General features: G+C 37.8%; 3 protein-coding genes, 1 long non-coding RNA gene and 1 other non-coding gene across 16 annotated transcripts; 2 read left to right on the top strand and 3 right to left on the bottom strand.

Moving 5' to 3' along the window:
- Window positions 1-20,062: 20,062 nt before the first annotated feature.
- LOC103956511 (protein misato homolog 1) lies at window positions 20,063-25,085 on the bottom strand. The gene is given in 11 exon segments (XM_009368515.3): window positions 20,063-20,444; window positions 20,830-21,025; window positions 21,027-21,286; window positions 21,977-22,096; window positions 22,176-22,418; window positions 22,758-23,007; window positions 23,749-24,118; window positions 24,233-24,308; window positions 24,566-24,611; window positions 24,721-24,822; window positions 24,901-25,085. Coding segments are annotated over 10 exon segments (1,728 nt in total). The 5' UTR covers window positions 24,973-25,085; the 3' UTR covers window positions 20,063-20,444; window positions 20,830-20,836.
- Window positions 25,086-35,699: 10,614 nt separating this feature from the next.
- On the bottom strand, window positions 35,700-52,978 carry LOC103956513 (transcription factor HHO5-like). 2 transcript variants are annotated; one of them, XM_009368518.3, is made up of 6 exons: window positions 52,962-52,978; window positions 37,515-37,731; window positions 37,187-37,407; window positions 36,679-37,090; window positions 36,346-36,422; window positions 35,700-36,241 (listed from the first exon to the last, which is right to left on the bottom strand). In XM_009368518.3, the coding sequence occupies exons 2-6, from the start codon at window positions 37,714-37,716 to the stop codon at window positions 35,954-35,956; spliced, it is 1,200 nt and encodes a 399-aa protein (XP_009366793.2). In that variant the 5' UTR covers window positions 37,717-37,731; window positions 52,962-52,978; the 3' UTR covers window positions 35,700-35,953. The 2 variants fall into 2 exon arrangements, with proteins under 2 accessions (XP_009366793.2, XP_009366794.2); XM_009368519.3 differs by lacking the exon at window positions 52,962-52,978 and having other exon boundaries at window positions 36,346-36,419; window positions 37,515-37,925.
- Window positions 52,979-53,068: 90 nt separating this feature from the next.
- TRNAK-UUU lies at window positions 53,069-53,141 on the bottom strand. The gene has a single exon. It is a non-coding gene; the product is annotated as a tRNA-Lys (tRNA).
- A 390-nt stretch (window positions 53,142-53,531) lies between these two features.
- Window positions 53,532-57,862, top strand: LOC103956514. Of its 10 annotated transcripts, XR_007253480.1 has the most exons (7): window positions 53,533-54,054; window positions 54,306-54,398; window positions 54,572-54,627; window positions 54,797-54,860; window positions 55,159-56,561; window positions 57,144-57,228; window positions 57,675-57,862. It is a non-coding gene; the product is annotated as an uncharacterized LOC103956514 (long non-coding RNA). The 10 variants fall into 10 exon arrangements; XR_007253485.1 differs by having other exon boundaries at window positions 53,532-53,896; window positions 54,306-54,627; XR_007253481.1 differs by having other exon boundaries at window positions 53,532-54,054; window positions 54,275-54,627.
- A 2,449-nt stretch (window positions 57,863-60,311) lies between these two features.
- On the top strand, window positions 60,312-65,344 carry LOC103956515 (serine/threonine-protein kinase SRK2I). Of its 2 annotated transcripts, XM_009368521.3 has the most exons (9): window positions 60,316-60,857; window positions 61,302-61,376; window positions 61,480-61,581; window positions 61,677-61,730; window positions 61,830-61,922; window positions 62,355-62,447; window positions 63,399-63,503; window positions 63,584-63,682; window positions 64,650-65,344. In XM_009368521.3, the coding sequence occupies exons 1-9, from the start codon at window positions 60,681-60,683 to the stop codon at window positions 64,929-64,931; spliced, it is 1,080 nt and encodes a 359-aa protein (XP_009366796.1). In that variant the 5' UTR covers window positions 60,316-60,680; the 3' UTR covers window positions 64,932-65,344. The 2 variants fall into 2 exon arrangements, with proteins under 2 accessions (XP_048427337.1, XP_009366796.1); XM_048571380.1 differs by lacking the exon at window positions 61,302-61,376 and having other exon boundaries at window positions 60,312-60,857.
- Window positions 65,345-72,089: the final 6,745 nt, after the last annotated feature.

The raw sequence follows: 72,089 nt of genomic DNA, 5'->3' as shown, positions 1-72,089 counted from the left end.
ACTTACATAACATCCTCAGTTTCTCAGTAAGCTAGATTATTTTACTCTCTCCGTAAATCCATTGGAATTTCAGTTCTTCTTTCATCAGCCAAGAACAGATTATGTAAGAGAATTGAGTTTTGAGTCAGTTGAGGAGGAGAATACAATGTTCGAACACCTCCCCAGAAACAACAAATCCACACTTGACTCTCTACAACCACTCATCAAAAAATAACCCGAAAGAGGGACGAAAAATTTGCAATACAGATGGAGGAGGGAGCAAATCTTGTTCAAAAGTGCAGCAAAGTTGGCGTGTGGACTTTTGAACAAGATTTTCTACCTCCTCTGTCTGTATTGCAAAATTTTCCAGTCCCTCTTTCGCGTTATATTTTTTGATGAGTGGTTGTAGAGAGTCCAATGTGGATTTGATGTCTCTCTGAGGTGTTGGAACACTGTATTCTCCTCCTGCACTGATTTTACAGCATCAACCAGCATTTGAAATGCCGTTCTCAGAGCACCCATTCCGACTGAATCCACATAAATATTTACGGAAACTTTGATTCTCTCTCGAATAGAAGAGAGTTTGGTGATGAAAACTAATCTAATCAGCCACAAAAGGTGAAGTGTTCGTCTGGTGCCTGAACCGCCGTCGGTTACAGTCAGGTTGGATTTGCCGTTGAAGGAGTTGAAGATGAAGCTCCTTAAGGATGAAAAGGTGTCTATGCTTATGCTGACTGCTGCTGGAGGATGTGGGAAAACCACCTTGGCTAAAAAGTTTTGTCAAGATCAAGAAGTCAAAGGAAGGGGAGGGGTCCGAGCTGCCTGGTTTCCTAAACGAAGTCATGGCAGTTAATTGGCTGCAACAATTTTTGAACGAATCAAGACAAAATCCTCTGCTGTACTTTGTCCTGTATGATGTTTTATCATGATCATAGTCCCTTCTTGAGAAGTTTGATCTCCTAAGGCCTTTTGTTTTCTCTTTACCTTTGTTTTAATTTCCTAAGACTTTTTTTGTTTTCTCTTTACTATGTATTCGGACTAGGGAAATGGAATCATGAAAAGAAAAAAGACCGAAGGTTTGTATGTTGAGATCGCCCACTACATTTATTATTATTTTGTAGTTGTCGTAGTCAGAAGACCTTTTAAATACACTTTTATTTAGGAAATATTTTTGTTCACCATCCTAACTTTATCATAAATTTAATTATTTACTACGTGTCATTTTATTTAACTTTGATTATTTTTTTTTCAAAATTGAAAAAATAATATTTAATATGAAAGTTCACTAGAATTAAGTAAAATAACACCTGATAAACGATTAGCTGTATAACCACATCCACCATATCTATGATGGTGAGCAAAAATGCCCCATTTTATTTATTTACTCCGCGCTGTGGGTTGGCCCAGATTGCAGGACTTTCCAAGAAGAAACGAACTGTCCAATAATTGAAGTGTCGGTTATTATGCGAATAATTGGAAGGAGTTCAAAATTCCATCGATCGATTTCACATTGTTTTTTTATTTGACCACGATAGAATCATATTAAGAATCTATGTGATAAACGTCGCATGCCATGATGATGCAGTGTAAATGAATTATGAATTTATATTAAAAAAATATTATTCTTACATATTTATTTATACTATTTTTTTAATAGAAAGGTGATCTACATATGTTTACGAGTCATACCTTTATTAGAGAAATAATATAAGTTATGATACAATTATATAGTAAGTGTAGCATTACTCGTTTATATTTGTTATCTAGATAAAGTAGTTGCACTTACACTTGATCTGGTATATGCTCTAATTATACATTTCTTGGAATTGCATGACCAGACTGAGTTTAAATATGTTCTCGAAAGTTCTATCAATCGACGGAAGCTCCGCGTCAATGTATTTCCAATATGGGTAAAGTGCGGTTTGACCCCCCCTGAATTATCACCCTAGTTGAAATTGACATCCAAAACTATTTTTTTGGTAAATTAACCCTCTGAATTATTTAAAATCAGTCAGTTAACCCCTTGCCGTTAGATTGTAGAATCAATTCCGTCAAATTCAAGGGCAAATTAGTCATTTCATCATTAATTGTTACTTGTCAGCTATAACTACCAATAAAATTTTGACACATGGACACAAAAATAATTCAAAAATATATAGCATACTGAGAAAACATAAAAAACCAAACGTTTACATAATGGACCATCTCACATTGTCATTACACATTATTTTTTTTTCACATGTCATAATTACATTGTTGGTTATAGTTGACAAGTAAGAATTGATGAAGGAAAGACTAATTTTCCTTTGAATTTGATGAAATGGTGGATGGAATCTACCGACAAGGGGTCAATTGACTTATTTCAAATAGTTCAGGATGTTAATTTACTCAAAAAAATAGTTCAGAGGGTTAATTTCAACTGGAATAATAGTTCAAGGGGTCAAATGGCAATTTACCCTTTCCAATGTATTACGGTAGAATTCTTACTTGTAGCATAAGTTAACTCTAGCCGTAGCAGAGGCTTATATATGTAAATTATAATTTTGATGTTCATCATGTATTAACATAAAAGTTTGGTTTATATGATAATTTAATCTGATCTTTTTCTCGATATTCATCCGTTCAAACTGGTTCACTACTTCTAGATTTTGCATTCTCATTTATATTGGATCATAATTTCTATATACAACCACAACAATCTGGGGAAGTTTGCTAATATGATTAGAAATCAAAATTATATATCGACGACATATTGAAAGACTAAATATCGATGACATATTGAAAGACTAAATATTGACGACATATTGAAAGCCTAATCATTTTAGCAAATTCAGATTTCAAAAATAATTATTTTGACTAATTTCCCCAAAAAATATTTCAAAGTCCTCAATTGATGACGAAAGGTAGTATTAACAAATATTTTCTAGGCTTTTTAACAAAAATAACCCTTGAGATTTGCATAACTCCTCACTTTGGTCACTAAGATTTGAAATAAATAGAAGTGGTCCCTAAGATTTGAAATCAATAAAAGTACTCCCTTTGTTTGTCAACAGTTAATTATTTTGGTCATTCCTTGAAAAATCGCCATTAAATAAGGACCAAAATGACAAAAAAAAAACACCAATTTTTGTCAAATCATTTTGGCCATGGTTTATTAAATAGAGGGTGTTTTTATCATTTTCATCCTCATTTAACATAATTTTTCACGAAATGACTAAAATGATTGATGATAGATAAACTCAAGGACCACTTCTATTTATTTCAAATCTCAGGGACCAAAATGAGAAGTTAGGTAAATTTCAGGTACCATTTTGGCTAAAAAACATATTTTCAAATAAGATAAAAAAAAATGATAACCTTTGTTGAAATGAAAATAAGAGAAGCACATGGTTCTTTTCTTCACATTCAACCTAAAACAAATCACGTTTCTTTCGTTGATAATTCTCTCACAAAGCAGGCAGTTCAAACCACCATATTTAGTTTTTGTATCCGCAAATTTCATTTCTAGCTATACACTACAGGCAATTGGCTTCATTTCAAAGCATTGAAAGAGAAACACCCGTTTTTTGTCAATTCTCAAACTTAATTATATAATTTCAGAGAATGCAATCTCCTCTCTTTCCTTGAACCTCAACAATAGAATTTCAACTACTATTTGTGACAAGGCGATAATCTACTAAACTATTTTTAGGAGGAACATCCAAACTCAAGTGCAAAGAGACAAACATGCTGCTTTGAAATTTTAAGAAGCAAAAAAGAGTAACCACTTTTTTTTTATTATTTTATTTTTATTTCTAGATCTTTCCTTTTGCATATGTTTCATTTGCAGTATATCCCTGTGATTTAGGATCCATTTTGTTCATTCTCAGAAAATGGCGTACTTTTACAAAATGCTAGGAGAAATAGTGTTGCAGATCTTGTCATGGCCTCCTCCGAAATCTCTATTGCAATTCAAATGTGTTCGTAAATAGTGGTACAAATTAATCAATAACCCTAGCTTTGTGGATGTGCACCTCTCCAAAATTCATTGGCAAACAAATTTTCATACACAACACGCATCCTTTTCAAGCGTTGCATCCTTAATGACACCAACGATGACTCGACGAAAATTTTGTTGTCAGTTCTATATCTTTGCAAAGACAACAATAGTGATGTCTATTACCTTCAAGATCTCAACCTCAATGTTCCAGTTTCTTTAGGGCTACAGCATGAGTATTTGGACATTGCAGGCCATTGTCATGGAATTATTTGCCTAACAGATTACTCCGAATATGTTTTTCTATGCAATCCGACGCTAAAGGAATCCAAGCTTCTTCCAAAGTTGTGCCTTTGTCTCACTCCCCTGAAAGAAATAAACATATTGCAGTCCACAGGAGTAGATGTGGGATTTGGATACAATCGAAAATCTAAAGATTGCAAAGTTGTAAGATCGTAATGCATTTCAAAGGTTTTTGGATTTTGTTTCACCCTCACACGGCAGAGGTGTATAACGTGAGTTCAAACTCTTGGACAGAGATGAAAGTTGATATGGCTAGTACTGTGGTTTGGTCTCCTTCTTCCCAAATGTACTTCAAGGGTTTGTACTACTGGTTTTCCCTAGAGCTAGACAATCAAACCCTAGATGAAAACAAGAAAGTCATCCTTTTGTTCGAGATGGATGACGAATTATTTTATGACATATTCGTGCCAGATAGTTGACAAGATACAAAAGAATGTTATGGAAGCGTTACAAAATGAGGAATTAATCTGCTTCTTAGGGTTGCCACAGATGAACGTATAGTTTCCAACAATTTCAATACCATAATGGTTAAGGAACTTCATAATCGTGGTGTGCTTTGATACTTTGTTATGTATTTTCAATGTGGGACATTCGACTTTTTCTGGAGCAAAAAGTAGCCAACGGACGAATTTTAGAGTGATTTCAATTGAAGGATGTTCATGAGTCTGTTGACTTGGTCATGTCAAAGTTTCATAATTTTCTATCAAGCGGTTTATTTATGGCGATGAAATAAAGGAGCAACGTGCAGTGCTGTCAAACTGACGTTTTGGGCTTCTTTGGACTTTTTGGCATCCAAGATGATGTCTTTTGGGTTCGAAGCTTTCTGCAACTATGTTCGGGACATCTCAAGCTTTAATTCAAGCCATTTTGGGCCTGTTTTGGAGCTCTAGAAGTCCAAAAACGTGGCTGATTTGTGGCTGGGCGGATTTCCCATATTTAATTAGGATTATGTTTCCTAATTTATTTTAATTTATTTGATTTCCTAGTATTATTCCAAGACCTTTTTTAGGCAGGGTTTTATTTTCTAGTAGTATAAATAAAGCTTTTTAGCCATTGAGTTTTTTTTAGAGAAGATAGGGGAGAGGAGAAAACACACACACACTTTAGAGAGCTTTAAAGTTTATTTTCAAGGTGTTTTCTATCCTTGTTTTTTATAATATTTTGTTTTATGATTGTTAGTAACTAATTTCCATTTGTTAGGGTGAGAATACGAGCCTTAGTAAGAATATTTAGTTTCTTTTCAATTTTCTTATGATATTATGCATGCAGGTTTTGAATTATTAATCACTGATTTAAACTATCTAATTGTCTTGATGCTTAGCTACCATTAGGATTTTTAGAAAATTAATTTGATGCAATTTTGGTTGGAGGTCGGTCCCTAAAATTGACGAAGGCTTCTTGTGGTTAATATGTGCAAGTTCACTTAGGATGAATATCACGTCTTAAGGGTTATATGGTTTTTCATAAGGTTTCACAAAGCTTAATGAGTCATGCATGTTTAGATTTGATCTGAATACAACATGATCTGAATACAACAGACGGATTGCATGTTTAATATACGCTCTATGTTGGGGGTCCAAATAGACATATATTAGGAAAACCTAACCTTCAAATATGCATGTGTAATTCATAAGTAATTGAAAGAACTACATATATAGGATTGTTAAGGTGACGGCGAAACCCTAGACTTTTACAATTTAATTTTCAAAAACTGTTTTCTTTTATCTTATTTTATTTTATCATTTTATTTAATTATTTTCTATTAAATTCGTTTTTATTATTTGAAATAAAAAAATCAACTTTTTCTTGAACTTTGTTTTAAGTAATTAATTAAGATTTGATTTAACACAAATTATTCATTCAATCTTTGTGGAGAACGACCTTACTTGAGTTGCTATACTATGATTACCTTGTACTATTGCAAGTATTTTAGTGTTTTTGTCTCTATTGTTGTAGGCGGTAAAAATCTCCATAAGCTTTCCCAAGAAAAAGAAAACGGACTATTCAATCCTACTTAATATGTTGAACCATGTCCATGCATCATTATCATTATAACTTGGTCAAATATTCATATACATATGGTTGGTCGTCTTTTCTTTCTTTTTTCGATTATAGTAACTAAACGAATATTAACAAAGACTAGGGCCCCGAATGATAACCAACGGAGCAAGAGGGACATGCCTATTTTAATCACAATCGAGTGAGCAAAACTAAGAGGTAAAGCAAATCCACTTAAGTAAAGGTCAAGAACTCAAAGGTTATATAAATGACCAACTAAAAAAGTACCTGATCCTAGGGCCCGATGGACTGTCATGGATTCTACTGATTGCAAGTCCTCGATATCTTCTGCTATATTTGGTAGGGGTGGGCATGGGCCAGTTGAAACAGGCCTGTTCGGGCCGGGTTCACATGTCTTTTTTTTTTTTATCTTTTTTCAAAAAAAAAAAAAAAAAAGAATAAAATATGCACATATTGCAAACTGCACAGATTTGCATAGATTGCAACTGTATAGAGTCACTGCATTTATGCAAATTTTGCACAAATTCACCATTATTCACATCCAATCTAAATACAAAGTTCAACATCCAAGTTCATAGATTAACAATACATTCAAAATAACAATATTACATTGTCCAACATCTAAAAATTAAATCAGCATACAAAATATCTAAAAATCCAAGACATCCAAATTCCAAAGTCCAAAAATCAAATAATCCAAAACAACATAAACATGACATCCGCAATAAATTTCAAATTCACATCCAAAACCACATCCAACGTCCAAGTTCCAATAACAATCCTCATTGAATTTGTAAGCAAAAATAGAATATAAACATGACATTTTTAACGTCTAACATCATATTATCCTCATTGAATCATTGAAATTTAAAATTTATTCATTTGAGTTTAAAATATTACCGCAATTCGTTTTCCTTTATTGTTCGAGTTCTTTTGTACTACAAACGTGAATTCATCACATAAAAGCCAACTGATGATTCATATTCAATAAAGGCATACATAAAAGCCATCCTGATACATGTGTTGTGCACTAGAGAGACCATCTTCATAAAACTAGTTCCAATTACCAAAATTGAAATTATAAACTCAAGTTAAATGCACAAGAAAACTGCAAGCGTTGTTCCAACAGAAAATAAAAATCGCCAGACTTCATATTAAAATATGAAATCGGTCAAAAGCCATCCTAGTCATACATACAAGTTCATAGATTAATAATTTGAGTAACAAAGTGAACATCTGGAACATTTCGACGTCATTGTGAGATAAGTTTATTAATTATACGTGTTGCTAGAGAATAGAGATGCTGAACTTGTAAGGGAGGTTAGCTCCACAGCTGGAATCTGACGCCACTCTTTTCCAGACAGCTGCAAGAGAGAAACGATAAAAATGTATGAGTTACTCTTGACCATCTGGGAAATTTACAATAAAACTGTATGATAAATGATATTTAGGAAATAGAGGTATTATTAATGAGAATAATATCTTTCTTTTATGTAGACAGATTTCTGGAACCTCATTAATCCCAAAAACTACAAACTATATCTTTATCAATATCCCTATTTTTCAAAACATTACATAAGCATGTTAAAGTTTAAACTTCATAAGTGAAACTGTGAAAGTGTTTATGAGATTCCTGAGAGCAAAAACACGGTTTTCAATTCATAGTTTTCATTTCTTCAGTAGTGGTCATACAGTCTGAACATTACAGCCTGAGCTCGTTTTTTGTGTTTGATTTTTTTTTTTTTTAGCTCTGCTTTTATAGGATCATGAACCCTAGATCGATATTGATCACTGTCTCTGCCACTAAGCCTAACATACAGAATAATAATATGAAATTAAAAGGGGAAAAAATCGCAAATACAAATAAATATCTGTAAGTATTGTCAAACTCAGAGTGGGGCTCAAAAGCTCCATGAAAAATGATTGTGATGCTGATGCAGGCTACGATTTTGACTAGTTTTTGCATCCAACTCAACTTAGAAGGAAGAAGAAATGTATAGAATCATACTACCTAGTATCTAATTTCCTTAAGAACTTAGAAGTTAGAAGGCATCAAAGCTTGCCAAATTACTGCAAAATTATCAATTCAATCATCAACCTACTGCAAAATTAACTCTAGTAACCTAGTTCGAAAACCCTAAAATCCCAAATCCCAATTTAAAAACTCTAAAATCCCTACACCCCAAATTCAAATTAATAACAAAATCCTAATTCAAAATTACCTAAATTTTAGAGGGATGATGGCTGGTACCAGTGTCCTCGACGACGATGATGGATAGGGTGATGGCAGTCGTGACGGCGGGGGTTGCTGTCGAAGAGGAGAGAATCGACGGTGGGGGTGATGGCTTAAGTTATCTAGGATGTTGTTGAGGAGGATGATGGGTGGTGCCGTTGTGTTCGCCGAGGAGAATCGACGGTTGGTGAGCATTGTGAGGAGGAGGACGATTGAAATCGAGGGAAGGTAGTCGAGCTGTTGAGGGACTGAGAGTCTGAGAGTGAGAGTGAGAGTCAAGATGAGAGAGATAAAGAACCTAAGGTAAAACTAAAACTAACGGTTCAGATTAGAGATGGTAGATTATACATCAATCTGGTTCGTCCATTTTAATTACAAATGGGCCGGTCTAGGTACCTGCGGTTCCTATACTCCAGGAACCGGCTCGAACTGAAAATCTCAAAGGCCCACCCCGTTTCTCTTTTTTAAAAGTAGGAATTGGCTCGTACCTGCCCTGAACCTTGATTACCCGCCTCGACCTGTGGTTCCTGTACCCATTTGCCCACCCATAATCTCTGGTGTCAATGGCTGGAAATTCCCTATTATATTTTGACCAACCCGATTCCCTGTTGGAAATGACAAATAATTAACCAAAATCAATGCTAACAACTGAGGGTCTGATACGAAAACCGATTCAAGTGAATTCCAGTTAAAGAAGGCAGCAGATTGCAGCATCCAGAATGGCAACCATGTTTTGCCCTGATAGGATTTGCACAACCTCATAATTGTTGGCGTATAACCTTTCAGCTAAGACTTGGAGGCAAAGAAAGAATTCAAACCCTTAGTTTAATATTTGTTTCAAGTTTAAATTAGAGCCAATCATAGTCCATATGGCAGTCCTTACTTGTATCTAGCTTACGTGATAGATTATAACAAGTGGCATCATCTCATAAGGTGATAGCAATCAAGGGCTGAGATTTAGTTTTTCTATTGATGAGTGACGGATCTCCCTTCCTCTTCCATGTATAATGGTAACAACCTCACATGTTTGTTGTGAGGAATATTGCAATCAATTCGATCATCCTTCCATGAAATTCTCTCTACCATTTTCTGGTTTTCTCATACCTTCATCATGCTTTCATAGAAGCTTGTCAAATATTCCCAAGAATACACTAACATGGCCTCAGAGCCAGGTTCCATCATCTAAACTGGGCATGAAATCTGTGAAAATTACCTATGTGTGATTGAGCTGCGTTTTGAGCTCAAATCAAATCTGGAAATTGTGCGATCTCTTGAATCAAGGTCTAACATAGCTGGATCAAGTACCGTTGAGCTTAGAGCTCTAGTTTTCAATGGAGAAAACTACGAGTTTTGGAGGATTCGTACGACGACTATATTGAAATTGTATGGTCTATAGGAACTGGTGGAAAATGGGTTTGAACCTCCAGATCTGAAGGATACGAAGGGTGTGCTCAATGAAACGAAGAAGGAAACAATGGAGTTGGTGTCATTCAATGAGACCTTAATGAAAGATGTTCGTGAGCTTGGAATGATCCAAGGAGCAGTCTCGGATCAAATCTTCCCCATACACAACATGCATCCTTTTCAAGTGTTGCATCCTCAACGACACCAACGATGACTCAAAAGAAAATTTTGTAGTCACTTCTATATCTTTGCAATGACAGCAATGGTGATGTCGATTACCTTCAAGATCTCAACCTCAATGTTCCTGTTTCTTTAGGGCTACGACATGAGTATTTGAACATTGACCATGGTCATGGAATTATTTGCCTAACGGATTACTCAGAATATGCTTTTGTATGCAATCCGGCGCTAAAGGAATCGAAGCTTCTTCAAAAGTTGTGCCTAATAACTGAAATGTAATACAACTACAGGTGGCAATTATTGATTGGTTAAGATGTAATAAGGAGAGATGTAGAGGATTGCCACATAAGCAAGTTAGTTAGAATTGTTGTGATATAAACTGGTGCAATTTGTTGTAAACATTCATCCAATACATTTAAGTCTTTTCTTCTTCCGCTGCTAAGATCAATACTCTCGTAGTTTTCTTGCCTTCTTCGATCTCCATTTCTGGGATTTCTTTCATTCTTTCAGTTTAGTTATCATGGTATCGACTATCGAGCCTACGATCTTCCGTGGGTTGCGATTAAGCTCATCGGATTTTTTTTTTTTTTTTTTTTTTTGGAATACGATCTTCTCTGCTGCAATTTTTCTGGCGACTGGGAATTTTCTTGCGATGTTTCCTGCAATATCGATCTCAGCAACTATGGCGATCATCTCTGTCTATGCAACTAAAGTGGAATCAAAAGAAATTTCAGGTTCTCTGTTTGAAGTTCTGCAGTATATCATATTTTCTTGAAATTTTGATGCAATTGAGTAGTTTGTGTTCTGCATTCTTGATTTCTTTGCTGAGATAGTGTAGATTTGATAAATTTGTATATGAAATTGTGAAGGCCAATGTCATTTCTAGTATTCTTAAAGAGTTAATTTGCACTTAGTAGTTTGAGAAGGCCAAAGCCATTTACCTTGTGCTCAGTAAGAATCCAAAGGCCAATGCCAGTGATTCATGAAGCCTTTCATTTGAAGATTTGTTAAAAGTTAGTTTCTTTTTTGAAGAATGTTCAAAGATTGGTTCTTAGAGTTTATCAGACATGGCTTCTTCATCTGAAAATTGAGGGTTTATTGGGAATGTTGACTATGAAGCCGAGTGATCACAATTACACCAAATGGTATTTTCAATTCAAGTTAGTGCTTAAGGGGTATAAACTATTTGATCATTCTGTCCACCCAAGTTTGTGTTAAGTGCTGAAACTGGAGTTACCAAAGAAGTGACAGTTGCTTTTCAAGAATGGGAAACTACAGATTTGTCTTTGTTGAGTTTTTTAATAGCTACATTAATTGATGATGCTATTGAACATGTTATTGGATGCAAGGTTCTAAAAAGAAACTAACTTGTGTACATGTTGTGTATTTGATCAACAAGATGGCTTGTAAGGCATTACAGATGAATTCACTTTTCTTTTGTCTTTATGATAAACATCCATCACTGCAAGATTTGAAAGTATATGGTTCTACAGTCTATCCATATTTGATGCATTATAATGACAGCAAATTCCAATCAAGAACTTCAATTTGTGTGTTTTTAGGATATGCCTTAAGTTATAAAGAAGCTATATGTTATAACTTGCAGACCAAGAAATTGATTCTATCTAGACATGTTCTTCATCATGAGTCTGTTTTTCCAGTAAAATGTCAACCTGCAGTGATTTCAAGTAATAATCATGTACAAAATTTAGTACATTCAGCTCCAATTATTGTTCAGTTAAGAGTTCAAAGTATGCAAGACATAAGAGACAATGAAACAGTTCAGTCAATTTCTTATGATACTTCACTACTAGAAGCACCAGATGTTCCTTCTGCATTTACTGAAAGTTCACAAGCTACAACACAAACACAGGAATCTAAATCATAGTCATCACACTCATCTACTAACGTATCATCTGCATCAACCCTTGTTACCTGTCCTGGATCCAACACAACTTCAGGTATTGCTTCCTATCTCTATGACTGATTGGGATCAATCTTCTCATTCTACAACTAATGATGTTTCAAGATCTCACTCTATGCGAACAAGATTACAAACTGGAACTATTAAGAGAAGGGATTACACTGCATTTCTAGCAAGGTTACTTGAGTTACAATCTTTAAAAATTGATGATGGTTCTATGTGTTATGGTGGTTTTTCATTTTTTTTTTTTGTTGAAATTGTTGGTTATGAAGAACCAAAGAATTGTGAAGTTGCTGCAACCAATCCAAATTGGCAGCAAGCTATGTAGGATGAGTTTAATGCTCTTAAAGGGCAAGGGACATGGACTCTTATACCTCAACCTCATGACAGAACAATCATTGGGAGTAAATGGGTGTACAAATTGAAGAAAATTCCAAATGGCAGAATATCTAGATACAAGGCAAGATTGGTTGCTCAAGGATATACACAGAAGCATGGGCAAGATTATTTTGAGACATTCAGTCATGTAGTAAGGCATAGTACAGTTAGATTAATTCTTGCTCTTGCTACAAGTCACAAGTGGGAGCTTAGACAATTAGTCATAAAGAACGCATTCTTACATGGTAGAAATATACATGAAACAACCACAGGGTTTTGTGGATTCAAAGACTCCAAACTATGTCTGCAAACTTGTCAAATCCTTGTATGGACTCAAACAGGCTCCAAGAGCCTGGAATTCGAAATTCACAGGTGTGCTACCATCTCTAGGATTCACAATGTCTCAATCTAATACTAGCCTATTTGTTAAAATGGATGGCAAGGATATTATCATTCTACTTTTATGTGTAGATGATATTATCTTAACAGGTTCAAATACTTCCAAAATTAAAGCTTTTATTACTACACTCAGTGAAATATTTGATTTGAAAGACATGGGAAAGCTGACTTACTTCTTAGGGTTACAAATTTAGTACAAAAACAATGGTGATGTGTTCATTAGTCAAGCTAAATATGCAAAAGAACTTGTTAACTAAAGCAGCCAGCCATTGTAGACTTGTTAACAGCCAGCCATTGTAGACTTGTTAACTAAAGCAGCCAGCCATTGTAGACTAAAGAATTAGGAAATCAGACATGAATTCCATTGTAATTAATAAAGTAGTTGTAAGCAGTAAAGTTAGGTATAGGCAGCAGTGTTTTTATGACTTCTTGTACTGGTTTCATACCTGATCATCATTGTTTGTACTCCTATATAAATCCTCCGATTGGGAGATGAATAGATCAAGAAATTAACTCTATTTTGGCATGGTATCAGAGCCATTCTGATCCAAAAGGAGTTTCTATTCTGATTAACCTACTGGCATTACTGCCATCTACCTCATAAGACCTGCAGAATAGCAGGCCTTCTACTTTCATACGAATCCAATCCCTCTTTGGCCATATCTGCCAACATCATTACCCATATTGAGCTTGTTAACCATATACATTCCGCTGCATCTCTACCCATCTTATGTCCATTTGCAATATCTCCACGAACCCATAAAACTTTCCAAAAACAAAAAAAAAAAATTTTTTACTACCCCATACCCTATAAACCATACCCGTTGGAATCACCCAACAAACCCGTGCCATTGCCTCTTCCTCCTTGCATTTTGTTCCTGCATCTCTCTCAGTGAGACTGACTCTCTATTGTTTCAATAAAGAGAATTCGTTGCAGTAGTAATGGGTGACTCCAAGACCACTGTTTCAGCTGCTGTTACACAAAATGATATGTCTCTACATATCACCCCAGACAAGTTGGATGGATCCAACTATTCCTCGTGGTCCCAAAGTGTCCGCATCTACATCACTGGCAGAGGCAAATGGTCTTATGTCAGTGGAAAAAAGAAGGCACCAGCAGAAGCCGATGCATCGTATGCTATATGGGAGGAAGAGAATGCCATGGTTCAATCTTGGCTTCTCAACTCCATGACTAGAGATTTGCGGGCTATTTTTCTCCGGCTCTCTATTGCAAAAGATGTTTGGGATGCTGTTACCCAAACTTACTCAATTGAAAAAGATGCATCAAAATTATATGAACTTCGCCGTCAAGCACTGACGACTCGCCAGAATGGTGAGCCTTTATCTGCATATTATGGTAAACTTCAGCAAACATGGCAAGAAATAGATTTCTTACGTCCTGGAAAATTGAAATGTGCTGATGATGTTGCTGCTCGAGAGACAGAAATTTCAGAAGAAAGATTGTATGATTTTCTGGCTGGCCTTGATCCTCATTTAGATCATGTTCGCAGTCAAGTTTTGACTCAAACACCTTTGCCATCTGTTCGTGCTGCTTATGCTCTTGTGAATGCTGAAGCTAGTAGGCAAACCATTATGTTGGTTGGCCCACAAGTGGAAGGATCAGCCATGGTAGCTGCTCCGTCTCGATTTTCCCGTGGAGTCTCGAATTCTCGATCAGGTGGATCTAAAGTTACTGATACAAGGAAGTGTACTTATTGTGACAAGGAGAAGCATACTAGAGACACTTGTTTTAAGTTGCATGGATATCCTGATTGGTGGGTTCAAAAGAAGGAAAATCAAAAGAAAAGCATTGTTGGATCACAAGCACACCTGTCTACACCAACACCTTCCGTGCCTCGAGTAGATCAATCTGCTCACTCAGTTACTCCTACTACTGCTTCCACTTCCTTAGTCGACGCAGGTAACTTTGGTTTTGCCTTGAACACCACATTTGGTGCTCCAAATAAACCTTGGATCATTGATTCAGGGGCTTCTGACCATATGACCAATAACTCTTCATGGTTTGCTTCTCACACTACTCCACCTTTAAATACCGTTAAAGTTGCTAATGGTATTTCCACTCCAGTGCTTGGAGCAGGCTCCATCTCATTAACACCATGCCTATCTCTCTCATCTGTTTTACATGTTCCTAATCTTTCTCACAATTTGCTTTCCATTGGTAAACTTACAAATCAACTAAACTGTTGTGCCATCTTTTCCCCTACTCATTGTTGGTTTCAGGATATTCGAACGAAAGCGTTGATTGGTCATGGTAGAGAGAGGGGAGGTCTATACTACTTGGACTTACCACCAGATTGTGAGAAGACAAGTTACAGTTGTCAAGTGGAAGCTAAACAATTTGAAGCTTCTGAAAAAATTTGGTTATGGCACAAAAGATTGGGACATCCTTCCTTTCAGTACCTGCAATATCTATTCCCTTCTTTATTTTCTAAAGTCAAGGTTTCTAATTTCCATTGTGAAACTTGCATCTTTTCTAAAAATCATCGTGTCTCATTTCCTTTAAGCTCCAATAAAAGTGATGTTCCTTTCTCTCTTATTCATTCTGATGTTTGGGAACCATTTCATATACCTACTCATACTGGTGCTAAATACTTTGTCTCTTTCATTGATGACTGCACTCGAGTTTCTTGGGTATACTTACTAAAAAGTAAGAGTGAGGTTATGTCTGTTTTTCCAATATTTCATCAAATGATTCAAACCCAATTTAATGCTAAAATTCAAGTTGTTCGATCTGACAATGGGAAAGAGTATTTGAATTATGGACTTGGAACATTTTTTCAACAAGAAGGTATCATTCATCAAACATCTTGTCCACATACTCCTCAACAGAACGGTATAGCAGAACGTAAAAATCGTCACCTCTTGGATGTGGCTCGATCTTTATGTTTTGCTATGCATGTTCCTAAACGTTTTTGGGGTGATGCCATTCACACAGCTGTTTTCCTTATCAATCGCATGCCATCACGTGTTCTCCAATTTCAAACACCTATCCAAACCCTTTCCCAATATCATTCTCTTCCTTCACTCCTTCATATTCCTCCAAAAGTGTTTGGTTGTGTCTGCTATGTTCATGTCCACATGCAAAATCGTGATAAGTTGGATCCTCGAGCCATCAAATGTATGTTTATTGGCTATTCTGCTACTCAGAAAGGGTATCGATGTTACTATCCTCCCAATGGGAAAATTTTTGTCTCTATGGATGTTACCTTTCAGGAACAAGAGGCTTATTTTTCAGAGGGAGATTCGGTCACTTCTCTTCAGGGGGAGATGGGGAGTAAGGAGGAAGAGCAGTGGCCACTTGACATTGGTGGTATGCATTCTTCGGATGAACACTTGTCTGATGCCGGTGATGGTCCAAATTTGCCTAATGATGAGGCAAAGAGTGGAAAAATATTGAAGGTATATGAGAGGACAAGAAAAAGGGGAGATAAAGGAAAAGAAAAAGAAAAAGTGGCTGATGAGATAGACCACCCACATATAGATCCCCTCATTGACCAACTCTCTGACCAATCAGCTGCTACTCATACGAATTATCTTGAGGTAACCACTCATTCTCCTTCTTTTCAGCCTACTATATTTGATGAGTCCAATCATGAGATTTCATTAAGTGCTGATCCAAATGAACCACATCATGAGTCTGGTTCTCGTTATCCTATTCGAGAAAATCGAGGGATACCCCCTGTTCGTTATGGTTATCCTTCTACAAAGGGTATTCAATATCCTATATCTAATTTTGTTTCATCTCATCGCTTGTCAGACTCTTATATAGCTTTTGCAAACCAATTGTCATCAGTCTCAATTCCTAATAAGTTACAAGATGCTCTTAAAAATCCAAAATGGAAAAAAGCTATGATTGAAGAGATGGAAGCTCTTCGAAAAAACTCCACTTGGGAACTGGTTAAACTTCCTGAAGGCAAGAAACCTGTTGGGTGTAGATGGGTGTTCACAGTAAAGCATAAAGCTGATGGTTCAGTGGAGAGGTACAAGGCCAGATTGGTAGCCAAAGGTTATACTCAAACCTATGGCATTGATTATCAAGAGACATTTGCGCCGGTAGCAAAGATCAACACTATTAGGGTTCTTATGTCATTGGCAGCAAATCTGGGGTGGCCTCTACGACAGTTTGATGTGAAAAACGCATTTCTACATGGAGACTTGGATGAAGAGGTATACATGGATCTTCCTCCTGGATTCACTACCACTTGTGATATTGGCAAAGTATGCAGGTTGAGAAAGTCCTTGTATGGATTGAAGCAATCACCAAGGGCATGGTTTGGCAGGTTCGCTCAATCGATGAGAAATTATGGGTTCAAGCAAACTCAGGCTGACCATACCTTATTCCTTAAACATGATAAAGGTAAACTTACAGCCTTAATTGTTTATGTGGATGATATGGTGGTTACAGGTAATGACGTCGAGGGAATTCAAAAACTTCAAATGTATCTAGCCAAGGAATTTGAAATGAAAGACTTGGGTACTTTGAAATATTTCTTGGGTATTGAAGTTGCAAGATCAAAGCATGGCATTTTTCTTTCTCAAAAGAAATATGTTATAGACTTATTAACTGAGACTGGGATGTTAGCTTGTAAACCTGCAGACACACCAATTGAGCAAAACCATAGATTAGGAGACTATCCTGATCAAGTTTCGGCTAACAAGGAAAGATACCAAAGATTAGTTGGGAGGTTGATTTATTTGTCTCATACACGACCTGACATAGCCTATGCTGTAAGTGTGGTGAGTCAATTTATGCATAGGCCAAGTGAAGCCCACATAGATGCTGTACAACGCATTCTCAGGTATTTGAAGTCTGCTCCTGGAAAAGGCTTGATGTTTTCCAATCATGGACATCAAGAAGTTGAAGGATACACTGATGCAGATTGGGCTGGGTCAGTAACTGATCGCAGATCGACTTCTGGATACTTTACATTTGTTGGAGGAAATCTAGTTACTTGGCGCAGTAAGAAGCAACATGTGGTGGCTAGATCCAGTGCTGAAACTGAATTTAGAGGTATGGCACACGGCGTGCAAGAATTGTTATGGCTCAAGATTTTGTTGAGAGAATTGGGTTTCAATTCTACAAAGCCATCAAATCTTTATTGTGATAACAAAGCCGCCATTAGCATTGCTCATAATCCAGTTCAACATGATCGTACTAAACATGTTGAAGTGGATAGGCACTTTATTAAGGAAAGGTTGGTTGATGGTACCATTAACTTGCCTTATGTGAAGAGTGATGACCAACTAGCAGATATTTTAACAAAGGCAGTGTCAAGTAGGATTTTCCATCTTTCACTCAGCAAGTTGGGCATTCGAGATATTTATGCACCAACTTGAGGGGGAGTGTTAACTAAAGCAGCCAGCCATTGTAGACTTGTTAACAGCCAGCCATTGTAGACTTGTTAACTAAAGCAGCCAGCCATTGTAGACTAAAGAATTAGGAAATCAGACATGAATTCCATTGTAATTAATAAAGTAGTTGTAAGCAGTAAAGTTAGGTATAGGCAGCAGTGTTTTTATGACTTCTTGTACTGGTTTCATACCTGATCATCATTGTTTGTACTCCTATATAAATCCTCCGATTGGGAGATGAATAGATCAAGAAATTAACTCTATTTTGGCAGAACTCATTAAAAAGGCAGGAATGGAGAGTTGTAAGCCTGCACCAACACCTTCAAAACCACATACACAATTGTTGATGTTTGTGGGTCAACCTTTAGTTGATCCAAGCTTTTACAGAAGCATTGTTGGGGCACGCACTCCAGTATTTGACAATCAGTAAGCCTGATATTGCCTATTCTGTGAATTTTGTATGTCAATATATGACAAATCCAACTGATGCACACATGTTCTTGGTCAAAAGGATACTCAGATATCTCCAAGGGATTTTACAATGTGGTATTACATATTACTCAGCTTACGATTCACAAATTTTAGCATATTCAAATGTTGATCGGGATGCTAATATTAATACTAGAAGGCCAATAACAGGATATGTAGTATTTCTTGGTCCTAATCCAATATCTTCACAATCTAAGGAGTAGTCCACAGTTTCTAAAAGCTCCACAGAAGCTGAATATAAGGTTTTGGTAAACTGTGTTGCAGATGTGTGTTGGATAAGGTCAATTATGAAAGATTTACATGAGTTCTTGAGTGCTCCAGCTTTGTATTGTGACAACCTCTCAGCATTGGCACTCAGCACCAATCCAGTGTTTCATTCAAGAATAAAACATCTTGATACAGACTACCATTTCATTCGAGAAAGAGTGCAAAAGAAAGACATCATTGTTCACTATGTTTCTACAGACAATCAGGTTGCTGATGTACTCACTAAAGGCTTGCATAGTCTTGTATTTGTCAAGCGTTGTATCAATCTCAATCTAGGAAATCCCAACTGGGGTTTTTTTTGTTGTTGGGGGGGAGGGGGGTTTGGTGTGTGGGGTAAGATCAATACTCTCAGTTTTCTTGCTTTCTTCGATCTCCATTTCTGAGATTTCTTTCATTCTTTCAGTTTAGTTATCAGTGCCTTCGTCTCCTCCCCGAAAGAAATAAACATTGCAGTCCACAAGAGTAGCTGTGGGATTTGGTTACGATCGAAAATCGATTGCAAGGTTGTTAGATCATAATGCATTTCGAGGGTTTTTGGATTTTGTTTCACCCTCACACGGCAGAGTTGTATACTGTGAGTTCAAACTCTTGGAGAGAGGTCAAAGTTGATATGCCTAGTACTATGGTTTGGTCTCCTTCTTCCCAAATGTACTTCAAGGGTTTTTACAATTGGTTTGCCCTAGAGCTAGACAAGCAAACCCTAGATGAAAACAAGAAAGTCATCCTGTCGTTCGACATGGATGACGAATTATTTTCTGATATACTCTTGCCAGATAATTGACAAGATACAAAAGAATGTTATGGAAGCCTTACAAAATGAGGAATGAATCTACATCTTATGGTTGCCACAGTTGAACATGTAGTTTCCGACAATTTCGATACCAGAATGCTTAAAGAACTTTATAATCGTGGTGTGCTTATAGAACGTTTTCAAGCTTTTGTTTTTATGTATAGTCTCATTTCAGTTAAATGAGAGAATAGACTGATGGTAGAGCTAATTCTAGTAAATAGCAGTATAACTAATTTCACACATCAATTTTAATGCTGTAAACAAAACCACTTAATATCGACAAACATATCGACTGTTAACATGCTAGTTTATTGATGGTATAGAATTGTCGATATTATGCCCATATACTTGTTCGTTAAAATGAATTTTTATATAAGGAAAGAAAACGTCGATGCGACATCTTAGTATTTAGTCAGACAAGAGACATAATATATTGGCCCAAGATTGTTGGAGAGTTTCCATTATATCCACATCATATTAGAACCGAACGTAAAAACTACAAGATTTTACATAGGCACACAAATCTCTCCATACATAGTGGACCGGAAAACAAGACTGAAAGCCTAACTCAAAATCCAGCAGCATGGAAATCCAAGCCTCTTTGGTCTCTCATCCTTTTCCGGTTTGCCTTGTTTCCGAGTTTTTGAATATGCATCTTCGACTTTCACCACAAATTTACACCTTGTATAGCGCTTAAACTCATTCTTTCCCCACTTCCACGTATCTCCACCTGTGTAAAACTGCGCATTAGTAATTGCTTTCCCAATGAAAAGAAAAGGAACTATTCAATCCTTCTTAATGTGTTGAACCATATCCATACATCATTATCATTATAACTTGGTCAAATTTTCATATACATATGGTTGGTCATCTTTTCTTTCTTTTTCGATTATAGTAACTAACCAGAATATTAGCAAAGACTAGGGCCCGAAAGATATCCAACAGAGCAAGAGGGACATGCCCTTTTTAATCACAATCTAGTGAACAAAACTAAGAGGTAAAGGAAATCCACTTAAGTAAAGCTCAAGGACTCAAGAGGTTCTATGAGACCAATTACTGTCACTTATATAATATACAGAGAACAAATGGAAAGAGAAAGGCATAGAGACACCAACCGGAATATTAATCTGAATCAGAGGACATTTGAGAACGTGGATCTAGTGTTGCAATCATTTTTGACAGCATCTCACTCATGTCTTCCAATTCATCCTTTGCAAATCCCCAACTTCTAACTAGCTCCGCCCCAGGTGCTCCTCTAGCAATCCCACTGCTACGGAGGCCGCTCAATCTATTCTGTAAAAATGGCAAGACAGGCACTGCTAGACCGTAGTCTAGCTGCCATGGGGATGAAATGGACATCAAGTGATCCCCTTGATGGGGAACCAACAATTGGCGTGCTCAAAAGTTCACCATGTTGGCCAACAAGGTTGCCAAAGATTGAAGGAAAAGGCAAAGGTATTGGAAGAGGACATTGAGCCACTGACAGATGGCAGAACATAGGCCTTGTTATTGCATGCTCATAGGCAGCATGGACTGTGTCCTTAACTTCAGAAATTGATGCTCGATGACCTCCTGTTGAACAGAAACAATGAATTAAAATATAATAAGCATCCGGTCCACACAAGGTCCAAAAGTACATTTCATACTTTTATTCCTTCCCAAACTCATCATTAATTCTCAAACTAATTTGTTCGGATACCATGTCAAAAGAGTGGAAATTTTAAGTTTCACCAATGAAAGGCTTTGTAATTCCACAAGCACAAAACTAACATTTCCTCTAAAGTAACAAATTAGCCATCAATGAAATGCAGTACAGATTCAGAGTGTAATCAATGACAGTGAACGTGACACAAGAGCGACATTTTTGGAGATATTTTTGCCAAGAAATATAGATGGATTTAAGTCTCTCCTGAGTTATCTTGTAACCTCTGATAGATGGTTTTAAGTCTCTCCCAAGTTCCAGTTAACAGATACCACTAGATTTGATTTCTAGTGAATAAAATGTCATGACCAAACAAAAAAAAAAAAAAAAAGCTTATAACCTTAAGATTTTAGATGACGCTCAAAGTTACATTGCTCTAGCCAGTAGCCACTATGGCAACTAAGCGTTCATTAAAATTCATATTCAGAAAATATAATCATTGAACAATGTGCCAAAACTGCACAGTATGAAGTATCCTGAATGAGCATGTTTAACGTTCTCTAGGTACTAAAGAAAAAATAATAAAGAAAAACTGGTGCTTCACTGATCTAGAAAAGTACCTGATCCTAGGGCCCCATGGACTATCATGGATTCTACTGACTGTAAATCCTCAACATCTTCTGCTATCTCTGGTGTCAATGGCTGCAAATTCCCTGTTAAATTTTGACCAACCTGATTCCCTGTTGGAAATGACAATAATTAACCAAAATCACTGCTAACAACTGAGGGTTTGATACAAAAATCGATTGAAGTAAATACCAGTTAAAGATGGGGATGGCATTGCAGCATCTAGAATGGCAACCATATTCTGCCTAGCTTGCCCTGATAGGATTTGCACAACCTCACTAATAGTCACAGCACCAGAAGCATAAGATGAGTCTGCAGTGGGCCCAAGTGGTTCCATTCGGAACGGAAGACTAATAGAATGTAGGGTAGCAGCATAAGCTGCACTGCAGTGATAAGGCTTTTCATCATTGATGCTGAGAAATCTTGAAGCTTTACCTTTCAAATCAAGTGAAGAGAATATTATTCCACAAGAAAGTGTAAGCTTATTTGAAACAGAGAACCCAAGAGAGTATCTACACTCTCATAGAAACTGATAGCAAACCACTGGTTCAAATGAAGCTTTTAGACCTAGCCCCCATATCAATTATGCCAACACTCCTTTTGGTGGGCCATTTAACAACCTAAGCAGAGTTCCTGACAAATAGGATGACACCAGATATCCAGGGGAAAAAGGGCTTTAAAATCACAATGGTGAACCAGCATGTAAAATGAATCTGATGAGACTTGAAAATCAATTGAATGAATAATGCATTCAATAAGTGCAAGATTTCTTACTTGTACTCAATGAGGGTAACCCGACTGGAACAATCAATTTGCATAAGGATGATAGCTTTGAAAATGAAACTGCATCGTGAAGCTTCCTACTAACTCTCTGCTTCTGGCTTCTGGGGTCCACGGAAGAACTAGGACCACGCACAGCATAGAGCAACACTGGAGCATTTGTGTATTCATCTGCAATACTCTCCAGAACATCCATAGCTAGAGGAGAGAAACCTCCCGAGTCATCAACGATGAATTGAAAACCCTGCCAAAACACAAAGACTCAAGTTTATACATAAAAAAATTCATGTTGAACACCAACATTAAGAGGCTTATGCAAACAAGGAGAGCTGAAAATTCATTTGAAACTGAAAATACTGGACACTACTTCTAACCTAGATGTTCAGAAGGCTAACAAAGATATACTTACCAAAGTCAGTATTAGCCTGTGCAGTGTTCAGTCTCTAAACAATTGTCCATGTAAACACAGCTCATGTAGTTTGGACAGTGAACATAATTGTCCATAACTAGAAGGACACTATTTATACATAATCAATAGAAAGTACACAGTAGAGTATATTGACAGCAAAAGATGGTTTGTATGGCAGATGAATAATTAATACAACAACAACAACAAAGCCTTATCCCAGTAAGTGGAGTAATTAATCAAGACCAAAAAAGGAGAGTAATTTCAGAAATATGTCAAGATCTTTAACACCATAACTTGAATGAAAATTTTAGAAGGACAACAAATTCACTCTTTGAATACTGTCAGCCCTTCCGACTTCAGTATCTACATATGTGAAATATGCATGTACAACGGAAAACAGGGTTAGTGTAGTAGCCGCTATACCAAAGTAGGCATCACACACTCCTTAGTAGCTCACTTAACTAGCACTAACCAACAGCTTTAGAGCGAAACTCAACCCCTCCACAAAACCAACTAAGCCAAGAAAAATGTAAATAGATCAAAGTAAAGGAGAATGGTTTGTACGACAAAATATACCTGAATATGGTCGCACTCTTCTACGAAAAAGCGAAGCCTCTCACTAACTTCTTCTCCCTGTAAACCTGCTGATAAGGATTCTCTTCCAATCCCGTAATTGTCAAATTTCTGAGGATCCACCCACAATCCACTCAATTCATATAAACTCTGGGGATGATAGTGAACTTTTGAAAAGTCAGTCCAGTACTGGACCCCATTTTCTAAACTCTCCACTTTGTCACTGTCATGAATTTCTGTTCGACAACTCTTCTCCCCAGCATTGACACCATTTCCAAGAGTCAAAAGATTCACCTGCTCTTCCTCATACAAACTTTGTAAGAACAAATTCTTCTTATGAGGCTCGGCGACTTGAGTAGTAACATTACCACCCCTACACATTGGTCCAGGGGATACTAAATTCATATATACAACAATAAAGAGAGCATATATGGTAACACATTCAAATTCACAATTTTTTAAATCCCCAATAAAAAAAGGGTCTGACCATGTGTAAATGTTTGATGATGCAGATGAACTCTCATCATACAACGTGCCACGTGTACTCATAGACCCGAGGGAACCTGCAACAGGCAAAAAGAACGAAAATTTACGACTTCCATACATTCTAGGGCTCGTTTGGAAGTGACTGACGCGCTTATAGAGGAAATGCTTTTGGTTTCGAAAGCACTTAAGTGCTTTTTTTAGGATTCACTTGCGTTTTTATTAAGGATTGGTTCCGAAAACATTTTCACCAAAAAGCTTTCAATCTTTTCAAAAGCACTCCAAACGAGCTCCTAGGCCACCAAATACACAAACCCAATTGAAGTTTTAAACGTACCTTGAAGATCAACCGAAACGAGGCGGGGAGTGTAAGTCACAGTGCCCTGTTCATGTCAGAATTCACCAGTCTCGTAAAGAAAGTGAACCATAAGCAAAACAATTGGTTTAAACTGTCTAAATTGTATAAATTGAAAAACTAAAAAATCTGCAAACCTGGTGCGTCTCACCAGAGCGGTAGAGCACGTCCATGTTCAAAGACTGATTCTTGAATACCGGGTCGGAGTAAGGGTCCTCCGCCAACCCAAGTAGTTCATCCTTCAAACATATATGAATATGCTAAGAAATTTGCAGAAAGAAACAGTTAATGGGTTTTGAGTAAAGCTGTACAAGTACCTGGAAGTTCCAGAAATGGGAGCCCACGAAATTTGCAAAGCTTCCAACTTGGAGAGTGACGAGTTCTCTCATGGTTCCGGAACTAGAGCTGAGAAGGGGTCGGAGAGAGGAAGGAATTTGGAGGCAACGCTCGGTGAGTCGGTTGGTAGGCCACGCCGCCACGTAGTTCTAAACTTGGACTATTTAAGTGCTGAATTAACTGGAATTAATTCTTGTAAATTAATCGGCCAACGAGTTTCATTACTGAATTAACTGGCATTAATTCTCCTAAAATTTTGAAATTATATCAATTTGCATTTCTTGTATATTTATCCATTAAATTGATGAGATTTTTAGGCTATATAATGCAAATATAGTTTACATGTCAATCGAGTTACGAGTTTCATGATTACCATGTCATCATTTTAATGAACTTTTAAATAATTTATTAGATAAAATATGTAAATGGATACAATTTCAAAACCTTACTGGAAGTATGAGAAAATTAAAATCTTGTGGCTTCTATTAAAAATACCCAAAACATGAAATGTGCCAAGTATAGTTAGCCCATTTAAAATAATGAGTACAAAAGTGTAATTTATTCATTTAGGCATTTTAATAAACAGGTTGTACGCATACATAAACAACTGTTTTCCTAGCATTAGATTAAAAAGGTTTTCAATTCAAGTACAAATCAATATAGGAGATGTCCATGGAAGGAAGAGAGAAGAAAACAAATTAAATAAAGGTTGTAATTTAGAAACAAAAAGATGAATAAAGATTAAAGAACAGATTAACCCACCAAGAAGGTATGTTAAAACCAGAGAATAAGTAGAAAGTCAAGAGGTAACTTAGTACTATGGTCTAATGATAGTTTTCTTTAATTGTAAGTGAGAGATTTTAGGTTCGATTCTCGCCAAATGCGAATTTGAACCACATTATTGCTAGCCATTGTGAGGCCTTAGGCAGTAAAGGCCTCCCGCGATTTAGGGCAAATTGGTCTGGAGCTAGGCCATCCTAGGCAACACCTAGGCGGGCTAGGCTGTCCTAAGTGGCTCCTAGGGGGTTTTTATTTTTATTTTTATTTTATTTTTTTATTAATTGTATATTTTTTTCTTCTCATTTTTGGTTTCATGGTGGTATACTTATGGAAATGGTGTACCGAATTTGCAAATGATGGATTTACTACAAGTTCATCCAATAGTGAAACAAATTGGAGCACTTTTGAGGGGATACATACAAAGAAAAGAAATAAACTAGATACAACAAGGTTAAATAATTTAGTCTATGTCCAATCCAATGCAAGGATCATGAACAAGAAGAATTTAGTTCATCATCCAAGAATCCTCCTCATTATGATTATATGCTTACTGTTATTTAAATATTGAACTTTTTGGATGTATATACTTTGTGTATTCTTCTACTTTTATTTTTGCATTTTATCATTCTTTTATTATCCATACAAGTATAGTTTTTTTTTTTAGGGAATTGTTATTGGCACTCCAAATTTCTCATTCTACACTCCAAACTTTCTATATTTAGAAAGAAAAATATACTTGTGAGGAGTGAAGAATGGGATTTTTGAAGTGCCAATAACACTTCCCTTTTTTAGGTGTAAATAGGTACTTATTTACAAGATATATAATAAATTTACATAAATCTGCCTAGGCGCTCGCCGCCCGACTAGCACCTAGTATTTTTTAGAACCTTCCTTAGCACACTCTTCCACTCTTTAGTATAGATAATATTATTTGTTTAAAAAAAAAAAGTAGAAAGTTGGGATAGGAGGAGGGAAAAGGGAGACGGAGGGGGTTAGGGTGCGCATTGAGTGGGTTAGTTGAGTTGGATTTCAACCCGTTAGTTAGTCTAATAGATTTGGGTTGCTATTATTGAAACAAATTTCCACCCAAAAGAAGGGGCAAACCTAACTCACCCAAACCACTCTAAGGCGGGTTATGTTGGGCAAGTTCTACGTGTTGGGATTATTGATATTCGCATTAGGTGGTTTTAATCATGTTAATAATACTTACAACGCAGCTATTAAACGAGTAGTCGAGTTTTCACCCAAAGTAAAATGTTAAAATTTACAACTCAACCCAACTAAATTAGCATAGTTTGCTTGTATTATTATTTCGGTCTCGCTTTGTCCCTCCAAAACCCCTTACCGCTTGTGACTTGTGTTAGACAAATAAAGAATATGGTTGGAGTCCTTGTGTAATTGTATATAATATTATTCACTAGCCGTCCTACAGCCGTCAAGCCGTCCTACAGCCGTCCTACCTTGTCCTACCTACACACTAGCCGTCCTACAGCCGTCAAGTCGTCCTACAGCCGTCCTACCTTGTCCTACCTACACACTAGGATGGCTACCTTGTCCTACCTACACACTTGTATCATGTATATATATCCTTGTAATCTTGTAGAGAAAGATAATGAGAAAAAAAGCATTCTCTTCCATTTTAGCATTCTCTTCCATTTTTCCACATTCACGTATCAATAACAAATATATTTTTTAGCCTACATATCTTTTTCTACATGGTATACAGAGCAGGTTTATAACCCTAGCCCTAATTTTTTTTTTCGGCAGCTTTCTCTGCCGTTCCCATGGCTATTCGTGGCCTGTCCCGTCCCTCCTCTGCTCGTCCTCCCCTCCACTGCACCTACTGCAATTTTGATTATCATACCCGAGACACCTGCCATAAACTTCATGGCTATCCCGTTGGCCATCCCCTCCATGGCCAACCGTGGCGACCACCGCGCCGTGCCACTGCTTCCAGTTCTTCCCGCAGCCATGCACCTTCCAGTCATCCCCGGCAGCCACGGTTTTCTGCTTCCCGGCCCTATAATTTCACCCAGGCCCCCGCCTCCTCTTCTACTCCAGCGACCCACCAAGTGCACGGGGCCCAGCCCACTTTGCATGACTTGCAGCTTGCCATGCCTGACCTCTCTGCCGAGCAGTACTCCCGTGTTCTAGCTGCTCTACGTGACACCACCACCCCTCCTCAGGCCAATGTCGTGCTCACTACTGATTTTGCCCAAGGTTTGTTACCTGTCACCTCTCGTCATGGTCAATGGATTCTTGACAGTGGTGCTACGGATCATATTACTTCTTCCGCCTCATGTTTGGTTAATCGTTCTCCTTCACATTTGCCGCCTGTTTCTTTGCCTAGTGGTGCTTCCGCTCCCATTACTTTTACCGGCACTCTTCCTTTAAATTCATCAGTTACTTTGAAGGATGTTTTATGTGTCCCTAATTTCCGAGTGGACCTTTTATCGGTTGGTAAACTTACAGATGGATTATCGTGTTCCATAACCTTCTTTCCTTCTTGGTGTGTTTTGCAGGACTTGGTTTCGAAGGCGATGATTGGTGTGGGTAAGCGACGTGGCGATCTGTATTACCTTGTGGCCCTTACCTCTTCTCTCCCCACCCGTCAACCTCTCTGCAACATCATTACCATCCCCTCCTCCCTCTGGCATAGGCATCTTGGTCACCCCTCATCCACTCGTTTGCAAGCTTTAGCATCTAGCTCTCTTAATTGTACTTTTGATTCTAGTCATATTTGTGATGTTTGTCCGTTGGCAAAACAAACTCGTCAACCTTTTCTTTTGAGTTCAATTTCATCAACTTTCCCTTTTGCTTTAATTCATTGTGATATTTGGGGCCCGAATCGTCAATCTTCTCTTTCTGGTGCTCATTATTTCTTAACCATTGTGGATGATTTTTCTCGCTTTACGTGGGTCTTCCTCATGAAACATAAATCCGACACTCAACAATTAATTAAGGATTTTTTTGCTTATGTCACTACCCAATTCCGCACTACCATCCAATGCATTCGTACTGACAATGGTGGTGAATTTTTATCTCTTCGTAGTTTTTTCTCTGATCATGGGGTGCTTTTACAAACTTCTTGTGTTTATACCCCCCAACAAAATGGTGTTGTTGAAAGAAAACATCGTCATCTTCTTGAAACCGCTCACGCCCTTCGTTTTCAATCCCATCTTCCTATCAAGTTTTGGGGGGAATGTGTTCTTACCGCTACTTATCTCATCAATCGTCTTCCTACCCGTCTTCTCCATCATAAATCACCATTTGAGGTTCTCTTTTCGAAAATCCCATCTTATGACCACTTTCGCGTCTTTGGTTGTCTGGCATATGCCACCTCTGTCACTCCCACCACCAAATTTTCCCCTCGGGCTCATCGTTGCATTTTTCTCGGTTATCCTCATGGACAAAAGGCCTATACCCTTTACGATCTCGACAATCACCGCATTTTCACTAGTCGAGACGTCATCTTTCACGAAAATACTTTCCCTTATGCCGTTTCTCACCCTCCTATCCCATCCTCTTCGCCTACCCTACCCATCCCACCCCTTCTGGACTTTACATATAACCCACCCTTTCCTGACCCGACGCCTCACCCTCCTCCACCTTCCTCCCCTTCCACGCCTCCCACAGATTCCCTTGCTGCCCCATTACCCGTTCCTCCCCATACCCATTTACCCACGGACATCCCTACCCCCCCCACTACCTACCAATCCTCCCCTTCCCCGCACCTCTTCCCGTGCCCATAAACCTCCATCCTATTTAAAAGACTACGTTTGCTCGCAGGTGATTCTGCCATCCCACCCATCTTCGACTTCGCAACCCGGTTCTACACAAGGTACGCGATATCCACTTTGTAATTTTCTCTCTTATCACCGTTACTCTCCCAGGCATTTTTCTTACATTAACTCTGTCAGTCGGACTGTGGAGCCTTCCTCCTTTGCCGAGGCTGCCACTGACCCCAATTGGCAACGTGCTATGACTGAGGAGCTTCAAGCTTTACATGCTAATGGTACTTGGACTTTAACTTCCATGCCCCCTGGCAAAATTCCCATTGGTTGTAAGTGGGTGTACAAACTCAAGCACAATTCCGACGGCTCTATTGACCGCTACAAAGCTCGTTTGGTTGCTAAATGCTTCACTCAGGCTGAAGGTATTGATTATCATGACACTTTTTCTCCTACTGCTAAGATGATTACGGTGCGTTGTCTTCTTGCTCTTGCTGCTAGTCAGTCTTGGTCTCTTCATCAGCTTGATGTTAATAATGCTTTCTTACATGGTGACTTACATGAAGAAATCTATATGTCTCCTCCTCCTGGTCTTCGGCGACAGGGGGAGAATCTTGTGTGTCGCCTTCACAAGTCACTTTATGGTCTTAAGCAGGCTTCTCGCCAATGGTTTGCCAAATTCACAAGTGCCATCATTTCTGCCGGTTTTCAACAATCCAAAGCTGACTATTCATTGTTCACTAAAAAGTCTGGTATTTCTTTCACAGCTTTGCTCATTTATGTGGATGATATTGTGATTACAGGCAATGATGCTAGTGCCATTAATTCTCTGAAGTCTTTTCTCCGTGATCATTTTCGGATAAAAGACCTTGGTGATTTAAAATATTTTTTGGGTATTGAGGTTTCTCGTTCCAAACAAGGGATTTATATTTCTCAACGCAAGTATGCATTAGAGATTCTCAAGGACTATGGTTTTTTGGGAGCACGACCCATTGCTTTTCCTATGGATGACACAAAATTATCTGATAAAGGAGAACTTCTCAAGGATCCTGAAAAGTATCGACGATTAGTAGGTCGGTTAATATATCTCACTATCACTCGGCCGGATATCACCTATTCTGTGCATGTTCTAAGCCGTTTTATGCACGAGCCAAGGATATCTCATATGGATGCTGCGCTTCGTATTGTTCGTTATTTGAAGGCTACTCCAGGTCAAGGTTTATTATTTCGTTCTGACAACCAAACCAAGTTAACTGCGTTTTGTGATTCTGATTGGGCAGGTTGCCCTATCACTCGCCGTTCGATTACTGGGTATTGTGTATTCTTGGGCGGTTCTTTGATTTCTTGGTGGACGAAACGACAGAAAACCGTTTCGCTCTTTTCAGCAGAGGCGGAATATAGGGCCATGGCAGGTACTTGTTGCGAGATAGTTTGGCTTCGTTTTTTGTTGAAGGATTTGAACATTCCTTTGGATGGTCCTTCCATTTTATTTTGTGATAATCAAGCAGCGTTACATATAGCTGCCAATCCTGTTTTTCATGAACGAACTCGTCACATTGAGATGGATTGTCACTTTATACGAGATAAGATTGTAGATGGCACAATAGAGACCAAGCATGTGGGTACGGCACAACAGTTGGCAGACTTGTTTACCAAACCTCTTGGGAAAGAAAAGTTTTCGGGTATGTTACGCAAGTTGGGAGTTCTTGACATCCACTCTCCAACTTGAGGGGGAGTGTTAGACAAATAAGGAATATGGTTGGAGTCCTTGTGTAATTGTATATAATATTATTCACTAGCCGTCCTACAGCCGTCAAGCCGTCCTACCTTGTCCTACCTACACACTAGCCGTCCTACAACCGTCCTACCTTGTCCTACCTACACACTAGCCGTCTTACAGCCGTCAAGTCGTCCTATAGCCGTCCTACCTTGTCCTACCTACACACTAGGACGGCTACCTTGTCCTACCTACACACTTGTATCATGTATATATATCCTTGTAATCTTGTAGAGAAAGATAATGAGAAAAAAAGCATTCTCTTCCATTTTAGCATTCTCTTCCATTTTTCCACATTCATGTATCAATAACAAATATATTTTTTAGCCTACATATCTTTTTCTACAACTTGTAATCAAAAGTGCGTAGCTCTCAGTTGAACCTTCCAAATGCCTCAATGCAAGGTCTAACATCAATTGAAAGAAATAATTGATTAGAAAGTAAAGTGCTTAAAAAACTATATATGTTTAGTGCCAATCTAACACAAGTCATTAGCGACCAAGAATGACTTTTATGAAATATGTACATCGTCATCATTGTGGGACATTATAGCGATGGTTTGTTCGTTTCACAAAAAAATTTCACTATATCCTTACTCATCAAGAGATCCTTACAAGGGTGAGCAACTGTCCACTTAGACCTTGAAATTCTCTATATCCTTACTCATCACCTAGGCAATACAGGGTGCGACCACGCTGCAGATTTCCTTTTCTAACCGAAACCACCTGTCATTGTTTTTTTCATGCTTTTCAAATCCATTTAACCCAAATTAAAATACTTCACTCAAATTTCTTCATCCTAACTTCCTTCCTGAATCCCTACCATGCTACCTCATTAAGACCCGCCCACCAATAAGGAGACAATAACACCACACCAAACTTTTATACCTCGTCCACATAAAAATAAAAAAATAAAAAAATTTTAAAAAAAATCAAATCTGCCACTATATCCGGTTAACCATTATATTCCTAACAAACATTAATATTAACTGAGAGACTACAATTAACATGTCAGCATACACTCCATAAAGGAAAATTGGAACATATTTTATATAGGGATATATATATATATAGGGATATATATTCAGCATGGTTTTTATCTGAAAAGTTTCCTCAATACCAAATCATCTGCATGATACTAACGTTGACGTAGATATTCACAGTTTGACACTACAAGCATTTGTTTAACCACAGAAATCTCGATGCAAGAACAATATCCCCCTTAAACATACCCGTAGATAGTGGCGAAGCCAAGAATTCTCGGGAGCAGGGCGAACTTATATGCGTGCAAGGTTAAAGAAAAATGGCAACAAGCGAATCTTTTTATATAGTAATGTCTTCCATAATTAATCAATACATATAAATTATAGTTGTTGTCGATGATGTTTCATGTCATGAAAATGTCGCATAATAGGCTCATTATTAATAAAAGCAAATACATCTCTCTCAATGTAAACAACCATGTTATCACTCAACAATTGATCTCTCATTTTGTTACGCAATGATGTTTTCACAATCTTTATAGCAAAAAAATCTCTCTCCACCGAAGCAGTTGCAACAGGTAACACCAAAGCCAATGTAAGAAGCTTATACACTAACATATAGCTTTCACACCTCCCAGTTCATTTTGTGAGATTTAGGTTAACAAGGTTCATTTTGGAGGTAGTATCTACGAATTGCTTCTCGATAATTGGAGAAGGATTTAAGCACTTTTTCTTATAGTATTGTTCCATGACGTAAGTGTATAACAAAAGAAAAAAATATCTTAGACTCTTAATCCTAGAGTAGACTATAGGGTAATATCTAATCAAATCACGAATTAATTAATCAATACTAACAATCATATGAATAATCAAGAATTCAATTTTTATTCTAAACCACAATTAAAAATTGGGTAAGTTGATTAGGGTTTATAGCGGTTACTGCAATCAATTTTATGTACTTCAAGTTCATATGAATAGTCTATAATATATAATGTATAATATATATATATATATATAATGTGTATAATGTACTTCAAGTTCATGTGATTATTATTAGACCATGTGTGATTCAAGTTCCTATAATATATATAATGTATGAATCCTCTTTTATGTACTTCAATAAAAAAAATTAATAATCATAGTATTCATATGAATAATCTATAATCAATAACCATAAATTTAAAAAATTAAAAATTAAAAATTTACCTCAATTGGAGTGGCTAGCGTGGCGTCTGGAGCTTGGTGGCCAACGGAACAGGGTTTTCTTGTGTTCAATTCTGGGATTTGAGACAATTTTGAAAATTGAAATCTGGGAATGATGGTGGGGGGATGGGATTTGTAATTTATGGGCAAGGGTGGGGGTAATAATTGATACGGGTGGGAGGATTGGGATGGGGACCAGTGGTCCCTCCCTCTTAAAATTTTTTTTTATTTGATTGATGCAAAACTACGTCGTTTACCAAACAAAAATTAATTATTTTTACCAGGCCTAAAATTATGTGTTTTTGGCCTGGATTTAAAAATAAAATAAAAAAGAAACTGCAAGCTCGTAGTTCCCAGATTCGAACTAGGAACCACCGTGGTTCCCAGATTCCGGCCAAACCAGAGGGGTTCAAGCCTTGCTCCTGCCTTTGTTTTCCGACGAGCGGAGGGGCGGCCGCCCCCTTCACTCCTACGTAGCTTCATCACCGCCCGTAGATCGTTTCTTTGCTAGTTTAAAAACTGATCTGTTACTTATGCTCCAAAAATTGGTTGGTTGAGACTTTATTAGTGGATTATTTTTTGGTATAAAACAGTGACAGTCCAAACATTTAGGCCAACCAAAATCTTAGGTCAGGATTGTGCTCCCATACAATCTAAAGAATCCATAAACCCGACAAATAATTAAAGAAAAAAAAATCAAATCAAATAGTTGACATTCAAGGTAATTAAAATATGAAAATATTTGGTACTAATTAATCATCTTTTGAAATTTTGGGAAAAAAAAAATTGTTTGAAATATTTAGGGTCTGTTTGGTATCTTATTTGAAATTTTTTATTATTTCTCATAACATTTTTTAAGAATATTTCTTGAAAACAATTTTCTTTAAGACTAAAAAACTTGATTAGTTTGCGATTTAAAATTTTTAAATCTTACAACTTAAACGAGACAAAGAGATCCAAAAAGCGGGGATCATAGAAGAGGGAGAAAGAGGAGAGAGGATGAAAGAAAGTAAGAGATGATTGAAGGAAAGAGAAAGAAGAGAGAGAATTGGACGAGATAGAGAGGAAGAAGAGTGAGAGAAATAACCGAGAGAATGAAGAGCGGATTGGAGGGTGGACAAAAAAGGTTTAAAAAAAAAAGAGGAGAGAAAATGAAGAAAAGAGAGATAGATTTGGAGTGAGAGGGGTGGAGAGAGAAAAAAGAAATGAGCGAGTTTAAGTTTAAAAACTCATTTTTTATGTTTTTAGAGTATATACTATATTTTTTAGTTAGTCTTAGATTCAATTTTTTAAATAGTCATACCAAACAAGTTTTTAAGGCCTAAAACTTGAAAATTGTTTTTGAATTTAAAAAGTTGAATTCAAATAGAGTACTAAACATACCCTTAATTTTCTAAGCATAAGATTCCTGGAGGCTCACTCTCCTGTCAACTCTTTTGAGAGATTCAATAGAAGAAAAAAAAATTATTTTGCGATCTTGAAGGTGACTGCTTTGTCTTTACATGGTCCTAGCTGTAAGATGAGGATTATTCGGATGTTAATTTAAATGAATAACATTAAGTAATGTAACCCATTAATAAGTCTGAGAGTAGAAATCGATTGTACGATTAGTTAGGTCTCCAGACTTCATTTGACAGTGACTCTGAGGAATTGACAAATACCTAACCGTGTACATGACCAGAAACGAAGCTATTGCTTCAGTGAATACCATGCCGTTTTGTTTGGAGAGTAATCTGGGGCAATCCATTAAGATTGAAAATAATAAATATAGTAGCGTGACATTGGTTTTGCAACAGAGAAAATGCCAGATCAATCGCTAACACGCTTTAATTACATCTAACTGTGAATACATTTTGCACCTCCACATGCATAATTATCGGGATCAGTCGGTGGACGTGTGCCACTGACCCTTGGAATGTTCTTGCGGCGGAAAATAAAAGTAGTTTGGTGAAGCGAGAGAGAGAGAGGCTGGCATGCTACTAAGAATTCGAGGACAATGCAGGTGCAAAGGTTAACTGGCAAATGGACGAGATTTTTAGAATTCAGTTCAGTTGGACAAAATTTTGATCTCAGAGCTTGTTGACAAGCATTAACACAAGAAGCAAGGCAAGCCCTCTATTTTGGACATGGAAAGGGGAATTGCCTGCATGTGTACCTATTCTCCATTCAGGATGGACTCAGGTTTTCATGTCGAATCCTACGATGAAAGGGTTCGATCTCTTCCAAGTCCGGAACTGCAATATCTGCGACCGCGATGTATTTCCGAAGGAAAACAGTATGTAGCAGACTTCTTCTAGTCCATAGATCTCAATTTGAATAACACATTAAACTGAATAACGTCATGTTGGGAAACATTAACATGTTACTTCCTACATTAATCAAGGGCACATTACATGATAATAAACCTGTATAAAAGAACCAGAGGAAGAAACTTGCTCTACAATGGCAAATTCTCCGCTTATTACTACTATACGCTTATAATTCCCTAATCCAGAGACTTCGATTTTTCCCCATGGATATTTGTATCTGCAAAACTCATGCGGGATGATGATTGTATGAGACTATACATCTCCAGCTCCTTGGTGGTGGTGGTGGTTGTGATTCCCACTTGTCCAACTCTGTCCATCCGATTTCTCATCCTCTTCACCTTCCCTGCTGTCACCCGACTTGCCTCCAGTTGTGGATCGACCTTTGGCAAACCCTCCTGTGAGGAGAGGACCCTGTGGAGAACCAGACTGTACGTTGTTTGCCTTAGCATGCTCTCCGCTGTGATCCAAGGGCACGAGTAAGTCATTGCCTTGGCCAGCAGCCGAAGAAGGCGGGAGCTTTCGGATGTGAAGGCGGTATTTCTGCACAGATATCAGACTAAAACATGAGCAAACAATCATCCAGTACAGTTAGAAAAAAGGAAAATTGTGATTACAGATGAGAGAAACTTGAGTAATTAACCAACCTGCAAGTGGCTTTTAACTTCATCATTGGTGAGACCCTCCACCTGCATAAGTTCTCTTATCTGCTTAGGAGTGGCTACTACAAAAAACAGACTACACAAATTAGAAACAAGCACATAAAATCTAAACATAGAGGAGAATTCGATTCGAATAATTCGAAAAAAAAAAAAAAGGACTAAATTCAAGTAGTTTGGCAGCATAAAGATCCAACATTTTCTCCAAAAACCAACAATAAATCTTGAAACTCATCAAATTTTCCAATTCTTAGTCCGAGAATTAATGTCAAATTTTTTCAATTAGCACAATTAAAATATTTTCGGGTCATAATCTCCAACCTTGTGTTCCTCCAAGCTGCTGAAGGGCATCAACAAAGCGGCGGTGGAGCTCCGCCGACCAGCACCGCCTTTGTTTCCTTAAGGGTTGCTGCTGCTGCTGCTGTGGCTGCTGTTGGGGTTTGTTCTGTAATTTCAATTGTCCTGCCATACCAGAACCCGAACCGCCACCTCTGCAGCCATGGTTGGTCTTAGAGTTTGCGTTTGCAGAACGAGCCAGTGTTTCAGACATCAATGGAGTCATAAGACAAAGGTTTGGAACCACGGTAACCTCCTTGTCTCCCTTCAAACATGGGTTTGCAAAACCAGACAACTCATTCTGACCCTTGAATGCCAGTAATGCCCCTCCCACGCCTTTCTTATTACTCAGCTCAATTGGGTTCTCCGCCGCCGACCGATCATCTTCCTCATTCCCCTGTAAAAACAAATCCAAGAAAATATGAAATTTCAGAAAACCCCCAATAAAGTGTCAGTCTTAAGAAGAGAAAAAAGGGGAAATTTAGAAATTAACCAGTTTAAGTTCAGAGTCGTGTTTGGTGTAATCAAAAACATTGATGCTTGTGCTCCATAGCTGCGCAGAGCTCATCCAGTTCTTCTTGTCAATATTTTCCTTTCCAGAAACTGCCCCTCCGTCCTCCACAGAATTACCCTTCAATGGTATGAACTCCGCCATCACCGGCCGCTCTTCCATTCGCCTCCACCGCATTCCTTCCTCCTTCAACCGCTCAATCACTGCATACCCATCAAACCAAATCAAAAACCCATCTCACAAATATGATCAAAAACCAAATCCTAGAGACAGATTTTAGAGAGAGTGTAGAGAGAGACCAAAAACCCACCATCCTTCAGGAGAAGCATGCAGAGAGGAAGCTCCCGCTTGAAAACTTCAATCTTTCTGAGTTCGTCGCCCAGTCTCTTCACGTACCCATCGAGCTCTGAAGATCTCTGAGAGCCGTCTTTAATGGCGGAGAGCTGAGCGAGAAAGTCGGTGATTGTTTTCGGGACGAACAGAGGACTGGAGTCCAAGCTCAGCAGGTCCATTTTCTCTCTCTCTCTCTCTCTCTCTCTCTCTCTCCGTTGTTAATTTTCTCCCTCAATCTCGATTTCGAGCATTGCCCAGATAAAAACCTGATAAGGAACAGAGAGGCCAGAATTTATATGGAATATGAGATTCAGGACACACAAAGATTCAGTGGTTCGCATAAGCGGGTCCTCGCGTCTCCGGGTCAACTCGGTGACTCAGTTCCTTAACTCGGGAACGAGTTTTCACAGTTAAGTAAGGGAATCTTTGGAATCCGTACTCACGCGGCGAAAATGTAATTATAAATTAGTATTTATTATTTTCCTTTTTCTTTTACTTTCGGTTGGTATTTTGTGGGGTGTTTCTTCGAGATTCTCTGTTACGTGGGCTAATATGAATAGTTGACCTTGTTGTTTTAATGCGAGAAGAATAAGGGCAATCCAGTCATCTTCTGAAATTTTTGTTTTTATTTTTCGACAAAAGAATATGATACATCTGAATTTCATCTAAATTGTAGAGAATGAAATAGAGTTGGATCTAGTTTAGAAAGACGCGAACCACTAACGCAATTTATTGTTATTTTGCTCAAACACTCTTAAAAACACTGTCAAAAGAAAAAGCAAACTGCAAGTGGTTATATACTATAGTAGTGAAAAGATGTTGTGCATTTGTATAACGACATAAGTTTGAACTCCGTCGATAACTAACCTAATATGTTAATGCTACTGCTTGACTAAAAAAAAAAAAAAAAAAAAAAAAAGCAAACTACCTGTGAGAAAAAAAAATTGTAACTTCTATTTTTAATATCAAACAAAAATTACACAAATACTTCACTTCCCCTACTTGTACAACATTGTAAATGAAATAAATCAATGCTTCCAAATTTACACAATACATGAATATGTAAATATTATAGAGGAAAAAAATAGCATGAATTAGAGGAAAATGGGCATCCACGTATAAGAGCAAACTACCTAAAAAAATCCAATTGCATAAAACCCTACTAACTTTACATGTCCAATTTCATCCAATCTTTTATCAATACTACTCAAACCTAGTTACAAGGAACCAAAAAAATTTGAGATTTTGCGGTTTTGAAAATTGGGATCCCTTTCTTCTTGAACGCATGAACCCTTTTTTCTTATGAAAATCTTCGAAGATGATGAAAATTTTGAAACAGATCCCTCTCCCTTTTTCATAAGCAAAAAAAGGGGAAAAAGCAACTCAAGAAGAGAAAAGGGAAGTGACCAATTGAGAGAGAGATGGAGAGAGGAAGGGGATGTGGATGAGAGAGACGGTTAGGGAAAAAGAAGGTAGGTTTCACGCAAGATATTTTTTTTTAATTTATTAACTTTTTAGAATTATTGTGTTTCGGTGTGACATAGATTATTTATGTTGATAGCTTAATTGTAACAACCTGTCCCCAAAAATTTTAGTTTTTATAGTTTTAAAATGTGAATTTACGAAAATGCCCTTCGAGGTAAAGACATTGACTTTTGTTGACGGCATTGTCATGTCATGTAAGATCTGTTTTCTTGGCGTATTTGGATAGTACTCGTCGCTATGAACTCGTGGGCGCAAATGAAACGAAATTTAGAGTTATAACGAAGGAGATATTAACGTTTAAAGTCGAAGACATTTTAGTAAATTGATTAATTTCAAGAAAGCTCCAGATTTTTGGAGAAAAATCTGGAAAGCCACATGTGTGGCCCAGATTAAAAGGAAGAAAAGATGGGTGGTGAAGATGAAAGATAAAGGAGAGAAAGGAGGGGCGGGACGCCTAATTAGAAAGAAGAGAAAGAGGGAGTGAACCAATGAGAGATGAGAGAAATGAGGGGAAAGGAGAGAGTTGAGGTGTAGCCAACCCGAACCCTAGCCCGTTTCCAGTCGAGACCCGATCTCTGACCAGGCATTCCACGACTTTTCTGATGCCTTTCACGGCGTTCTCCGAGTTTTTCATGACCAAACACCACCTAGGAACAACTCCACAGTCTTCCCTTTCCCACTTACACCTAGATTCCTGTTCGTTTGACCCTCAAATCTATAAGAACAAACCATATGGTTCTTGGGTACACAGCGGCGAATTCGCCATTCCTGCAACGATTTCCTTCGATCTACATAACCATTGGACTCACCTTGAACCCAGGAACAAAGCCCAAACAAGTTTGGGGGCGTCGGAGTTCGACTTGAGGTTGAATAAAAAAACACCCAAATTCTAGGGTCCCGGTGAGTTCATGGCGATTTGAGGCTTTTCCTGGCCAAATTGGACTTGGCCACATGTATAAAACTTGCTCTACTCACTGAGATCTTCGTTTATGTGAAGTTTGAATTTTTTTAGAAATAGTTGATTTTTCCGGCAAGTCGGGATGGCCGATCGCCGTGTACGGCGGCGCGTAGGCCGAGGCATCCCCTGACCTTCCTAGACTAAATTTTATTCTTCAATTCCATATGTGAAGTCTGATTGACGAATTTCCGTCGTTTGAACCTAGTTCCATTAAGGTCTGCTGCTTGATTATTATAGCAATCGATGATCCAACCGTTGAATCGTCACCAAACTTTGATACGTTATAGTACGTAATGTTTGAGGATATTAAACTTATGGATCAGGAATCCGACGTACGGATCTTCCTGAATTGGATTTGTTAGTTCATAAAATAAAACGTTAACCTCCACTTGAATTTGCAATTGGCGAAGATTCAACCGTTGGATTGTAATGAAACTTTAGTATGATGTTTAGAAGCATAATGTGGATCTTTAGAAGTTACGAATTAGAAATCTGATATACTGATCTTTTTGGATTGAGTTACGTAGGGTTGTGGTTCCTACCGTCGATCTTTGACCAACAATTGACTTTTGGTCAAGGGGTCTTAAATCATTCTAGAACGTCTTTGGGGATGTGTTTTATGTAGGTTACGTGTTCTATCGATAAGAATTCTGAGACGTGATTTGATAATTGTTTTAGACGACAATCGCTCGTGATGACTTGATATTCGTGCTAAGGAGTTGCAGCGCATACTATAGGTGAGTGGGTCTTTTTCCTTTTTATAGTATATATATGTGTATATATATATATATATATATAAATTTTATAGTTTCCACAAATGCTTTGAACTGAGTTATGCATAGCATGCCATCATTTAAAATATGATATATTTTTAAATAATTGCATTGTTCTGCTTTGTGTGTGTGCTAAATGATTATGCGAAGGCACAGGTAAGTCAGGTAATTTATCATGTAATTGAGTTGGTTGCATTGTATGTGAGCATGTATATATTCATTTAGAGCTCATCATGGCTGCACCCCGGTATTAGTGCTCTCGCCCGGGGCCAGGGCACAGCCTTCACGTGATTTGTTCACCTTCCGCACCAGTACGCTCACCTTGGATCCAAGTTTGGTGCCAGTCTGTCATACAGACCACAATAGGCGATTTTGACTCATAGGTGACCCACAATTTATCGCACAACCTTCACGTGATTGTAGTACTTGAGCAAACATATTTATACACAGCCTGTCGTACAGGTCACACTAGGTGACTCCGACTCGTGTGCTAGCCTAGATTGATGAGCTATAGGTGCAGTCGTACAAGTCACATTAGGTGACTCCGACTGGCATGCTAGTTAGATTGATTTCACACCTAGCTTACGCTTATTATTGCTGAAAAGACTACATGACTATAAATCTGCTAGTCGTACATCCTACACAATTTCTATGTGCACGTAGGAAGTTGTCCAACTACATGACTAGTATCTATAACCAATTTGGGATCTTCATCAACCAATGGCCATGATTGTTTATGAATGAGAGCTGAGTGGAACGAATCTCAAAAAGCAAACTGTTATAATAGACACGCAATCATTATGATGTTGCCAAAGTTGTCCAAAAAGTCAGAATTTATAACAGTGAAAATAACAAACTCTTGATCGTCAACTCGATTAGTGCAAGAATAATCAAGTTGACGACCAAAAATTTGTTATTTTCGCAGTTATAAATTCCAGATTTTTTGGACAAATTTGACACGCTGTCGTTATTAAATCTATGAAATGATGGATGACTCGAGTAATGTAGTAGATTTCTTTGATAAACTGAGGATAGAAAAGGATGTGAGAAAGTAACTAGTATTTCTTATTTTTTAAAGAAATCATATTCTAATAGCCAACTATGCCCTTGCCGCTAACATGAATTGAATTCTTTTATCTACTTTTGCTCAAATGACCTTTTGGCAAAATTAAAAGTAATTTTATTGGGCAAGTTCTTTCTATGAGATTTTTTACGGTGCCCTTATTGATAGTTGATTGATTTTTCTTCGTTGGAGGAAGGCGTTGTCCGTATTTTTACACATTTTTTTTCATATTTTACACACAACTCTTGACTTTTTAAAAAAGGAATTGAACGACTTAAAAAATTAAGAATCATAATTATTAAATAAATAATAGAACGCGAAATAAAAAAAATGTGCACCTCAAACGCAATAGAGAGCCTCATGTTTAACAGGAGATGAAAAACCAAAGTAGCCAAAATTGTCATGTGAATGGATCGTGTTTTTTTTTTTATTCTCTTTAAGCGAAGCAACTTTTTCTAAACTGTTTATGGCACCTCTAAAATCACAAAAAGAATAAGAACTGTGTCACCACCAACCACGTACGGACACATGGTGCACGATCCTTGTATCCGGAGCGGTGAGATTCTTCGCTGCGCTCTCGTCCATTAATGCAAAATCGTTTCCAGAATTTCATGGCTCGGTGCACAATCGCCCAGGTAATTTTAGATTCCTATCGTAAGATTCCACGCCGTGTATCGACATGTGCCCAGAGCATTCGGTTTTTGTACATTGTGTGCAGAGATTTTATAGTGTGTCCTTCCAATAAATTAAATCATAGTACAAGTGAATGAATATTTAAAATATATATATAGGATAATTTATATAAAATTACCTTAAATATTGGATCATTCACAGTTTCATACTTTATTTTTAAAAATTTTCAATGTCATACCTCACCTACGAATTTGTTACAATTTCATACCTTCCGTCAGTTTGTCTGTCAATTCTTCCGTTAAATAGTGACATGACTTGAGACGAGACCTACTCTGTATTAAAAAATTAATTGAATATTAAGAAATGTTAATCTATGAAGCAAAAAAAAAAAAAAAAAAAAAAATCTTTAAAGAACAGTGGGCTCACCCCTTACCACTTTAGTCATCTTCAACCTCTTCACCTTCGTTCCTACCCTTCCAACCCTACCTGTCGCCACACCTCCCCTCCATCTCCTTCCCATTGTTGTAGATTGAAAACCTCGGTGAGCTCTGCATATTCATCATCGCGCCTTCAAAGTTCACCAGCATAAACACTCGCGCAGTCCCAGCTCCCCATCATCATCATTGCGACGTCAACGATAATTTGAGCAACCAGCTCCCATGCAAGCTACCTTCCAAGATCTCATAAGCCATATCCTTCAACATCGGCAGCTCTGGCAGCCGCGTCCAGGTCTTCTGCTTCGACCACAAAATCCAGCTCCTTACCATCAGCAAAGATCTCAAGCTCTTTCTTCAAGTCAAGCCTGGCCTCTACAGTCGAGTCCCTCACCGGTCTTCTCGATAAGGCTGAGAGCCAGTTTCCAAGGAGCTTCTTCACTCTTGTCCGCATTGCAGCTACAATTAACCTTATGGATTTGGAGGGTGATGCTTCAGACCTGCATTCTCCGGGACGGGATGCAACTGTTTCTTGTTTGGAAATTGCAGTTTCGTTAATTTTTCGAAACTCAGTGCACAATTCCATTCACATCACTTGTTTGCTTTGTTTTCAAATTTCAAAAGGTTAGGGGCCTGAAACGGTTAGGGATTTGCTAAATATTCTTTAAAAAATGGGTTGAAGATGAGTTAGTGGTAGGGAGAGGGAGGAGCGACATAGGAGGGAGGTGGAGATGGAGGAAGAAAGGGTGGCGAGGGGTTCTGGTTTTGGCGCTGAAGGGAGGTTGAGGGGACACGAGTGGATGGAGAAGAAAGGGCGAGGGGGATAAGGGGTGGGTCCCCCAAGCAAAAAAAAAAAGATTTTCTTATTTTAGTTTTTAATATTTAATTAATTTTTTAATAGAAAATGAATCCCTGTCTTAACCCACGTCACTATTTAACAAAAAAATTGGCAGACAAACTAACGAAAGGTAAGAAATTGTAACAAATTCGTAGTTGAGGTATGACATTGAAATTTTTTAAAGATGGGGTATGAAACTGTGAATGACACAATAGTTGAGGTAGTTTTATGTAATTTACCCAAAAATACAATACTTATATTATAGGGTTAATATCAGTTTTACGTTGAAGTTTCTTAGTTTTCAACATTTGGTACATGAAGTTTTTTTCGTCCCAATTTGGTACCTAAAGTCATAATTATGGGACACTTTCATACATCCGTTAAGTTTTATGTCAGAACCTCTGTTAACTGATGACGTGGCACCCATGTAGATAATGAATGGGCGCCATGTGTCATTTATGGAGCCATGTAAAAATTTAAAATTAAAAAATTAAAATTTTTTATCTCCTCTTCTAACCCTAGCTATTAGGCTCCATAACAATTTTATTTTATTTTTTCTTTTTTGGGCTGTTCCTCATCCCCACGACCTCTTCCCTCCATCCCTTCTTTCATTTCGCTCCTCTGCACCCACCCTCCCCGCACACCCACCTCTCCTACCTCACCTCACCCCTCGTGTTTCTCACCTCTCTTCCTTCTTAAGTCGGCCAAAAATAACGCAAGCAGTAGGGTCTCAAAGCTGCGGCACGACTCCCGATGGTGATCCTGCTGACAAAGTGCAAGCTTTGGCTGCTGAAGCTTGAGAGAATCAAGGAATATCTCCTAATGGAGTAGGAGTTTGTCACAAACCAGGGGCGATTCAAGCCGCATGAGGAGAAGGTCGAGGAGGACATATCTAAAGTCGATAATCTCCGAGGCTCACCGATGAGCGTGGGGAATCTGGAGGATTTAATTGATGAGAATCATGCAATTGTTTCGTCCTCCGTCGATCCTGAGTACTATGTTGGGATATTGTCCTTCTTGGATAAAGACCAATTAGAACCTGGCTGTGCAATTTTAGGGATTAGGGTTTTTGCAAAATGTGGAGGTGAAAAGGGTGGAGGAGAGAGAAAGGAGGGGAGGTGAAGAGGGTGAAGGTGAGTTAGGTATAGAGGATTGGGTGGGCGCAAAAGAGAGAAGAGAGGAAGGGCCTAAAAAAAAAAATTGTTTTGGGGCTGAATAGCTAGGGTTAGAAGAGGAGATAAAAAATATTAATTTAAATTTTTTTTTTAATATTTATGTGGGCCCATAATGACACGTGGTGCCTAGTTATTGTCCACGTAGATGCTACGTCATCAGTTAACGGAGGTTATGACGAAAAACTTAACAAATGTATGTAGGGGTGGAAAATTTTGCCATAAACCGATTTACCAACCGAACCATACCGGTCGGCTCATACCGGTATGATATAGTTTTGACATTTTTTCATAATCTGTTGGCATTTTACCGAACCGACAATTAATGGCATGGCTTTGGTAATTGATTTTGTATGCCAGCAGTATGCCATACCTACCTATATATATATATATATATATATTTTTTTTTTTTTTTTTTTTTGCTTTTCTATTTAGATATTTTAGGCATTTTTTACATGCTTGACTGTTGACTCCTTAGTTTTAGGGTTTAGAAAATAAATGACTCCTTAATTTTAGGGTTTAAAAAATATATGTATATGTATATGATTCATGCCATAATAAACATAGAAAATATTGTTAACAAAATTGATAGCATGATGATTACTAATACTATATATACACGTACATATATATGATTTTGAATGTATATGCGTTGCTTATGTTTAGGATGATGGAGTCTAGCCAATCAACCGCTAGTGCACAACATGAATTAACCCAAAATGAACCACACAATGCAACCGAACAAGCACCCCAATCTAGAAATCAAAATGAGCCCTTGGAACTGGAAGATAGCGAGGAAGAAGTGGAAACCATCGGTTGTGTCATTTACCAACCAAACCAACCAATAATTTTGGCTGAACCGATTTTTGGCAACCGCAAAAAGACGGTTGACTAGCGGTAATTGATTTTTGGTAATTATGTATATGTTGCTGGCAGGTGGCACAAGGAATTTGGCATGGTTTGCCAACTGAACCCAGCCCTAAATGTATGAAAGAATCCCATAATTATGACTTTTGGTAGCAAACTGGGACGAAAAAATCTTCATGTATCAAATGTTGAAAATAAAAAAACTTCATAGTAGTAAACTGAGATTAATCCTATATTATAATACATGGTATACTAAATTCTGTTTTTGGCGCACTAAAGAATTTATTTGGATTTTTTTTTCGTGGGGACCTATTGCATTTTTAGCTTTTCCGTTAAGGGATAAGGATTCTTTTGCGACCATAGGCTTTTCGAGGGCTTTCTTTGAGGACAAAAAAAATTGAAAAAAGATGCTCACCTCTCATTTAACGTGACAACCTATATTTGGAACCATCTATGGTGTTTTAAGTTTTGTCAATTGTTTTTATAATTTCTTTTCTGCTGTCTAAGGTGAAAAATGACGAATCCCTTGACTTATTTTTATGTAAATCAAACTTTTGGATCTTTATTAAGTATAAGAGTAATGCTAGAGAGATCAAATTTTAAAATTAAATTTTGTAAACTAAATAATGAGATTATTGATGATTAGATTATTACTTAAGTATTGATTAACATGCTTATTTTTTTATTGGTGACACTGTGACATCCCACATCGCCTAGGGGTGTGATCCTTATATGTATATTCTCATCCCTACCTAGCACGAGGCCTTTTGGGAGCTCACTGGCTTCGGGTTCCGTAGGAACTCTGAAGTTAAGCGAGTAGCCCGCGAGAGCATTCCCATGATGGGTGACCCACTGGGAAGTTCTCGTGTGAGCTCCCAGAAACAAAACCGTGAGGGTGTGGTCGGGGCCCAAAGCGGACAATATCGTGCTACGGTGGAGTTGGGCCTGGGAAGTGGTCCTGCCTGAGTCGGGATGTGACAATTTGGTTCAGAGCCTAACCCTGGCCGCGTGTGTGCCGACGAGGACGTCGAGCCCCTAAGGGGGGTGGATTGTGACATCCCACATCGCCTAGAGGTGTGATCCTTATATGTACATTCTCATCCCTACCTAGCACGAGGTCTTTTGGGAGTTCACTAGGTTCGGGTTCCGTAGAACTCTGAAGTTAAGGCGAGTAGCGCGCGAGAGCATTCCCATGATGGGTGACCCACTGGGAAGTTCTCAGTGTAAGTTCCCAGAAACAAAACCGTGAGGGTGTGGTTGGGGCCCAAAGCGGACAATATTGTGCTACGGTGGAGTCGGGCTTGGAAAGTGGTCCCTGCTCGGATCAGGATGTGACAGACACGATTTGTCAATTTAATTTAAAATTTTGGTGTTCCTAGCATTATCTAAGTATAAATAACAAGCTTTCAAAAGTAAATTTTTTTTTATCAAACGATATTATCTATACTAAGGAGGTGGGTGAGTAGACTAAGCCTCACAATGGGCTAGCAATAATGTGGTTCAAATTTGCATTTGACAAGAATCGAATATAAGACTTCTCAGTGATGAGTGAAGAGGAATATCATTAGGCCTACAATTAAGTGGCTTCAAAAGATGATGATTAGTTGTAGAACCTGCTCTACATCGAATCAACGATCTGAACGTTTATTTCGTAACTCTCGATTTATAGATTAACCTTACAAAAATTTAACTCAAACCAAAATTATTTGTCTATTTAATTATCATAAGGAAATTTCATTGTTTCTCATAGAACAAAGTGTTCGTCAATTTCATTGAACTCAATTAGATATTTCAAATATTTCCTATTTAACTAATATTTTGCACGGATGATCTATGAGGTTCAACTTAAAAATAGACGATTCAGATTGTTAAAGTTCAATATACTATGGGTCCCACAACTAATTCCCATTAAAAAAAAAAAAAAAGAGATTTCCTTTCCTTTCCTTAAATGCCTCCTATTTTATCCCTTAATTTCAGAAATGCTCTCCTAGTTGGCAGTGCTTAAAAAATGTATAATTACTCACCTTCGAATATTATATGAAAAATAAATAATAAATAAATAATGCTTTTATCGTTTTAATCTGGACCTTTAATATCAAATCTGATGATATTTGATCATGAATGCATAGTCGCAAAGCGACAAAAAAGACGTGACTCCATTTTTTATTTAGTGTCCAGAATTTTCAATGGTAGGCCTTTGTTTTATAAATAATGGCGTTAATTAGATTTAAACGCTTAAAATTTAAATTTTTTTTATTAAACATTTATACCTTTTAGAATTTTGATCAAGGGGTTTTGGTACATTAGGCCACATCAATATTTCTTATTTTTTAAATTAAAATAATAATTGTATTTTTTAAATTAAAATTTTACATATTGATTTCTAAATTTGTCCTTTTAATTAGTTTAGAGAATTTTTTTTATCCGGCCATTTTTTTATTCATGTATTTTAGGAGTTGTGGACTCTTTTTTAGGAGATAATTTTGGTTTTTTCACTCAACATATTTATCCAATTATCTCTTTTAATTTTTGTTTTCGTTCAAAGCATTGTTTTATCCTAAAATTGAAAAAATAATTGAAATGATGGACGCTTAGATTTTTTTGTTTGTTTATTATTTAGTATACTTTTTGTTAGATAATTATTATACATTTGAATTTGCACATGTTGTTGATTAGTGATAATGGTACGTTTATTGTTGGTTATCATATATTGGTTTTGTATTGATTGGTACATTTATTTTTAATTTTTGGGTGTACATATCGTTGATTGGTATGTTTTGTTTAGCTTTCGGTACGTTTAGTTTTAGCTTCCGGTATGTTTAGTTTTGTTCTCATTGATTGATAGGTTTTTTTTCACAATTTTGTTACGATTGGTTTTGTATACATTATGGATTGTACCATTTAGTATCATATGGGTATGATTAATATTATACATATCGTTGATTGGTACATTTACTTTTGTTCTTCAACGTTGTTTACTAGAAAGTTTATTTCCGGTTTTAGTAGGTTTGTTTTCATACATATATTTTTTATTGGTATGTTTGTATTATTCTCGATGTTATTTTCTTATCTAAATTACTACAAAAATTTATATATGGATTACTACAAATATCTTAATTTGATTTCTTCATTGAAAGTAAAAAAAAAAAAAAAAAAAATCAAACCGCAGGGTATTTTATTCCTTACTAAATTGTAGCTAATCATTTTCTTTTTGTATAATTATCTTTAGAGGGAATCAAAGAGCTAGATTGTAGAACATTTGTTTCAATATCTCTGCATTTTTTTTCCTGACGTGAAGAATTTAGGCAGTGGTAAAATCTGTAATTTTGGTACAAATAAAGGATAGTTATGATAGATGAGACAGAAAAATGTTTAATTAAATCTCCAAAACCAATAAATGTTTAGTCTATAGAGTTGAAAACTCAAGCACTTATATCAAAAACGCCCCTTATAATGTGGTTGTGGATAGAGAATATGAATATATAGGGATGATTTGCATGGGTTTAATTTCTTTAGAATCTATATATCTACGTGAATGCATGTTGTACGGTGAAGGAATATGGTTCTCACGTAGACATGCATTTGTGGATCTGTCTATGTTTAAAACAGTAGTTGTGTTTCTCTTTAGATGAATTTCGAGTCGGATAATAACCTTACAAAAATTATGAGAAGAGTGGCAATTGAAAAAGAATAAAAAATTCATCCTCTAACAACAATTGTATTGCTACTTAGTATTATGGTCTAATGGTATTCCTTATCATTTGTAAGTGAAAGTCTTATGTTTGATTCTCGTCAAATACGAATTTGAACTACATTATTGCTAATCAATTTTAATGCTAAGTCCACCTCCCATTTCTTAATGTAAATAATATCTTTCATTAAAAAAATAAATAAATAAAACAAGATGCGTGTTAGTGAATTAATTAGCACTCATAACTACACAACATTACACTGAGTGCCCCTTTTGTCTGTTCAACTATCGAGTCAACTACATTTTCATGCTTCTTCTGTTTGTTAAGCTATCAAGTCAACTACTATTTTTTGACGGGACAATCAGTGCATTCATTCAGTACTTACATCAACACTATATTCTCTAAATAAAGTACATAACTTCTTGGAAGTGATGAAAAAATGACTCACGTGATACCAATCTAACATGCATGTAAACATACAATAACCTTGTTGCACCAAAACATAGTAGTTAACTCGTTAGTTTGGACGGAGTAGGAGTCAATATTGTAGAATTTTGTAACATTAAGAGTTTCTATTTACCATGCATATATAGTTAACTATATACACAAATTGCAACGCAGGTCTCTCTCCTAATCCCTCGTAGGCCTTATCTTTTAACTATAACCATGCTAATTATTCTCATATTCTGTTTGCGCATGCAAATGTAGCTTGCTTGATCGAGCCCAGATGTTTTAGGTATGAGAGCAGCTGTTGCTCAACGGTCTCGGTTGGAATTTAGTAAGTCGATAATGATGTGTTTAAATTGGAACATTATGTGTGGTCCACTTACGTATGTTTCTGGTTTTTATATTGCTGTTAGCTAGCTGTATGCAAATTTAGATTCATCGAGTGCTTATCCATTTAAGGATGTTTGACTTGTGTGCTACGCCATATGGCACAGTTTGATCCTTACAATCGATCACTAGCTAGGACGATCCTTATCAAATTTGGGACAATATTATTCGGTTAATTAGGTAGGAATAGAGTACGTAAGTCCCGCTTAACACTATTGGATTAGTTGCAGCCGTGGATTCATGAAATATTATTCGAGTGGTCAATAAGAATAGTGAGCATAGCACACAAAACTTTTTGGACGGTATAGCATGAAAATTGGTATTTTATCGAGTCTTGGTAGGCCTCAGGTAATTTGCTAAGTCATATTGCACGTCTGTCGATAGATGCCAACAGGAGCATGTCGACAATAGATTTTGAGCGAGCATGCCGACATATGTCAACATATGTCAAGTAAGCCTATCGAAAGATGCCCGTAACAAAGCATACAAAGGCATGATGCTAGCATACATCCTATCCAGTGCCCCTAGAGGCAATTCTTCTAATAGTTGGAGGGTAGCTTTCAAGGGCAGCTTAAATTTTCAAAAGGCAGCACTTAGTTTTTCCACAAAGAATTTCTGAGTTTAGGGGGTAAGCTGACCCACCTTGTCTCAAGGTGAGCCAGGCTCTGATTAGCTGTACGTTATCCAATCTTAGTGGATAGGTGTTGGGCTTCTATTCATGCATCAATTCACTTTCTAGGACTCGCTAGAATCAATTTGTATAAAGACCTTGTTTTTTTTTTTTTTTTTTTTTTTTTTGTAGTGGTGTTGGTTAGGTCATGAAGAGAAAGGGAGAAGTTGATTTTGGGTTTGATTTTGGCAAAGGGTTGTTGAAGATTTGAATTGAAAATTGACTGCTGAAATCTATATTGGCATTAAGTGGAGAGGGATGAAGGATAGTAAGTTCATATTTGTTGGGCAACCCCCAAGGTGGTAAATATTGCATTTCAATAAACGACAAAAATATTCTTCCACAAGGGGCACGTGACATGTTTTAACGGTAAAATGGATTAAAAGTAACGTAGGTGGTAGGACCTAACAATTAAGAGAGTCCGTCTGGTAAAAAATAAAGGGACATTTTGATATAAGTGCCTTGTTTTTTAATTACTTAGACAAAACATCTATTTCTTTTAAAATTTTGATTAAACATTCTCCTATAAATTTGGGGATTATTAATTTCATTTTACATTATTTCCTTTTGGCAAATTATCTCGTTTTCTTTTCATTATTTGTGCATTTACAATTTTAAAAATTGTCATTAGTTCATAAAATTATGAAAATCTGAAATATAAATAATTGGAAAATACATAATAGATACATATAAAATGTAGATACAAACAATAAAATAGAAGTTACTAAAACATGCATATTGGTACATTTAACATAAACGTACCTAAAATCCATCGGTACACTTTGATTTAACATGGGTACATTTTAATTCAGCATGGTTACATTTTAATTTAGTAATGGTACATTTTAATTTACTATGAAGACTTTCAATTCGGCATAGGTACGTTTTAATTTAAAAATAAGTTGTGATGGTACATTTTAATGTTTTTGTTAAGAAATATGGTAGATTAATTTCACTTGAATCATAGTTCAATTCTAACAAAGAAAATAGAGAATGAGAAAGAATATTAACCCTTACAGTAGTAAAGATTGTACCAAGTTAGAAACGATTTACATACATCATCCTATTGAAAATTCTTAATAATTTAAGTCTCTGGGTCCTCAATTAATTTGGTTCTTATCTATTTGGATATTATTGAATTTTTAAATTGAGGAAATTAAGGATAAAGATAATAAATTAAACAAATATTATTTGAAGAATTTAAAATAAATTTGAAAAGCATGTAAATCAGGAATATACGTGAAATAGATGGTTTAATCAAAAGTTAAAGCACCTAAATCTAAAGTTAAAAAGGAATGAATGTTTAATCTAAAAATGTTTAAAAGGAGACAACTAATTCTAATTTTCTAAAAAAGGGAGGTGGGGTTGTGGTGGAATCATCGCACCAAGTTTACAGCCCAATGCAGCATTTGAATCCAATGTAAAAAACATAACCAAGAAACCAACAATGTATTGCAACGTTTGAATCCAAATAAAAAAATTAGGAGTCATGCGAGGTGTGAAATATTCGAAGCATGTTAGTGATGAAAAAATGAAACAAAAAAACGTATACTGTAACGCAACGTCTAAATCAAAAGAGCAGAATCACGAAAGAAAAATGTTGATTAATTAACAATGAGGATCCTCTTTGTAAGGATCCGGTGGATCCTTCAATCATATATGTTTATCGTACATCGTGTGATAAAAAATTATTGTAAATTTTTTTATTTAAAATTGAATATAAATATTACTTGGTGAAAATTATCTGCACGATATACAATAGACGTAATTGGAAGATTCAAAGAGAATCCTCATTACAAACATTAACCTAATGTTTGAACCTGTTTGGTCAGGTGGTTTGATTTGATGATTGACGTCGACGATGCCACTTGCTACGTATATTGACAAAGAAAAGAAAAAGGGAATAAAAAAGGATAATGGAAACTGAGGGACCTATTAGATGAAGCGGTTCGCCGCATACGAACTGAGCCGCTTACATTCTCTCTCCTTTCTTCTAGCGTAGTATCTCTCTCTCTCTCTCTCTCTCTCTCTCTCAGTCGTACTCGTACGCTAGTTCGTACTTGGTCTAGGGCAAAATGGCAGAAAAAATTAAAAATTAAATTAAGAATAATACGCCGTCTGTGGGAATCGAACCCACGACCACGTGGTTAAAAGCCACGCGCTCTACCAGCTGAGCTAAAACGGCTCGCTTGTCGGGATTGCCTCTCTATCATAATATAACAATCCAGGCAAGGAGGGGATTATTCTTCTACACTTCGGTACGCATATGTTTGTTGGGCCTAGACTTCTGATCCAGGTCTATTCATAATCTGGCCGGTCTCAACTCTGAAGCCCAGTCAGTTCTCAACTATGTACGAAAATTATACATATACTAAAACTCAGTTCGGCCGGCACTACTTTTCAATGTTCGTAAACAGTGAAAGGACGAAAATGCCCTTATTTGCTTCTCTGTTCTCAGTTGTTTTCCCTCCTTGGCACAGTAGAATGACGAAATTGCCCTTCATTTGCCAAATGTCCTATACTTTTTTGTATTTTGCATAGCAGATTTAATAATTTGCCGCTCCTTTACACGTGTTGCTCACCGTTTCCCTTTTAGGATACCCACGCGTGGATCATCGTTGAAGGCTCTGCTTCCAATTCTTCTCGACATTTCCTTCCGTTTCCACTTCTCTCTTTTACTCCGCAGTCTTCTCTCCTTCTGTTGCTCTTCCCCTAACTCTCCTTCTCTACTGAAAGCACCATAATCTTTCATTTTCCCCTCTTCTATTCCTTCGGGTAATTTTCCAGTACACTTTTCCGTCTGCTTCCCACACTAATCTCACCCTGAACCTAACAAATCCCAAAAACCCTCAAGCCATCCAACAAATTGAAAAAACACCATCTTTGCCGAAAATTTTGAAATTTTCTTGGAAATTCTCACCTATCCCTGAGATTTTCTTGGTGGGTATTCGTTTTCAGGTCCCGTATGTAAAAGGGTTTTGGATTTGGTAGTTGGAGTTCGTCACCGTGTGGGTGATCCCAGTGGCACTGATTTTCAATTTGGTTATTTCTATGGTTTTGTGTTGCGTAATATTTGGGGATTTGGTTTGGGTCTGTGGGTAAGCAATACTCAAGTTAAATTTGGTTCCCTTTATGTTCTTAAATTTGTTTGACAGCATCATTTTTTGATCCTTTACTGAATAGCTCTTAAGAAATGTTAGAATCTTTATTTGTTTTGAATTTTTTTTTTATATTTTATTTTCAAGCCTTGAATTTGTTTTTAATATCTCTGTTAATAAAATAAGTTTGAGGATGAAATTTATTCTTTCTTAACACTAGTTGACTGCAAATTCTTGGTTCCAACCCCCAGTAACGCAACATGCTCGATTCCAATTCTTAATTAAGGGAGATGATGCAAAACCCAGAATTTCTTCTTCAGTTGGCTTCTCCTGAGACTATACAGGTATATTTATTCTGGGTGCCTAAGGTTTTGAGTTTTGAAGTCTGTGTATGACTAATTAACCATTGAGATAGCCGTCATATATGACACCGCCAAGATTCTCAATTCTTAGTCTTTCATGTTTACAATTTGGTTTGTGGTCTTTTGACAACTTTGCTGCTCTACCCATTACCAAGCACAACTCGGCAATCCCCAACATTAGCAACTATCAGGGTCCTACAAAAATTACAAAGTATGTAAGACTAAGACATGAAACCTAATTAAGATTCACAACTTCTAAATTCCAAGTATTTAGAAAGAATTTCCAGACAAACTCAATGTTCATCAGTCGATTTCTTTCTCTCTTTCATAATTTAACTTTTGCTTCTTATTGCCTTTGTTTTTTCTTTTCTATCTTGCAGATACTCTTGATTTTGCAGCAATCACTTCTTTCGTAGCTGGTCGGCAACAGTAACAGTCAACCCAGTAAGAAGTGACATAGATTTTTCGTTGATATGTTTGATAGATATAGCCTGAATTGATATTTCTCCCTTAGCTCCCTACGGAATCCATATTGATTATATGGATTAATTATGCAACTTGATTGAAGTTTGATGTAATTTCGTATTGTTAAACCCCTTTAAATGGATGAGAAAATATTGTTAAACCCCTCAAACTTTATTTGAGCTCTACTTTCAATTTAATTTCATATCAGTGAGAGAATATAATTTTGTTCGAAAGGTTGGAAAAAGTTAATAACTCTTGGTAAAATGTCTTTATGCAGATCGCAGACAAGCAAACATTATCAAAACTATGTGTTTGAGTTGCAAAGATTCATATGCAAAATAATAGGTGACCTCTTTATTCTATATTTCTAACGATTATTTTTTTTTTCTTTTCCAAAATCCATGATGAGCAATTTATGTTTCTCTTTCTTTAACATTTTTTTCCTTTGGTTTTGCTCACTTAATAATTTGATTGACACCTACTTTTTAGATTTAGAATAGAATATGGTTATAATTATCTACAATTGTGGGGTAATTGGCAACACTCGACACCCTTTTATGCCTGTTTGAAGGAACAAACAGAGTTTGTAAACCCCTGCCTTTCTCATACATGTTATACTGTTTCATTGGCATTTAATTTATTTTCCTGTTTTGGTTTAGGCTTTTAGTTTTGTTTGATTTGTTGTTAACTTTGTTAATCTGGTAAGAATTACATTTTTCTAATGTCTTGGATTTAGAATTTCGTTATAATTTCTTCTTTTTCAACGTAATGGTTAATCTGGATAAGGAGGTAATTTGCATTCAAGGGAGGTGGGGCGGACTTTTTTGAGAAAGAATCTCTTGGTGGAGTCCCCCGGAGGACAGAATAGTACTATTTACTGACCAGGAGCGGAGAGCCCAATTTCATTACAATTTCTTCTTTTTCAACGTAATGGTTATCGAATTAACTGTTTTTCCTTTAAGGGTACCAACAGCAGGCTAGACTCATACCTTTCGATTTTTTTCTTCTGAATTCCCCAAACAATACCAATGTTATTTCCTTTTTTTTTTCAATTTATAAATTTTGTACATGGAATCTTATTCACAAGTGCAGTGTTTTCTATTTGTTAAAGGCATAATAGTATTTCCATTCAGTTTAATGTCATTTTAACTCGGTGGTGGTTTACACATAATTTTCAGCATTTTCCACATAGGTTCTGATTTTAATTGTTTGCTAAAACCTATAGATTGTTAAACTAATGACAAGCTAGTACTATATATTGTTCATATCGAGGAGGGAGACATTTTTAGATTACCCTGAAATATAGCTAGGAAACATCTGTTCTTTTTTATTACGGCAGACATTGGTACCCTACAATGTTGACTTTCTTTAATGCTTGCTCTGGATTTTACAGTATCTTTTTAAAGTTTATTTGGTTGCTGGAAAAAAAAAAAAAAACTCAGAAATGAAGGGCTTTAGAGTTTGATCATTTGTGCCTCAAATTTGGTACGGTTTCTTTCCCCTATATAATTTCGACTGGTAATATAGATTTTCATCATAAATTATTGTATTCTTTTGCAAAGTTGTTCACTTTTTACACTTCTTTTTAACTTTAACACCACTTCACCTGAGAACTCAACTTCAATTAGAGAAAGAGGAAGAGGAGCATAGAAGTATGTCCAGTACTCCTTTGTTTCATTGGTAATATCTCCAAACCCAATTCTCAGTTTTTAGGTTATTTTCACATCAATTAATTTTGCCTGTAATGTTAGGGCATGATATTTTAGGGAATTTTTTGCGCACAATTTTTTTGGGTGAAATAAATAGATGTGGGTCTTCAACAAGTTATTTTTATGTATTATAGTTTATTATTTCACAACTAAAATTTTTCAATATTAATGGTAAAGCTTAATTTCGGATTGCATGTTTGAAAGTTTAGCCTTTTGTTTAGAATTTGAATTGCGTGTCTCAAAATTTGTAGTATTTTCTTTAATTGCCAACTTAGAGCTCAGAGAAAGAGGTAGCAGTCATCAATCTAATTCGAGTTCAAATATGAGTTCATATCTGAGTTGAAATCCTATTTTTGAGCCCTTTGTTTCGTCGGTAATTGGGTAAAGCTCAAATATTTCGAGCATGTTTAATTTTAGACTAGTCTCTACATCTACACACATACAAAGAACAAATATTCACTGGTCCTTTACAATGACAATTCAGTGGTTATGAATTAGTGTAATTCATGGATATAATGGATATATTGACAAGGGGATATATTGAAATATGCAGGAAATTGTTTCTCTATAACACATTGTGAGTCGAGGAATCTCTTTCTTTTGAGCTGGCCATGTCGGAGGATATTTTTACTAACTTGGTATGCTATATCACATTCATAGACTCTTTTACGTGCCCTTTTGTATTTGTGTTTGGTAAATATATACTATATGTCGGAGTATTTTGTATATAGTTGAGTCACATGAAGTTCAAGATTCCAGTTAGTATATCATTTGACGTGTACCATCATCTAATCTTTGGCATATATAATCCATGCGGTTGCTTAACAAAATCTGTTCGAATAATCTCCATTCAATGACTTATGTGTTTGTGACCTTTTACTCAAATTTTATATATTTTCTCCTTTCTAATTTGTATTTTTGCTTTGTCAGAAGATTATTTTTGTATAAAATATAAATCTTAGAAACGTTCTACCCATTGTTTAGTTTCTTTGACGAATTTTGTAGTGTTAGTTCTACACCATTTCAGTTTGGCTTTGATTGGATAAATAATAGCATTGTTTATGCTAATTTGCCAATTCCTCAGGCCGGATTCTGGGCCTTTTATTCAGGGTTTTGAAGATGTTGGGGACTTCACTGTGACAAAGAAATTGAAGATTTAGGTCTCGTTTGGCAGCTCGGACTGTACTGATTATTTCTGTCGGATAGGATAAATAGCCACCGGATAGTATTGACTAAATTAGTCGGGCGTTTGGTACAGTATTAGATTAATGATTGTATTATTTATACTGTGTTTGGTACTGAACCGGATAGACAAGAGAAAAAAAAAACTTTAACAAATCTTTCTTTCTTTGTTGAACTTTTCTCATATTTATACCTATTGAAAACCATATAAATTTTCAAATAACAAAGAAAAATAGTAAATTTCATACATCAAATTCAAAATATTTTCCAATAACATAAAAGAAGGTTCACAAAAAACTATAATCGTTACGATATATAATCCAACCACATATCCAAGTTCATAATATACAAATGCAAGGTGGTTTCAGTAAGAAACAGTTTGTCCAGATGGCCAAAATATATGCATGCTACTTTTAACAAAATATATTGTTGTTGGTTTGAAATGTCAATTGGGGTTACTTTGTCCAAGTAACATGAGTACAAAGGCTTTTTTCATTGCATCATCCAAAGATAAGAATGTCCTCTCATTCTATGACTTTTCGAAAAGGATATTTAGTGCCTTGATTTGATCCTTAACAGACAAATCCATCTTTGACAATTATGAAACAATCTCAGGTTTTGAATCCAATACTTTCCCAAAAACAACTTGTAAAACTTCACTCAACTTATCAACTGATTCAGAAAGCATTTCTTTAAATGCCACAACAAGATCATTATCATTAGTAGCTCTCTTCCTTTTCCAGGTACTTGAACTACTGGACCATCAAGCAACAAAGGGAGAACTAGTCTCCGCCTCATCTTCATCTTCATTAATGTGCTCGGGCTCATTCATCATCTCAGTAGGAGTTGCAAAAAATAACATTATTAGATAGTGGCAAAAAATTAAGTAACTGGAACATGAATGCATAATAACACTGAAAACGGAAGGGAGCATGTTAATAAGTCCTACCAAAAAATGTCATAGGCAGATAATAAGTCCTACCAAAATATGTCATAGGCAAATAATCCAAAAAATGTCGAAATTTTTCACACACACACACACACAGACAGAGGAATAAGGATTTCGTGCCCCACGGTATAATATCTGTGTCCAATCTAGAAAACCCAGGGAGCCCCAAGCTTGCCTATTCTTTTCGCACACCTTTGAATGGAATAAGCTGTGCACGCTGCCCTTGGTTTTCTCTTGCATTGCAAGCACATGTGCGCGCACACACACAAACACACACACAAGTTGCACACGCTGCCCTTGGTTTTCTCTTGCATTGCAAGCGTGCACGCGCGCGGGCGCACACACACACAGAGACACACATAGAGAGAAAGAGAGAGAGACACACACACACACACTCTCTCTCTCTCTCTCTCTCTCTCTCTCTCTCTCTCTCTCTCTAAGGTAATTACTTTACAAAGTGGAATAAATGCCAATCAACAATTCAACAACCCCAGTTCGAAATTTTTCACACACACACACACAGAGAGTTAAAATTGTAAGTTCAACACCAACAACAAACCCTAAATTCGACCCCAATAGCAAACCCTAAAATTCAAAAATTCTAATTAAAACACAAAATTACATAATCAATTGCATAATTAGAGAGAATGATAACTAGATTCAATCAATTGAAAGAAAATTGCAAGAAAAATAGGAGGAGGGGGAAGAATAGAGGGAGGGGCGGAGTCCTAGAAGAAGAAATCTGAAAAGACGAACTGTGATTCAAATGAAGAAGAAGAAGTTGAGAAGACGAACCTGGGATGAGAGGAAGAGAGAGCGCCTGGAGAGCACCTGGAGAGCGCCTGTAGAGGAAGAGAGGGCGCGGAAGACTAGTCTCTCCAACCGAAGCCCGACTAAGTTGTACTGTGCATTTGCACGGTATTAGTAAGCGGGTAAGTGTCGGGTAAAAAAGGTGGGCCCGGATTATTTAATCCGGTGCCTATTTAATCCAAACGGTCACCAAACACGATACACCGTATTATTAGTCCTATCCGGTACCTTATACGGTGTGCCAAACAGGACCTTAGGGTTTAAATATATTTTTACATGTAAATATATATCTAAAACTATCTACATGGATCATACGATTGCTAAACCCCCGCAGCATCGCGCGGACAACCTTTCTGGTGTATAACTAAACTGTAATACAAATGTAAGAGTTTATTAAGTAACCCAGCTTGCATCTCTTTTAGGGTCTGATCGTTTTGTGATCGGTTGGTATCTAATGACGACATCATCAGAAGCTGCCTTAGATTCCACCGAATATCCTCCATTCTTTCAATATGATTGGCGTGCTTTCACACGATTACTCACCCCTTTCACTTGATTGGCTCTCGCTAGACCCAAGACTAAACACCCGTCGTTCGATCTCTGTCCAACCTTTTCTTAACCCGTGCCGCGAAGCATTGGATCTTCACCAGCAGCAGAGTTATCCGAAACATGGGCATTTTGGTCATTCAGCGGAAGCCGGAGCCAATCACAATCGACAAAAGCAGACGTGCACACCAACCAACCAGCCGCCAGGAAAGTGAGGGAACCCATGCGGCTAGGAAAGCAACTAAGCAACCTCCACCCTCAAACCGGCGTCGTATTAAGAAGCCTGTATCACTTCACCCGCCACTTCTCCTTGCATGGACTTTCTAATCTCATCGCCAACACCGTTTCCCTCGCTCCCAAGTCATCTCCTTCACTATTTCCTCAGACAGCAATTCACCGTCGACGGGAAAATTCACTCGACGACGGCTCCGCCGAATCGCAACGGATCTTATTGAACTGAGCCACCGATCTGCTCGCTGAGTTCAGCTGTTGATTGCGGTTAACTAGAATCTGAAGCTGAGAACGACGCCGTTTACTCTCCCGATTCTTCGCTCTCTAATGTGACCGGCTCTAGTCGAGGGGCAAACTCGTGATTTCATCGAAATGCATCGGCAGGCAATGACGGTTGGGCCGGCCATGGATATGCCGATCATGCACGACAGCGACCGGTACGATTTCGTCCGAGATATCGGGTCCGGAAACTTCGGGGTCGCCAGGCTGATGACCGACAGGCAGACCAGCGAGCTCGTCGCCGTCAAGTACATCGAGCGCGGCGACAAGGTCAGTATTGGAATTCAGTTGTTTTTTTTTTTATCGGTGGTTTTAACTATTTTTTTATATTTTAAATCATCCATTTATGGAAATATCGGATAGCTATTTTCAAGTTTTTAGTTTCAAAATTTAGTAATTTGATCGATTTGGATAAATTTTTGCCGCGGTTTTACCATTTTTTTTCAAGTTTTTAGTTTCTAAATTTCGTAATCTAATCTTGTAGTTGATGTTGTTTGCATTAATTAATGAATGATTATTAAGTGTTTGAAAAGAAAAGATGGTATTTTGATTAATTCAAATTAAAGCATGGAGAGCTGGGTTAAAAAAGATATTGAATTATTTAGTGTGATTAGACTTGCAAGTTTGCTTCTAACGATTTATAGCTCTTTTGGTGATGATTGAGTGGTGAGATTTTGGAGCATCTGTTTCTCACCATGGTTTTCGGTGTTGTAGATTGATGAAAATGTTCGAAGAGAGATAATAAATCATAGGTCTTTGAGGCACCCGAACATCATTAGATTCAAGGAGGTTAGTTTAGACGTGTGTTGACGATAAGATTTGGATTTCCGTCTTCCTAGTGATGTTAGGCTAATTGGTTGCTAATCTACTCTGGATTTTACTATGCATATAGGTCATTCTGACTCCTACCCATCTGGCCATTGTGATGGAATATGCTTCGGGAGGAGAAATGTTTGAGCGAATATGCAATGCAGGGCGGTTCAGTGAGGATGAGGTCCTCAGTTCAATCTCTATAATTCCTCCCTATCTTTCGGTTTCTTTTACTGTTTTACTTTACATGCTGAAGATGTGTTTTCATTTTTGGTCCAGGCCCGCTTCTTTTTTCAACAACTTATATCTGGAGTTAGTTATTGCCATGCTATGGTATTCAAGTCTTTCTTTTTTGACCATTTTAAGACTTCATGTATTTTTCCTGGATGCGGACTAGATAATTGATTTGAATTACTACTTTGCCTGTTGAAGCAAGTATGTCACCGAGACTTGAAGTTGGAGAACACTTTGTTGGATGGCAGTCCAGCTCCTCGTTTGAAAATATGTGATTTTGGGTACTCAAAGGTACTAGTAATGTTTTGCTTTCTTGCTTATTCGGCTTATGCATTTGTGTTCATATCATTAATTAAAATAAGGGGAACTGTCAAGGCTAACTTGAAATGAACTTCTGATCTAGAGCTTTTGTTCTAAGATTGTTGCATATCTGTTTTCTTGAATTTTGATTTGATCTTAGGCTAGTTTGACCCAAGACCCAAGGTTTTTGTTTCAGAGACTTGTTTATAGATAATTTAAGAAGGATTTGGTCTCTCAAGTTAAGAACAATTTCATCAATGATATGGTTTCTAGTATAGTTATGTAGCCTAGTTGGTAGTAAGGTGTTGGTCCTCTGACTCTGCTCGGGTACCTGTTTGAATGGTCAAGAGTCAATTTATTTTAAGTTCATTGTATGCTATATTGGGTCGTAGCGTTCTATATCTGATTGTGGTTATTTGTCAGTCTTCAGTGCTTCATTCACAACCAAAATCTACTGTGGGAACTCCTGCATACATTGCTCCAGAAGTATTACTGAGGCAAGAATATGATGGAAAGGTATAAGAATTCCTTAGTTTGGTTAATCATTTATCAAATTATAATGCCATTGGTTTTAATTTACTGTATGGATATCCCTGATTGTTTGGGCCAAGAAGTTTTGTTTAATAATTGGTTAGCATTCTGTTCTGGAGTATTTCATGAAGCTGAATTATAGCAAATGTTATTGGCTAGTACTTTCTATGCTTTCCCATCAAAGTTGTTTGAACTTTGACAAACTGTAATTTGAAAATCCCCTAAGATTTCTCTGTCTATTATATTCTTTCACCATTCAAGCTTTGCGTTTGAATTCCAAGTAACATTTTAGCACAATGAATAAGTTCATGGTCACTTCAAAATATGAAATACTTTTGCTGGCTCGTTCAAGTTTGAACTGCAGCTGAACATTTGCTTGACCAAAAAAATAAAAGAAAAAAGAGCAATTACCTTGTAGCCCTAAGTTCCTAAAGTTATTCTTTTTCCATGAATTGTTAGTTCTCAAGAATCAAGGGGTGTAACTGCACTTGACAGCCAGAGATTTACTGTTGTAATGTCGCGTGTGGATGTTAAAGTTATTTTCTATGACAAGTAAATGATAAAGTTGGGACTCATTATCTCTTCATGTTGGATAATTATTCATGAGTTTTCATTTTTTGCTTTTATGCCTTTAGAGATAAAGCGTGTGATAGGTACTGACTTCACTTTATGCTTGCCTATATGCATCCTCTAACTTCATTTTGGGCCTGCTTATATGCATCAGCTAATTTTATCTGTATTGGCTTTACAGCTCATTTCTGGACTTGGAGCATGAAACCAGACATACAAACACTTTTTCTTGCATTTAATATTTTTTAAACCAGTTTTGTCTTTCCTTTCCATATCATGAAGTTGAAGTTTTTATTAGTTCCAAATAATGTAATCCTGTTTATTGAATTGAGAAGTTTGTATGTTGAAAGTGTGTTACAACATCAGATTGCAGATGTATGGTCATGTGGGGTAACCTTATATGTGATGCTGGTGGGAGCATATCCTTTCGAGGATCCTGATGAACCGAAAGATTTCCGGAGGACCATACAAGTATGTCATTTCGCCTTAGCACAACATAAAATTTGTTAACGTAAATTGCCTCACTCGGGATTGTTATTATCTTCCTGCAGAGGATACTCAGCGTCCAGTATTCCATTCCAGATACTGTTCAAATATCTCATGAATGTCTAGAGCTGATATCGAGAATTTTTGTCCCAGATCCTGCTGCGGTTAGTATATTTTTCCTCTGAACTCTTGTTTTTTCTTCTACACTTTAGCTTGAGATATATGTTGCACTCTATTTGGCTCTTTTTTTTTTTTTTTTTTCCAAAAAGAAAAAGAACTTGGGTGCTTATGGTTCTCAAAATTGTCTCGGTTCACATGTGCACACACACACACACACACGTATTTCTTTTGACCTCTTCTTCTGTTGCTGCACCTTTTGTTTTGTTCTTTGCATTTATGTAAATGATTAGAGTTAATAATGCTTCTGTTAAGCCCACCAGGGAACGTAAATTGTTCAAATAGCATACTGTCTTTTTATAGACTTGAGATACTATTTTTAAGGTCAAAGACAGAAAAGCGATTTGGAATAAGATTCATAGGAGGAAGGTGGCCTTAACCACCTGGAACATATGATTGAGGCTACTTACTCTTATAATCTTTCAATATAATGGGACGACATTGAAGGGTAATTGTGGGAAAGAAAGCCAAATTAAATTACTACTTTCCCATTTGTATTAATTTGAGCCAGCCAATATAATTAGATTCCTTATTACAGTATAACCAAGTATGATAATCTTATTCCAAAAGGAAAGGTAATATCTAACTACTTATGATGTTCCTTGGAAAGCCTCACAAAGGGCATTTGTGTGTGTGTACGCTGGGGTTTGCTTGTATACTTCCTTGAATTTCTTGGTTTTTTAGACGATTCCTTGAATTTCCTGTCGCTTCACTGCTTTTATTCCAGGGTGTTTTTGAGGCCCTTTGTTTTTCATGGAAGCTTTGAACAGTTCTCCAATTTCCCATTACTGAGCACTTAACGCAAGAACTGGAGGAATAAATGGACTTGTTACTTTTGAAAGTTGTTGCTTTTGGGGGATTCTATTTGTCGAGAACATAAGAATCTGCTTTTTTCTTTTCCTTTATTTGTTGTTTTATTGTGCGGGTACTTACGGATGTGCATGCGTGTAACAGAGAATTAGCATTCCTGAGATAAAGAGCCACTCGTGGTTCTTGAAGAATCTCCCTGCTGATTTGATGGACGAGAGCAACCAGTTTGAAGAGCCAGATCAACCAATGCAAAGCCTTGACGCAATCATGCATATAATTGAGGAGGCTACTATACCAGCAGCCGGAACCCTTGGTCTGAGCTCTTACATGACAGACAACCTTGACATGGACGATGATATGGACGACTTAGACTCAGAGTCTGAACTTGATGTTGATAGCAGCGGGGAAATTGTGTACGCAATTTAATTGGAGTACGTGATGTGGTACTTGTTAGTGGGTGAGAGTTTTTAGTGGTGGTGAAAAACTAGCAAAAAACAAAGGGAATGTACAATAGTGTGTGATAGACTATTAGCATAGAAAACCAGATAGGGGGATTGAAGGCTCTATATTATCTCATATAGTCTCGTTGGAGGTTATAGTTAGATTCATATATTTTATAAACGTAGTTGTATATTTTAACCGTGGAGTTGAACCTTTACACTAAGAGGTGGGCGAGTAGGTTAAGACTCACAATGGACGAGCCATAATACTGTGGTTCAAATTCGTCTTTAGCTAGAATCGAATCTAAGATCTCTTACTTATAAATGAAGATGAATATTATTAGATCGTAGTAGTAAATGGCTGTAATTAAAGCTTTATTTATTTATAACTTTTATCTATTTATTGGTTTTGCATTGGTCTTGTAATTTCCTTTTTTGTTTTGCTCGACCATTGGATACTGTATAACTTTTTATACCTTCCAATCTTTCAAAATGTGGGCTAGGCCTTGACAACGCTTCATCAACAAAATGGCACATTTTTTTTTTTTTTTGGAGAACTGGAAAATATCGTTAACTAGGGCTGGAGCCAAGAAGAGAAACAAAAAGCCACATAGGCTAACAACATTACAAAAGAATGCAACACAGAACCAACATGTTACCCTTACATCTTCAAACTAAGCTACAAAGTGGACGGAGGACAAGGAAGACCATCTTTGTTCAGGATACAAACAAACGAAGATAGGGGTTTATGGACCCAGACAAAGTCACACATCTCCGCCCCAGCATGCGAATGCCACTTAATCCGTCGCTTCGTTGGCTGATCTTGGAACCCAGTCACATGAATCAAAAGTTTCACCTTCACACCTCATCTTACAAAGAACAGGGAATAACTCCCACGCCCTTGACTCAATACACCCGTTCAGCCAATCAATGATCCCTTTTAAGTTCGACTCAATCACAATGCGGGAGAACCCCCGCTGCCATGCCATGGAACACCCATCCAACACTCCCTATGATTCCGCCATTTGGGCATTCACTGCTCTGATCATTCTCCTCCTAACCACCAAGCACCGGGAATCAGAACCACGAATCACCAACCCAATATGGTAGAAACCATCTGCCCTCTTCCCGCTAGCATCCACGTTTGCCTTTATGATCCCAGATGGGGGTGGTTCCCAACCACACTCATTAGCCCCCCTAGGACTTCGTTGAACTCGAACCTTAGGATATGCCTCCCGAAAATCGGAGTGAGCCGTTGCAATAGCTCTAACAGTACGGGTTAGGAAAGGAACTGAGACTTGAAAACCCCCATCCCCCCGGCATCTTGCCTTCTATATTTCCCAGCACGCAAAGGCTATATACGACATGGTTTCCCTTCTAACCTCCCCACCCCCAGGTAAACTCCGCTAGATTGAAACCAACCATGAATGAAAAGAGGTTACCCTACTTTTATCCACCCTTATACCCAATGGGCCACAAAACCACACATGATCCACCCATGGGCATATAATCAGTTCATGTTCGATCGTCTCCTCATGTTCACCACAAAAGGGCACAAAGGCGAGGACACATATCACTGTCTACATAATCTCTCTTAGTAGTTGTCGCCCCCCCTTAGTGCCCGCCACATAAAGTTCTTTATTTTTTGAAACCCCTAAGCTTCGTATGCAGGGCCGATAGTTGCTGGCACGGCGGTTTGCTGCGTGGATCCAATGGCATCCAGATTTTACAGTATAATGCCCCATTCTATTCATTGGCCAAACTATCCTATCCATGCAGTCAGCCCCGCTAATTGGCGTATCGAGGATTGCCTGATGATCATCAATCGAGGCCTCCCTATCGATAACAACATGAAGCCAGGACCGGGTAGACGAATAGATTAAATTTGAGACTCTCAAGTCAGGGTTCTCCATAACCCTCTGAGCAAGGGTAGGATGCCCCGACTACAAAGCTGGGATCCACCGATCAGCCCACACCCGTGTATTTTCTCCATTCAAAATATGCCAGTGCGCACCTTGAGTGATAATGTTCCTTCTTATCAACATGCTAGCCCAAGCCTAGGACGATCGGCCCCCCTTTCGAGCCTCAAAGAATGAGCAATCCGAGAAGTAGTGTTGCTTGATTACTTGGGCCCAAAAGGAGTCCGGGGACTGAATAAGACGCCAACATTGCTTGGCCAATAGTGCCAAGTTGAACTCCTTTAAGTTGTAGAAGCCTATGTCGCCCCCTTGCTTCGACATGCATAAATTTTTGCAGCTCACCCAATGTATTTTTCTCTCCCCGTCCCTTTGTGCCCACCAAAATTTGGCCACCGCCACATCAATATCATTACAAATATTGTCCGAGAAACAAAATATGTTCATTGGGTAGGCAAGGATTGCCTGAGTCATTGCTTTTATCAGAACTTCCCTACCGGCCTATGATAAGAAACCCTGTTTCCACCCCTGAATCTTCGCTAGAACCTTATCTTTAACAAAAGCCAGTGCCTCTAGCTTCGATCTTCCCCACACAGTTGGGATTCCTTAATAGTTTCCTAGATCCATAACTTGCGGTATACCCAAGATGTTCACCAACTCGTTTCGGAGCTTCCTTGGGGTGTTGGCACCAAAGAAAACTGACGATTGCTACATGTTACTTTCCTAGCTCGAGGCAGTGCAGTAGGCCTTAAGGAGGTGGGTGATGTTTGGACAATTGAGCGGTGTTGCATGAAGGAAGATAAAGGTATCGTCTGCAAATAATAGATGGGAAAAACACGGCCCATGCATGCTTAATCGAATACCTTCAATAAAACCACCTTCCACCACACTATTGATTAGCCTTGAGAGAACATCCTTGATGATGAGGAAGAGGTATGAAGATAGGGGATCGCCCTGTTGAAGCCCTCGGGACAACTTAAACTTTCTCCCTGGTTGTCCATTCACTAGAATTGAGAAGTCCACAGTGGAGACACATCCCAATTACCACCTTTATCCATCTCCCACTAAAACTCATTCGAATCATAAACGCCTCAAAGAAATCCCACTCAATCCTATCATATGCCTTGTTCATATCAATCTTCATAGCAAGCTCAAATTTGGTTTTCATCTTTCGAAGCTTTAGAAAGTGGAACACCTCATGGGCCACCAATATATTGTCCTAGATCTGCCGGCTCTTCACAAACGCGTTTTGGGTCGGGGAGATGAGTCTAGGTAACCAATGCTTTAATCTATTGGCTAGCAATTTAGAAAAGATTTTATAAGAGTAATTACATAAACTTATTGGCCTAAATTGACTCACCGAAGAGGGGTTCGCTATTTTTAGGATGAGAATAGTGTTAGTGGAGTTTAACTTCCTCGGGACCTCACTTCTAGTTGCAAAATCCTCCACCAACCCATTCACCTCTTCCTCAATAATATCCCAAAAGGACTGATAAATACCTCTTGGAAACCATCTGGGCTAGGAGCCTGCATCCCACCCATTTGGAAAGCCACATCCTTAATCTCAGACAAAGTGAATAGTTCACAGAGATGATCATTCATTTCCTCTGAGACCGAGGCATGGATGTAGTTAAGGACCTTTCCCCACTCCCTTCTGCCCCCTGACGTAAACAGTGAAATGGTCGTTTATCACCTGTTTGATTCCCTCATTATCCTTTTGTCACAGCCCCTCCCATCTTGCAGCTTAACAATTTTATTAAAACGTCTCACTAAATTGTGGTTTGGTGAAAGAAACGAGAGTTTGAATCGCATTCTTTGAGCCATTTAATGCGGGATCGTTGCCGCCAGATTAATTCATCTCATTCCTCTAGCCTCTCAATAACAGCAACAATGGCTTGAATCTCTTCCTAGTTCTCTTTCCACTGACATTGAAGATTTCCCAATCAAGTTGACATAGTTTCAATTTCCTCACGAGCACTCCTAAATCTACTCTTACTCCACCTGTTGAGGTTCCCCCTACATAAGTTCTGATGGCGCAACCATCTCTCAACCCTACTGCCTTCACCTATCCTAACCCAACTTTGTTCTACCACCTCTATACACCCCTTCTCCTTGGTCCAAAACACCTTAAACCTGAAAATCTTTTTCCACATTTCCGGAGTAAGCTCAGTACAAACAATGATTGGGCAGTGATCAGACCCCCTCACATTACCATGACTGACAAACGTCTCTGGCCATCGGACTTGCCAGCTGCCATTTACTAGTGTAGTATCCCACATCGGCTAGGTGAGGGTTGGTCCCTGGCCTTATATGTACATGCCCCTATCTTCCTAGCATGACACGTTTTGGGTAGTGAGGTTCTCTTGCCCAGGAACAAATCCGTGAGGGCGTGCCCAAAGCGGAAAATATCATACTACGACGGAGTCGGGATGTGACAATTTGGTATCAGAGCTAGACTCACCGTCCGTTTGGATGTGCCGACGAGGACGTCGGTCTCTCTAAGGGGGTGGATTGTAGTATCCCACATCGGTGGGGTGAGGCCTGGTCCCTGGCCTTATATGTACATGCCCCTCTTTTCCTAGCATGACGAGTTTTGGGTAGTGAGGTTCTTTTGCCTGGGAACAAATCCATGATAATGTGGCCCAAAGCGGACAATATCGTGCTTCGGCGGAGTTAAGATGTGACAATTAGCCCCTTATCTAACCTTTCTTGCACAACGCCATTGCTTCTATTCCCTTTCCACGTAAATTTTGGTCCACTAAACCCGAGATCAATGAGTTCGATATTCGACATAAACTCGTGAAAGAACTAAGGTCTTGTGTGAAAATCTTTGCTCCTGCCCTGCTTTTCAAACTCCCACAGGATCTCGTTCATGTCACCCCCACAAAACCAAGGGCTCCCTAATGGGGTCAATACGGACGACAACTAACTCCAAAAATCTTGTTTCTCAGCTCTATACGGGGTGCCGTATATCCAGGATGCATGGATCCATTCCCCTCCATCTGCACCCCGTATCGTGGAATGAATAATGTTTTTTGTTGCAAATAAAATCTGCATTTCGGTTTACTCGTGCCACCATAAGCTCAACCCCCCTGCAACACCCACTGGAGGGACATTAAATCCCCTGTTAAATCCCAATCTCCTTCTTATTCCTTCTATTTTATGGCATTTCATTTTTGTTTCATATAGAAATACCATAGAGGGTCTGTGTTTCGTTATCATCCCATGAAGAGCCCTAACCACCGTGTCTGACCCAGGACCATAGTAGTTCCAAAGTACATAACTCATGGCGATTCTACAGCTGCATTGGGCCAGTTGCTACCACCTTGGGGTTTCTTCCCCGCTATTTGTACCTTGAGTTCCTCCATTTCGACCCTTGCTGCCCCGTCCAAGAAATCCCAAATATTGTTTTTCGTTATAATCGGGACATCTTGTATATATTTCTTTGCCAGAATAACCTTCTTGATCGCGGACATTATTCCCTAAGTGGCATACCATGGAACCTACTTTTCATCCTTATCCCACGTACCCCCAAGCCACTCTCAACCTTTGTCATTTTCACTGGTCGCTATCCTCCTCCTTGTTCCCTTACCTCATCATGATTTCTCTTTAAATCCTTCAAATGGACATCTCGTCAATTGGACATTTGGGCCCAATGAGACACGGGGCCTAATTGCGTCGTTGTTTGCTTCTCCACCGCTTGTTTCCCATATAATTGGGCTTCCTATTGCAAACTGGGCCAAAACGATAAGTAGACCCCGAGCTCACCTCAGTTTGAACTTCATCTTGGCTCTATCTATCTCCCAATTCCCCATCTCGAGCCGGGTACATGCCAGCAACCCATTCCCAGTCATCGGGTCCACCTTCTCTAGCTCTCTGATTATGATGCTACTTTCCCTCTTGTGAAGCGACTGACTTACCACATGTCCTTCCTCTGTTACCAAAAATTGCTTGGACCTGCTTGGGATAAGACCACCTAATGAAACTTTTAAAACCCCTATCTGTTGTCTGACACCAAGGTTTCTAGCAAAGGGATTTTTAGTATCTATGGTCCTTGTATTGTGTGCCACCCTGCTTTCTTCCCTTTCAAAGTCAGACCCAACCCTTCCCTATGTTCCTTGCCTACGCGCCGTGGCATTTCCTTTTACCTGAGAATTCATCCATCCCGGCCTTCTTTCACGCACTGCACCGGCACAACGACGTTCCCTCAACATTATCAAGCTTCCCCGAACATTTTCTAGAGCATCGCGGGGCCGCTTTGCTCTCGTCCAGTCTCATAACCCCGCTCCGCTGCTCCTTGATTGTGGGCATGAACATTCGATATTGACATGCCTGATTCGCCCATATTTATAACAAAACTCTTGGAGGCGTTCGTACCGAAATTTTATCTAGGAATCGATGTCCCTCGCCCGAGGCACCCAACATCCCGCCACAAGAGGTTTCATAGTATCCACCTTAACTTTTACCCTCAAAAAGCCTCTGCATGGTTTAGGTTATCCATCTCCAAGAATTCCCCAACCTCGTTTAACAGTTGCCGTGCACTAGTTTCCGTACACAGGTTTAGGGGAAGACCACTGATTTGGACCCAAAAGGGTATCAGCTCATTTTTGATCTCCTCCAAAGCTAGATCGTTGGGCCACCACTTGACCGAGAAATTCTTATTCATCACCCCCCAAGGCACTAGATCAATAATGTGATTTGCAATGTCTTCGTCCTTTACAATAATAATGAAGGTGTTCCTCTGGACCTAATTTATTTTTACTTCCGCATATTCTTTCCAAACACTGCTCAGAATGTTCTTGACCCCCCACTTGTTCAAGGGTTGATCGTTAAGGACTACCCCCACCAGCTTGACCCCTTGTTCCATACTCCATATTTCCAACGTATCTTCCAATCGAACTACCAGCTGATCCACCTCTGACTAAGCCATCCTCCACACACTATCCCGACTAAAAAGAGTAAGCTGAGTGCTAATAGTACAAACCAGAGCCCAAACTCCGTACACCCCCGAACGATGAGATGAATCTTTGTACGCTCCCAGGATACACCACCACACCCAAATACCTAAACAGAAGCCCCACATCCAATCTAGTTTGTTTGCCTTAGCTTTAAGTGCCTAATCATCGCAATAAATTCCATACCTATGTTTGATCGCCTCTTCCACTACCAAACCCTCCTGCCAGGTAGTTGAGAGCAAAAATCCTTATTATGCCTCATTAACGCCCAGA

This window comes from the organism of the source record quoted next, unplaced genomic scaffold (genome assembly GCF_019419815.1).
Source record: "Pyrus x bretschneideri cultivar Hongxiangsu unplaced genomic scaffold, Pyrus_bretschneideri_v1 Contig59, whole genome shotgun sequence".
In the NCBI taxonomy this organism is placed as follows: Eukaryota; Viridiplantae; Streptophyta; class Magnoliopsida; order Rosales; family Rosaceae; genus Pyrus; species Pyrus x bretschneideri.
This window is presented reverse-complemented; position numbering and strand designations above follow the sequence as displayed.

Bases quoted from the DNA above. Each gene is read 5' to 3' on its own strand.
- LOC103956513 (XM_009368518.3), bottom strand. From the start codon at position 37,716: ATGGACCTGCTGAGCTTGGACTCCAGTCCTCTGTTCGTCCCGAAAACA. The intron at 37,408-37,514 runs GTGGGTTTTTGG...ATGGGTATGCAG, and splicing joins CATGCTTCTCCTGAAGGATG to TGATTGAGCGGTTGAAGGAG. The intron at 37,091-37,186 runs GTTAATTTCTAA...TTGTTTTTACAG, and splicing joins ACGACTCTGAACTTAAACTG to GGGAATGAGGAAGATGATCG.
- LOC103956515 (XM_009368521.3), top strand. From the start codon at position 60,681: ATGCATCGGCAGGCAATGACGGTTGGGCCGGCCATGGATATGCCGATC. The intron at 62,448-63,398 runs GTATAAGAATTC...TTACAACATCAG, and splicing joins GGCAAGAATATGATGGAAAG to ATTGCAGATGTATGGTCATG. The intron at 63,683-64,649 runs GTTAGTATATTT...TGCGTGTAACAG, and splicing joins TTGTCCCAGATCCTGCTGCG to AGAATTAGCATTCCTGAGAT.